Source organism: Rhinatrema bivittatum, chromosome 11, assembly GCF_901001135.1.
Source record: "Rhinatrema bivittatum chromosome 11, aRhiBiv1.1, whole genome shotgun sequence".
In the NCBI taxonomy this organism is placed as follows: Eukaryota; Metazoa; Chordata; class Amphibia; order Gymnophiona; family Rhinatrematidae; genus Rhinatrema; species Rhinatrema bivittatum.
In genome coordinates, this window is record NC_042625.1 from 51,830,556 (window position 1) to 51,891,503 (window position 60,948).

Consider the following 60,948-nt stretch of genomic DNA (forward strand, 5'->3'; position numbering starts at 1 on the left):
TTCCTCGGTCTACAAAGCTTATAAAAGGGCTTGGCACTCTCCCCGCCAGGCCCTCTTAGAATATAAAGCACGTGATCCAGTCTCTAAAGATATTTGTGTATTAACTCACACTGACAAATCTTATCTCATCATGCAAAGCATTAAAAGACATTGGCATGTGCTACAACTGCATTCTGTTTTTTCTGAACTTCCCCTCTTTGCATACCAGCGGAGCAAAAATCTCCGGGACTATGTAGTACGAGCAGCCGTGAACTCGCAAGCCCCCAAAATGACGCAAGGTTGTCACAATCATTGTGGTAATTGTGACATGTGTACTATCACTATTCAAGGACAGTCTTGGCAACACCCCGTGACAGGTTACATCTACAAGAAAAGATCATTAACAACATGTGACTCATCTTGGGTTGTTTATTTAATTCAGTGCCCCTGTCAGCTTTTGTATGTGGAACGTACCAGCAGAAAAATCAGTGTACGACTACGTGAACACAGAAGTCGTCTTAACACAGTTAACTTAGAAGCACCCATGGTGAGCCATTGCATAGAATTTGGCCACACGTTCGACCAGATGCGATGGACAATTCTTGAGCAAGTAGCACCCAATCCACGGGGTGGTGATTTAAACCAATTTCTGAACTATCGTGAACAATGGTGGATCTACACCTTAGCCACACAATCTCCGCAGGGACTCAATGATTTGGTAGAATGGTCCTCGCTCATTTAGTCTTTGATTGGTACTCTGCCAAAGATAATTGATTCATTAATTAGTTCCTTCCTAAACATACAGGCAGGTATAAAAACAGCCTCACAAAATGGCGGATCCAGCTGTCAAGATAAAGCTGCAGCCGAGTAGCAGAATTGTTTGCAGGGCAGACTTGGGAACCGTATGTATACTGTAGTAAGCAGCCTTAACCATTTTTTATTTGTACAAAGTTGGTTCGTAAACGTTTCTTTTTACTACAGAATTGGCATTTCTCGGCCCCTGAAGAAGCTGTCAGAAACACGAGCCGTGTCGGGCCATCGCCAATCAGATATCCCTGCTGCACCTACTGCTACGATAAGTGTCACTTTACTGCCCATGAAAAAGTTCTAAAAAATGAATATATGAAAAAAACTATGTAAAAATTGTAAAACTAAATACCAGAGTAACCAATGATTATACCATAGTGACAGTCTGTTATCAAATTGGTGACCGCACAACTATCTCAGTGGCTGACAGGGCTACCGAAGTTTAAGCCCGCCATTTTATATGAGGTTTACTCTGGTTAGTTCTATGAGACTATATGCTATCAGCGTTGCACAAACATGATGTTGTTTAGAATTTAATACCTAAAATCTCAACACATCAACCTTTGTCTGACCTACAGCCCTCTTGGGCTCCTTGCCAAAAATGCTCTCCCCCTGTGCAAAGCAATCCTTAATCTCAACCTGAATCCATCAAAAACCATAATCCTAGGCGACTTCAGCCTCCACCCACTGGCCTCACATATTTCAGTTCCCAACAATATTATGTTCAATACCCTTCTTTCATGCGGCTGGAAGCAAATCATCTCCTTCCCTATGTACAAGAAAGGCAATTGCCTGGATCTAGTATTTGTTAACCCCTCGGGCTTTCACATAAATGAGTTGAACATAAATATATCTGAGATTCCTTGGAGCGACCACTTCCTTATCAATTTTGCCCTCAAACCCAAATCTTGTGATCAAATCTCCCATGGAAATAGTACCACAACCATGAAATGAGGTCATATAGACCCTGTATCTCTTGCATCAAACCTCACACTGATTCTAGATAATATCTCATGTAACTCACCTGAAGAACTCTTAGAATATTGGAACTCCTCCCTTACATCAACACTCGACAAATTGGCCCCTCTGAAACCATACATAACTAAAAGAACAAAATCCGCACAATGATATAATAGTACACTCCAAACACAAAAACATGAGCTGAGAAAATATGAGAGAAAATGGAGGAAAGACCCATCCCATATAAATAAAACTCTATACAATGACAAATTGACATCATACCAAGAGGCCATCAACGCTGCAAAGAAATTCTACATCTACAAGAAACTGTAAACCACACGAAACAATCCCAGAGAACTATATACCTCTGTAAAGAATATAATCAACCTAAGCTTGCCTCCTTCACTCTTCCTCCCACCATCTTGGGGATGAACATTGCTGAGACATTCGCCACTCACTTTACCAACAAAACAGCAATGGTTATTAGCATGTTCAATAAATCTGCTCCTGATGAAGCCAACAATGATCCGGAAATTCAAAGCCAAACCTGGGAACACTTTGATGACATCACAACATTGGAGACCACTAAGATCATCGACAACCTAAAACCTTCGCCCAACCCCCTCAACCCCCAACCCCCTCAACCCCTCACTACTCAAATTGATCAAACTTGATATTGCTCCGTTTGTCACTAAATTCATAAACTCATCACTACAACATGGCTTCATCCCTGATATCCTAAAATAAGCCTCAGTCCAACCCATAATAAAAAACATGACATGGACCCAACTATCAATTCCAACTACTGCCTGATATCCACCCTATCTTTCATGGCCAAAGGACTAGAAACTGCAGTTCTCCACCAACTCTGCATCGTCATAGATTCAAATAATATCCTCAACCAATACCAGTTCACGTTCAGGAAGCACCATAGTACTGAATTGCTACTACTACCCAGCTTTGATACTATGAGACATGGATTCGGTCATGGCTCTCGTTCCTCCTCTGACTACTCGATATCTCTGCTGCATTCGACACAATCACGCCATCCTACTCTCAAGGCTGCACTCCTTTGGGATAACTGGTTCGGTGCTAGCCTGGTTCTCGTCATACCTTAGTAACAGGACACAACAAGTCTAAATTGACTCTTTTACCTCCTCATGATGCCTCTGAACTCTGGACTGCCCCAAGAGTCTGCTCTATATGCTTCACTTTTTAACCTCTACCTAACTCCATTATGCTGCGCCCTCAATGACCTTGGAGTGCACTGTAAAATCTATGCTGACGATATTCAATTCTTTTTTCCTCTCAAGGAAACATGGGCTTTGATTGAATATTTCCTCAACAACTGTCTTACAATGATCCAAAAATGGCTGCACAGTAATAAATTAGCTCTCAACACATCCAAAACGGAAATCATTGTGTTATCACGCTTTCCAGTTATCAACACTCCCAACCATAACACCTTTGACTCCCATTCCATCACCATCTCCCAAAGTGTATGGAACTTGGGAGGCACTATCGACCCCTCTCTCCATGCATAACCATATAAGAAATATCACCAACTCCTCCTTCTACAAACTGCACTTGCTTCATCACCTCAAGTCCCTTCTTGAATATTCGGATTTCAGGTCGTCCTCCAATCCCTACTATTCTCAGGGATAGATTACTGCAACTCCCTCCAGACAGGCCTACCCCTATACACCACCCACCCACTACACATTATACAAAACTCAGTAGCAAGACTCCTCACCAGCATTCCCATGCACGATCACATCTCTCCTGTACTCAAATCTCTCCACTGGCTCCCATCTCCTACCAAATACAATATAAGTTTGCTATGATCTTCCACTCCTTGTTATTGTTTGTAAGGATTTTGGGTGGACCCCTGAACTCTGTGGCAGATGACCACACCCACGGGGGAAGGTCCCGTGAGGGGCCACAGGTCAGGCTCAGCTTAGGACACATACACAGTTAGATCTTTTATTAGACAGTATTGGTGAGCCACCAGAGGTGGAGGTAGTAAGCTGGAATATAGCCTGGCTGGGCTTGTAGTCCCTCAGGCTCTGGAACAGCAATCCCACAATGGCTGTGCTGTAGTGGAGAGAAACTGATATCGTGAGTAGCAGCAGTAATGCAGAGTTCAGGATTAGAGCCTCGTTAGTAATGTACTCACGCAGTGGTCTCTCAGTATGGAGCACAGGAGCTGAAGTAAAGGCAGGCCCTCGAGGAGTGAGTATCTGGTTCCAGGGAACAGCTCTGAGAGATGTAGATGGTAACTCACAGATGGTATAGACAGCGGTGTCTTCCAGGTAGAAGTGAAGTCCAGGTAGCGAGTCCAGGAACATGGGCCCTCGAGGAGCGAGTACCGGTTCCAGACAGTGACCTGAAAGAGAAGAGAGAGAGAGGCCCTCGAGGAGCGAGTACCCCAAATAGAGTAGTCCAAGAGGAGGCAGAGTAGCTAGGTAGGGAGAGCGAATCCCATCCATAGGCAAACCTTTACCTTGCTAACTCTTAGGCTAGCAATCGCGTAGGCTATTTGTATCCTGGATGCATGACATCATCACAGGGGGACGCCCCTGAGGTTCGCGCCACTGAAGGTACTTGAAGCAGGGCCGCACGGCGCGTGCGCCCCAAGGCAGCTGAACAACATGGCGGGAGGCAGCGCCCAAGCCGGTCCGGGGACGCTGGAGAGGACGGCAGGCAGGCGCCGCGGCAGCCAAATGTCCATCAACCGCAGTAGTTGCCAAAGAGGTAAGGAGGGCGGAGTGGAGACGTCGGGCAGCGACGGTCGCAACACTCCTCGATCCATAACTTAAACTCCCCATGGCTCTCCTCAACAATAAAAATCCACGCTCCCTCCCGACAACTCAGATTGTCTAACCAGATGCTACTTGATGCTCTGCCTACAAAGCTCACACATCTCATGGAAACCAGAGAACGTGTATTCAATAAGATGCCTCCGAGAAAGAACTTTCTTCAAAAAAGCCCTAAAAACTTTCCTCTTCAAGAGAGCATTCCCCAACCTAGATGACAATGGACTACCCTCAATTTGCCCCCACTTCAGCAGATGCTACCTAGTCTTCTACTCCCCTCCCCTCTGACCCCCTAGCCCAGCCAAACTCACTCCCTTGATGCTTGTCTGCCTTCTCCCCCCCTAAGATTTTGTATTGCCCTTTCCCTCCCTTTCTGTTGTCTATATATGTTCTATATTGTACCCCGCTCTGAATGTAGGAAGAGTAGGTAATAAGTGCTTTTAAATAAATAAACAAATAAATAAACATCTCTGGTCATTATTAAGAAGGACAGGATCTGTTTTTTGGGATCCTGTGAGTACTTGTGACTTGTTTTGGCCAGTGTTGGAGAAAGAATGCTGAGCTTGATGGACCTTTGTTCTGACCCATCCTGGCAATTCATATGCGTTTATGAAACTTAGCTTTCCAGATTTCAGTGAAGGAGATACCTGGAAATGAGGCAGAGACTTTTTAATGTATTTTATACTTGCTTTGTATTTTCTGCTTTGTTTACTCTGCCTTCGTGTTATGTTGGATAAGCATGGGAGCAGACCCCCATCCTCTGACATGACAAGAAGGGAAAGCTTATTATAAACTGAAGCGCATAAAAACACAACTCGGATAGCTCAAGTATGTTGATTCTTTTCTGACACCTCATCTGACAAATGCACTGCTTTTTTTTTTTTTTTTTATGAACAGAGTGCACTCATGTCTGTTTCCAAGGTCTTCAGTCTGGATGCTGTCCCAGCGCAGCGCTGGAGGAGGCAGGAACAAAGAAGAAGCTTGGTAGTGCAATGCTGCAGGTACTGCCCCCTACCCCTTTATCGTGACTCTCTTCTCCTCGGGAATAATCACAAAAGAGAAGTCCCACCAAGCTGCCCAATAAAAGATATAAACTTCCAGCAACAAGGCCCTTCCCATCCTGGGAGGAGGCAGAATATTCTGAAGCTCCATGTAGAGTGCCCCAGCTTCTTTATTTACAAACCAAAAGAAAGCTTTGCTTGGCTGTGAATTTGGGATCATGTCCAGTCAAGCGCTGAATGTGCATCTGAAGGGAGTTGAGCAAGGCAAGCAGGCGGGACTTGGTATCCTATCAAGGAATGAACGGTGAGCAGGCAGTGTTCGTGCCAAGCACAGTGCTAAAGCAATGAGCTGAATTTAAAGGAGCATCATGAAATTAGTTTAAGCAGAAAACTAAAAATAGGCAGGTAGCAGTAAAACCTCTGGTGGTGGTGGCTCTGTGCTGACAGCTGTACAGAAGTTGTATGCACTTTGCAGCACTAGACTGGATTTTATGGTGAGACTCCCATAAGGCCAAGGTTGTGGCCAGTGTGCTTTAGGAGTGCCAGAGGGTCATGGACGGTTGTCTGTCATACTGGAGTGGTGAACCCCACTTGACATTATTCTTCCAGGAGCAATGACCAGAGGCTGGCACCAGTCACACTGCCAGCTGCTAAGAGTTAGGTTATAGATACATACAGTACGGTTCATTCTTCTACTAAGACTTTTAAATACCTTCGAGGTTTCCATGCACAAGACGGGAGCCTCTTTCAAAGGAAAGGAGTGGTCACAGATGAGGATGAAAAGGGGTAGACTTAGGAGTAATCTAAGGAAGGATTTCTTTACAGAGAGGGGAGGTGGATGCATGGAACGGCCTCCCAGTGGAAGTGGTGGAGACAAAAACAGTATCTGAATTCAAGAAAGCTTGATATAAATACAAGGGATCTCTGAGAGAGTGGTAGGGATTGTAGAGCTGAATTAGTTGCGTGGATGGGCAGACTAGATAGGTCATTTAGTCTTTTTCTGCCATCATGTTTCTATTCTTCCCCATACCTCCTTTTTCATCCCAACCCATGGATTTCACCACCTTCTCTCTCACAGCCCTCCCCAGTAGCTCCCCACCCTCTAGTACCTTTCTCACAGCCCTTCACAGTGATTCCACCCCAGTGATTATACTATCCTCTCTCTCAGACCCCTCCCCAATTATCCCACCACCCAATGTCTTACAGCCCTCCAGTGATTTCACCACCCTCTCTTGCACACCTCTCCCCAAATGTTACCACTGCCCTCTCTATCGAACCTCTCCGCAATGATCCCACCACTCTCTAACACCTCTCCCCAGTATCTCCCCACTCTCATGCCCTTTCTACTGCCATCTCTCACATATCTCTCTCCAGTTATCCCACTTTCCTAGCTCTCACATTCCTCCATAGTGATCCCATCACTCTTCCTCTCACACCCCTTCGCAGCTTTCCCACTGCCTTCTCTTACCTCGCCCAAGTGATCCCACCACTCTCTCACATTCTCTTCCACAGTGATCTCACCATCCTTTCTCTCTAATCCCGCCACGGTGATCCCACTGCCCTCTCACGCCTCTCCCCAGTGATTCCACTGCCCTCTCATGCCTCTTCCCAGTGATCTCACTGCCCTCTCTCACCTCTCCTCAGTGATTCTGCCATATCTCTTACACCTTTCTCCCTAAGGATCTTTCTAATCCTTTTACAGTTACCCTACTGGCTGCTTACTCTCTCACCCCTCCTCCCAGTGATCTCACCACAGATTTCCTGTGGCTCTAGATTCAGAGGAGCCGATGTCACTTGTTGGGTAGTAATAATTTCTATTACTGCCTTCCATCACCTAATATCTTTGTCAAATGTTATTTTCATTACTCAAGCCTGCAAAGTAATTCTTGCTTAAACTACAGTCCTTTGATGGTTCTTGGATCGCTCTGTTCACATACTGCCTAATCCTTGGGGAACATTATAGAACGCGGGAGAAAAGGAGAGAAATGTCTTACTTCTTGAGAAATGTTTTGCAACAATTGATTGGTTACAGCTTTGCCGTATTTGGGAAAGTTTGGCGAGGATGCATTAAGGGGGAGATACAGAGCGCACATGGCTCAGTGCTTGCTTTTCTTCCTCTCAGTAGCAGTGAGGCAGGGGCCTTTTACCTTTCCTTGTCTTTGGCTGCAACCTATGGGTTATGTCGGTTAAAAAGCCCTGAACAATGGGCCCATCTCCAGTGCCAGGGGCTTAGGCTGTGTGAGGATTTGGGAACCACATCTCAATGAAAAAGAGGCAAATCTTGACATGGTGTGCCCTAGAAAGGTTCTCAGTAAACATCTGGAAGCCTCAATCCGCAAAAGACAGAAGCTTGGCAGCCGACAGAAGCAAAAGTCCCAGCTATCACAAAGCTTGCAGCTATGCTATAGTGAAAGGCTTTTCCTATGGTCCCCAGAGTGATCCTAGTTTATCTGCAGTTTCCCTGCAATTCCTATTGCTTCAGAAGAATAAGTGTCTGTATTTTGGACACTTAGTAAGAGATGTGGAAAGAGGTTGTGCTAATTTAATCTCTTTCTATGCTTTTATTTCTTCATCATTGAATGCTATCCCTGAAAAACCATAAAATCAAATAAGATTTGGGTTTCAGTTTAAAATGTTTCCCTGAGCTGCATGGAAGTCTTCTGTCCACATTGGGCCCCTGAGACTGGTTTATGGCAGGATGCTCTGTAAGCGGAGTTAACACATCAATGACCAAGGAAGCAGAGGCGCCAGGATGAAAACATCCGTCTTACTACACATAGGGCCTGATTTACTATGCTTTTTCCCCAAAAGATACAGAACGGGAAAAAAGTTGTATTAAATCAGTTCCTTACTCCCGAAAATCTTTTACAGCCTCTCTGGCTATTACTGCACACACACAGACTCACATACAAGCTCTTTAGATTGGCCACAGCTGCCACGAGTACTTCCTGCCCACTAGCAACTCTGACTCTGTTTCCCGCCCAGCCCTTAAGAAGGCCTTCTAGTGAGCCCCCATCACGTTGTTAAAATCCCCCTCTCTATCCTGAGGTGTTTGTGCCCACAAAAGATAAGAACATAAGAAATTGCCATACTGGGTCAGACCGAGGGTCCATCAAGCCCAGTATCCTGTTTCCAACAGTGGCCAATCCAAGTCATAAATACCGGGCAGGATCCCAAAAGATAGATTCAAGCTGCTTATCACAGGGATAAGCAGTGAATTCCCCCAAGTCCACCTTAATAATTGTTTATGGACTTTTCTTCCAGGAACTTGTCCAAACCTTTTTTTAAACCCAGCTACACTAACAGCTTTCTCCACATCCTCTGGCAATGAATTCCAGAGCTTAATTGTATGTTGAATAAAAAATATTTTTTCTGATTTGTTTTAAGTGTGTTCCCTAATCTTTGTGATGTCAATATTCAAAAGCCATTTAGATGGATAACTGGTGATATTCATCACTGTATGTGGCTAAATTCTAGCTGCATAACTCATTATGCGACTAGAATTTAGCCTCATAGAGCCATCCAGGGGGGTGGAGTCAAGATGGCGTCTCGACTGGTTGCATAGTGAGACTGCTCCGGCGTTTCTTTTTTGCTAGTAAAGTTTTCCCTGAAGATTAATGCCTCCAAAACGAAAAGGGAAGCAGAGGACTTACCCCTCAACGTCTTCGCTACCCCCTGGGCAGAAGACCATCTCACAATGCACCGTCAAACCAACAGAGGAGGGCTTGAGTGGTCCGGCTGTCGGGCCGTTGGAAGGAGCCCTCGGCCTGACCTCGGAAGTGTTTTTCCTCAGCCCCTTGGATCAGAGGCTACCTCCATCTGAATGGGGAACTTCGACGCCGCACCTGACAGGAAGCCCCGATGTGGACCTTCGAGCTGTTCAGGCAGAGGGGGCCGAGCCGGGGAGAAACACCGCTCAGACGCCCGGAGAGAATGCCGCCAGAGGCCTTGAGCTGGAAATCGTAGAGGGTCAAGCTAGTGGATGTGGTGAGAACCTAGATTCCATTACCCCTATTAAACCTGGTGAAGTTATAAGTTTGATAAAACCGGAGGTAGTGACTTTAGAATCCCTGTGGTCTTTAACTTCTACCCTTGCAAAGTCAGTATCGGATTGCTCTGCAAATATACTATCCTCTCAGATGTGCCTGCTGAACAAGAACTTTGAAAAATCTAAACCGGAAACAGTGGGAAAATTTCAACAAATAGAAGAAGAAATAAAACAAGTTAAGCTGGTTCAATCAACTATGGAGTTATAAATAGAAAAATAGAATATCTGGAGAATGCGATGAGACACTTAAATCTGAGAATCTTAAACTTTCCCAGAGTAGTAGGAGAATTGCCTCATTTAACTATAAAAAGATACTTCACTGAAGTACTTGAAATTGCTTCTGATAAAACTCCGCCTCTGGATAAAGTATACTTTCTCCCGATACGAAAAGCTCAGAAAAAGCAGATAACTCCTAATATTCTTGAGAATCTGATCGAATTCTTGGAATCGTCAGCATATGGAATAGCGGAGAGAACAACGCTCCTAATATCTTTTTCAATGAAAAAGACTTAGGAGATATTATGCGGGCCTATTTTAAAAGGTCCAATGCTAACTTCATGGGAGCAACAGTAAGAATATACCCTGACGTTACAAAGACTACATAACAGAGGAGAAAGGCATTTCTTGATTTAAAACAAGAGGTACTACCACTGGGAGCATCCTTCTTTTTCGCTTCCCGTGTCTTGTAAAGTATAAAGATGACACTTATATTTTTTACCAGCCAGAACACCTGATGAGCTTTGCAGAAGGGAAGAAAGCTCTTTACAGCTGAGTAATAATATGTCTGATTCATAAATGATTGTATATGGTTTGTGAGACCCTTATTTCTATATGACTAGCCATTAAGCCCGTAACAACGGGCTACATTTAAAATTTTTTTTTGGTCCATTTCCTTTCCACTCCCTCCCCTCATCTCCCCCCTCTAGTCTCCCTCCCTTCACTCTCTCCTCCCTCCCTCCCCCTCTCCTCCCCCACCTCCTCTCTCTCTCCTCTCTCTCACCTCCCCCCACCTCACTCTCTCCCTCACCTCCCTCTCTCTCTCCTCCCCCACCTCCCTCTCTCCTCCACCTCCCTCTCTCTCTTCTCCCCCCTCATCTCTCATCCCCACCTCCCTCCTCCCTCCCTCACTCTCTCCCCCCCTCCCTCCTCCCCCCACTCTCCTCCCCCCTCTCTCTCACCTCCCTCCCCTCACAGCTCATCCACAACCGGCAGACAGGGGCGTGTCCCTCCCTCGTGCGCGTTGCCGGAGCTACTGCTCCTGCTCATTGCCGCTCCTGCTCGCCGCCGCTCCTGCTCGCCGCCGCTCCTGCTCGTTGCCCGCTCCTTCTCGCCGCCGCTCCTAAGGAGCCAGCGCCATTTTTTTTTCTGACCAGACCTGCGCTCTGGCCGATGTGCGCGCATGCGCGGTAGAGCTGCTCTCTACTGCGCATTTGCAGCACGTCGGTCCGGGCTCCCTTATAGGTATGATGTTTGGTGTAATCTCCTTAGGGGCAAATTTTAAAACTTATGCGTGGGCGTAGATTTGTTCGCACAACCTGGCGCAAACAAATCTATGCCTGATTTTATAACATGCCGCGCGCATGTTATAAAATCCAGGCTCAGGGCGCGCAAGGGGGTGCACACATGTGCACCTTGCACGCACCAAGCCCGAGGGGAGCCCCGATGGCTTTCCCCGTTCCCTCTGAGGCCGCTCCGAAATCGGAGCGGCCTCGGAGGGAACTTTTTTTCAGCCACCCCCCCCACCTCCCCTCCCTTCCCCACCCCCCAGCCCTAACTAAATCGTCCCCCCTACCTTTATTTCAAAAGTTATGCCTGCCCGAGGCAGGCGTAACTTGCGCACACCAGCTCGCCATACCCCCAGCACAGACGGCTGTGCCAGGAGATTCGGCCCAGCCCCCCGGATCACCACCACGTCCCCGGACCCACCCCCTTTCCACCCCTTTTTCGAAGCCCGGGGACATACGCGTGTCCCGGGGCTTGCGCGCGCCACCGAGCCTATGCAAGATAGGCTCGGCGCGCGCAGAGGGAGGCAGGGGGAGGTTTTTGGGGGTTGCACACATATCTTATGCGCACAACCCTTTGAAAATCTACCCCTTAATGTGCAGATAGTCTCCCCCCCCCCCCCCTTATGTATAGGGGTCTAATGGGTATTACATAATGGGAAAGAGTTTATTTCCTAAAGAAAAATTTCTTGGATTTTAATTTATTTCTGTCTATGTATGATAAATATCATATTTCTGTTTCAAAGTGGATACTTTGTAAAGTTTTGAAAAATTAATAAAGAGAAATAAAAAAAAAAGAGAACTTAGCCTCATAAGTCAGGGGCATTTCGGGGGTAGATGGGAGGCGTTTATTGGTGGAACAGAATTGGCTGCATACCTTATGCACTTAACTCCGATATTTGGAATTAGCTGCTTAACCTATGAGGCTAACTCTGGTTGGGCTATAGAGCTGTCCTAAAGTTAGCCGGTTAGACATAACCCTACCCCTGTGTTTATCCAGTTAACTAGCTGAGTCACAAAGAGGCTGAAAATGAACCCTAGTATTTTTTTAAAGAGTAAATAACTGATTTGCATTTATCCATTCCACCCCACTCATTATTAGACTTCTATCCTATCTCCCCTCAGCCGTCTCTTCTTCAAGCTGACGAGTCCTAGCCTCTTTAGCCTTTCCTCATAGGGGACGTGTTCCATCCCCTTTAATATTTTGGTCACCCTTCTCTGTACCTTTTCTAATTCTGCTGTGTCCATTTTGAGATGTGGTGACCAGAATTGCACACAAGATGAGGCTGCACCATGGAGCAATACAGAGGCATTATGATTTTCTCTGTTTTATTCTCCATTCCTTTCCTAATCATTCATTAGCATTCTGTTTGCTTTCTTAGCTATTCCTGCACACTGAGCCGAGGATTTCGAAGAATGGTCCACTATGATGCCCAAATACTTTCCTGGGATGTGACTCTTAATGCGGAACCTAATATAGTGTAACTACAATGTGGGTTACTTTTCCCTTATGTGCATCACTATGCACTTGTCCACATTAAATTTCATCTGCTATTTGGATGCCCAGTATGGTCCTCCTGCAATTTTTTGCAATCTGCTTGTGATTTAACAACTCAAAATAATTTTATATCATCTGGAAATTTGATTTCCTCACTCAGCGTACCTCTTTCCAGATCATTTATAAATATATAAAAAAGCACCAGTCCAAGTACAGATCACTGAGGCACTCCACTGTTTACTGTTTCCCACTGAGAAGACGGACCATTTAATCCCTCGCTCTATTTCCTATCTTAACAAGTTCACAATCCACAATAGGACTTTGCCTCCGATTCCATGACTTTTAATTTTCTCGGAAATCTGTCATAAGGGATTTTGTCAAACACTTTTCTGAAAATTCAAATACACTTAATCTACCAGCTTATCTTTATCTTCCAAACATGTAGCAGATTATTAGTGATGCAAGACTTCCCTTGGGTAAATCCATGCTGGCTGGTTTACATTAAACCATGTCTTTCTATATGTTCTGTGATTCTGTTCTTTAGAATAGTTTCTACAATTTTTCCCAGCACTGACATCATCCTCACCAGTCTATAGTTTTCTGGATCATCTCTGGAACCCTTTTTTAAAGATTGGTATTGCATTGGCTTCTCTCCAATCTTCAGATACAATAGTTGATTTTAATGATAAGTTACAAATTACTAGTAAAAGATCTGCAATTTTATTTTTGTGTTCTTTCAGAACTCTGGCATGTATACCATCTGATTCAGGTGATTTGTTAATCTTTAGTTTGCCAATATGTCCTATTACATCTTCCAGGTTCACCCTGATTTATTTCAGTACCTCTGCATCAATCCCATTTCCAGCATAGGTATCTCCACAGCATCCTCCTGCATAAACACCAAAGCAAATAATTAATTTAGTCTTTTCGCTATAGCCTCATCTTCTCCAAGTGCCCCTTTTAACCCCTCGACTATCTAATATTCAACCAACTCCCTCACAGGCTTCTTGCTTTGGATGTATTTGAAAAATTTTTTATTATGAGCTTTTGCCTCTACGGCTAGGTTCTTTTCAATTCTCTTTTTGCCTGTCTTATCATTATTTTGGCATCTTGTTTGACAGTGCTTATATTTTTTCCTTTCTCTTCAGTTAGATTATCTTTCCATTTTTTGAAAGAAGATCCTCCCCCATCTCCCTAAAATTCCTTTCACTGCCCCAAAATCTCCTTCCACTCTCAGAAGATGCTGTCCTTCATAAGATCCATACTGCAGGTGTGAGGTGAACAGAACATAAGAAATGCCATACTGGGTCAGACCAAGGGTCCATCAAGCCCAGTATCCTGTTTCCAACAGTGGCCAATCCAAGTCACAAGTACCTGGCGAGTACCCAAACATTAGATAGACCACAAGCTACTATTGCTTATTAATTACCATCATGGCGGTTTATGGATTTATCCTCTAGAAACTTATCCAACCCTTTTTTAAACCCAGTTACACTAACTGCTGTAACCACATCCTCTGGCAATGAATTCCAGAGTTTAACTATGTGTTGAGTGAAAAAGAATTTTCTTTGATTTGTTTTAAATGAGTTACTTGCTAACTTCAGGGAGTGCCCCCTGGTCCTTCTATTATCTGAGAGAGTAAATAACTGATTTACATGAACTTGTTCAAGTTCTTTCATGATTTTGTAGACTTCTATCATATCCCCCCTCAGTCGTCTCTTAGTATCAACGACATAGGAAAATGTGGGAGGGAGGTTCTGGAAGCCAAATTTAGGCTCTTAGGTAGAAAGATTAAATCCAGAACCTCCAGGGTAGCATTCTCTGACATGCTCCCTGTTCCACGCGCAGGTTACCAGAGGCAGGCAGAGCTCCGGAGTCTCAATGCGTGGATGAGACGATGGTGCAAGGAAGAGGGATTCAGTTTTGTTAGGAACTGGGGAACCTTTTGGGGAAGGGGGAGTCTCTTCCGAAGGGATGGGCTCCACCTTAACCAGGGTGGAACCAGACTGCTGGCGCTAACCTTTAAAAAGGAGATAGAGCAGCTTTTAAACTAGAACAAAGGGGAAAGCCGACAGTCGCTCAGCAGCGCATGGTTCAGAGAGAGGTATCTTTAAAGGATACTAATGATGCATTAGAATTAGGGCATCCCGACAGTGAGGTTCCAATAATTAGAAAAGTAGTCCAAGTGCCTGTAACTAAAAACTCACCTGAGCTAAAAAATTCTAACTTATCCCTATCAATTAAAAAGCAGAATGAAAATACAAACAAAAAACAAACTTTGAAATGTTTGTATGCTAATGCCAGAAGTCTAAGAAATAAGATGGGAGAATTAGAATGTATAGCAGTAAATGATGACATAGACTTAATTGGCATCTCAGAGACATGGTGGAAAGAGGATAACCAAAGGGACAGTGCTATACCGGGGTACAAATTATATCGCAATGACAGAGAGGAGCACTCGGGAGGAGGTGTGGCACTTTATGTCCGGGATGGCATAGAGTCCAACAGGATAAACATCCTGCATGAGACTAAATACAAAATTGAATCTTTATGGGTAGAAATCCCTTGTGTGTCAGGGAAGACTATAGTGATAGGGGTATACTACCGTCCACCTGGTCAAGATGGTGAGATGGACAGTGAAATGCTAAGAGAAATTAGGGAAGCTAACCAAATTGGTAGTGCAGTAATAATGGGAGACTTCAATTACCACTGTTGTCTCCAGAAATAAAAGCGGAGGATATTTGTTTCAGTCCCTGATGAAGCGGAGCGAAATGCGCGTCGGACTGGGCTTTAAATAAAAATTTCCGAGTAACTTCCACGAGCGTATTTACCCCGATATTGAATTTTACAAAAACAAAAAACCCAAAAAAAATCGGTGAAAAATAAAGGACAGGGGCCAATGATTAAAAATGACCTGAGGTGGCAAAACCTTCAAGCAAAATATGCTGGTATGCCTGCAGGTGTTATGATGGCTCTTTAGACAACAATAATAGCACCTTTAAGAAGAAAAAAATAAAAAAAAATCAAAAAATATTATTACACAACGTCTTGATAGTGAGATTTGCACTCGTTGTGCTTCATTATAACTGTTTATAGTGTGTAGACTTCAATTACCCCAATATAGACTGGGTAAATGTATCATCGGGTCACGCTAGAGAGATAACGTTCCTGGATGGAATAAATGATAGCTTTATGGAGCAATTGGTTCAGGAACCGACGAGAGAGGGAGCAATTTTAGATCTAATTCTCAGTGGAGCACAGGACTTGGTGAGAGAGGTAACGGTGGTGGGGCCGCTTGGCAATAGTGATCATAATATGATCAAATTTGATTTAATGTGCAAATCCAAGGCTCTCGTGCTAAACTTTCAAAAGGGAAACTTTGATAAAATGAGAACAATTGTTAGAAAAAAACTGAAAGGAGCAGCTACAAAAGTAAAAAATGTCCAAGAGGCATGGTCATTGTTAAAAAATACCATTCTAGAAGCACAGTCCAGATGTATTCCACACATTAAGAAAGGTGGAAAGAAGGCAAAACGATTACCGGCATGGTTAAAAGGGGAGGTGAAAGAAGCTATTTTAGCCAAAAGATCTTCATTAAAAAATTGGAAGAAGGATCCAACAGAAGAAAATAGGATAAAGCATAAACATTGGCAAGTTAAATGTAAGACATTGATAAGACAGGCTAAGAGAGAATTTGAAAAGAAGTTGGCTGTAGAGGCAAAAACTCACAGTAAAAACGTTTTAAAATATATCCGAAGCAGAAAGCCTGTGAGGGAGTCAGTTGGACCGTTAGATGATCGAGGGGTTAAAGGGGCACTTAGAGAAGATAAGGCCATCGCGGAAAGATTAAATGATTTCTTTGCTTCGGTGTTTACTGAAGAGGATGTTGGGGAGGTACCCGTAATGGAGAAGGTTTTCATGGGTAATGATTCAGATGATCTGAATCAAATCACGGTGAACCTAGAAGATGTGGTAGGCCTGATTGACAAACTGAAGAGTAGTAAATCACCTGGACCGGATGGTATACACCCCAGAGTTCTGAAGGAACTAAAAAATGAAATTTCAGACCTATTAGTAAAAATTTGTAACTTATCATTAAAACCATCCATTGTACCTGAAGACTGGAGGATAGCAAATGTAACCCCAATATTTAAGAAGGGCTCCAGGGGCGATCCGGGAAACTACAGACCGGTTAGCCTGACTTCAGTGCCAGGAAAAATAGTGGAAAGTGTTCTAAACATCAAAATCACAGAACATATAGAAAGACATGGTTTAATGGAACAAAGTCAGCATGGCTTTATCCAGGGCAAGTCTTGCCTCACAAATCTGCTTCACTTTTTTGAAGGAGTTAATAAACATGTGGATAAAGGTGAACCGGTAGATATAGTATACTTGGATTTTCAGAAGGCGTTTGACAAAGTTTCTCATGAGAGGCTTCTAGGAAAAGTAAAAAGTCATGGGATAGGTGGCGATGTCCTTTCGTGGATTGCAAACTGGCTAAAAGATAGGAAACAGAGAGTAGGATTAAATGGGCAATTTTCTCAGTGGAAGGGAGTGGACAATGGAGTGCCTCAGGGATCTGTATTGGGACCCTTACTTTTCAATATATTTATAAATGATCTGGAAAGAAATACGATGAGTGAGATAATCAAATTTGCAGATGACACAAAATTGTTCAGAGTAGTTAAATCACAAGCAGATTGTGATAAATTGCAGGAAGACATAGAAACATAGAAACATAGAAATGACGGCAGAAGAAGACCGAATGGCCCATCCAGTCTGCCCAGCAAGCCTCACACATTTTTTCTCTCATTCTTATCTGTTTCTCTTAGCTCCTTGTTCTATTCCCCTTCCACCCCCACCATTAATGTAGAGAGCAGTGATGGAGCTGCATGTGAGACTGGAAAATTGGGCATCCAAATGGCAGATGAAATTTAATGTGGATAAGTGCAAGGTGATGCATATAGGGAAAAATAACCCATGCTATAATTACACAATGTTGGGTTCCATATTAGGTGCTACAACCCAAGAAAGAGATCTAGGTGTCATAGTGGATAACACATTGAAATCGTCAGTTCAGTGTGCTGCGGCAGTCAAAAAAGCAAACAGAATGTTGGGAATTACTAGAAAGGGAATGGTGAATAAAACGGAAAATGTCATAATGCCTCTGTGTCGCTCCATGGTGAGACCGCACCTTGAATACTGTGTACAATTCTGGTCGCCGCATCTCAAAAAAGATATAATTGCGATGGAGAAGGTACAGAGAAGGGCTACCAAAATGATAAGGGGAATGGAACAACTCCCCTATGAGGAAAGACTAAAGAGGTTAGGACTTTTCAGCTTGGAGAAGAGACGACTGACGGGGGATATGATAGAGGTGTTTAAAATCATGAGAGGTCTAGAACGGGTAGATGTGAATCGGTTATTTACTCTTTCGGATAGTAGAAAGACTAGGGGGCACTCCATGAAGTTAGCATGGGGCACATTTAAAACTAATCGGAGAAAGTTCTTTTTTACTCAACGCACAATTAAACTCTGGAATTTGTTGCCAGAGGATGTGGTTAGTGCAGTTACTATAGCTGTGTTTAAAAAAGGATTGGATAAGTTCTTGGAGGAGAAGTCCATTACCTGCTATAAAGTTCACTTAGAGAATAGCCACTGCCATTAGCAATGGCTACATGGAATAGACTTAGTTTTTGGGTACTTGCCAGGTTCTTATGGCCTGGATTGGCCACTGTTGGAAACAGGATGCTGGGCTTGATGGACCCTTGGTCTGACCCAGTATGGCATTTTCTTATGTTCTTATGTTCTTATCCTTAGAAGATACCTCTCTCTGAACCATGTGCTGCTGAGTGACTGTTGGCTTTCCCCTTTGTTCTAGTTTAAAAGCTGCTCTATCTCCTTTTTAAAGGTTAGCACCAGCAGTCTGGTTCCACCCTGGTTAAGGTGGAGCCCATCCCTTTGGAAAAGACTCCCCCTTCCCCAAAATGTTCCCCAGTTCCTTAAAAAACTGAATCTCTCTTCCCTGCACCATTGTCTCATCCATGCATTGAGACTCCGAAGTTCTGCCTGCCTCTGGGACCTGCGCATGGTACAGGGAGCATTTCGGAGAATGCTACCTTGGAGGTTCTGCATTTCAGCTTTCTACCTAAGGACCTAAATTTGGCTTCCAGAACTTCCCTCCCACATTTTCCTATGTCGTTGGTGCCTACATGTACCACGACAGCCTGCTCCTCCCCAGCACTGTCTAAAATCCTATCTAGGCGACGCATGAGTCTGCTATCTTTGCACCAGGTAGGCATGTTACCAGGCGATCCTCATGCCCACCAGCCACTCAGTTGTCTACATTCCTAATAATGGAATCACCAACTAGGGATGTGAATCTGGCTTCGGACAATTGAAAATATTGTACGATATTTTCAAAATCATCAGAAATCAGGGGCTCCCCCAAAACAATAGGAAAACCCCACGAAATTGTTCGTGGGGGTTCTCTTATCGTTTTGGGGGATGGCGGGAAAAACAGCACACAAAAATAACCCCTAAACCCACCCCGACCCTTTAAAACTAATCCCTTAGCTTCCCCCACCCTCCCGACCCTCCCAAAAACCTTTTACAGGTACCTGGTGGTCCAGTGGGGGTCCCGGGAGCGATTTCCCGCTCCCGGGCCGTCGGCTGCCACTAATCAAAATGGTGCCGATGGCCCTTTGCCCTTACTATGTGACAGGGTATCCATGCCATTGGCTGGCCCCTGTCTCATGGAGGAAGCACTGGATGGCCGGCACCATCTTTAAAAATGGCGCGGGCCATCCAGTGCTCTTACCATGTGACAGGGGCCGGCCAATGGCACGGATATCCTGTCACATGGTAAGGGCAAAGGCCATCGGCGCCATTTTTATTAGTGGCAGCCGACAGCCCGAGAGCGGGAGATCGCTCCTGGGACCCCCACTGGACCACCAGGTACCTGTAAAAAGTTTTTGGGGGGGTCGGGAGGGTGGGGAAACTAAGGGATTAGTTTTAAAGGGTCGGGGTGGATTTTTTGTTTATCGGCTTGGGTACAGCCGATAAACAAAACCGCGATCGGGCCGGACAAAAAAAATCCCATGATGTGAATCGGAACCGGAATCAGAACCGATTCCGGTTCCGATTCACATCTCTATCACCAACTATGATGGCCAACCTAACCCTTTCCTCCTTGGCAGAAGCCCTGGGAGACATCCTCGGTGCAAGAGGAAGATGCACCACCTGGAGAGCAGGTCCATGCTACAGAATCATTTCCTGCTGTACCAGGTCATTGCTCTCCGATCATGAGAAGTTCCTCCTCCAAAGCAGCACCAGGGATGCTAGACTGGAGTTGGGACTTGGCTACTATGTTCCTTAAATGTCTCATCTATATACCTCTCTGTCTGCCTCAGCTCCTCCAGGTCTGCCATTGTAGCCCCCTGAGATCGGACTCATTCTCTGAGAGACAGGAGCTCTTTGAATTGAATGCACACATACAACTTCTCACCGGCGGGTAAAAAATCATACATATGATACTTGATGCAAAAGACTGGGAGGCCTCCCTTTTGCTGCTGGACTGCTGCCTTCATCGTAAATCTGTTCAGTTCCTACTTAAGTTTTAGGTTGCTATGGGTGTAGGATTGTGTACAATTAGGGTTCTTTAAATGTATCAGTGTATTCACCATATATCTGGTAGTGACCTATAAGGGAATGATCAAACTCTTCATAAGATGTGGGGAATTTCTGAGTTTAAGTTAAAAGGCTGATTTTTTTTTATTGTTTTTAAGTGTGAAAGTGATACCTGCCTATAAATTAAAGGATGAACTAGGGTGGGTGGGAGGGTTGGGAAATAAAAACACACAAACTTCTGTTTGTTGCCTGACTTTCTGACTACCTATTTAAAACAAAACACACAAACTTCTGTTTATTGCCTGACTTTCTGACTACCTATTTAAAATAAAACACACAAACTTCTGTTTATTGCCAGAAGATGATGTCCTGTTCACATTATTTGGAGGCAAGGCCTGGGTTTCATCAGATCTTTCAAGGTCTACCCTATTTGCTCCAAGCTCAGGGACATCATCGATGCCTAGAAAGTACCAGGCAAAAACTTAAAATCAGTTATAGTCACAGATGCCATGAGTAATGAAATTAAGTTCACTGTGAAATACTTTATGAGGAAGGTAGTAACCAGAGTCTCTTGCCATTCAGGGAAGAAGGAGAAGGAGAAATGGAAAAAAGTCACAGGAGCCTGATGTAGAGCAGAGCCATCCATTTCCCTGCATAAACTGGACTGACCTTCTCGCTGATTTGACTTTTAATGTTGCCATAGGCACGTTATGTAGGATTTATCAAAGTTTTCTCATAGTGTCAAACATTTTAGAAAGAAAATGTGTGGGATTATGGGTGTGAGGAGTGTGTGTGCCTGGACTGATATGCGATTTTGGGGGTGGCTTTATGGGTGTGGCTTGAGTGTTTGCAGTGTTTGCTCATATGCATATGGGGTTGGAATTGGAGATGTGTATGTATGTGTGTGTGTGCGTGAGTATTTGCATATGGGGTGGGTGTATGGATGTGGAGTGGGTTTGTGCATGCATTGGTATATGTGTGTGTAGGGCTGGGAGTATGCAGGTGGGTGTACTGGTATAGGGTAATGTGCACGTGCGTAAGTATATGTGTATGCCTGCGGGGGTTGGGGTGTGCATGTGGGGTGGATGAATAGGTGTGGGGTGGGTTGTGCAAATATTGGTGTAGGTTAGGAGTATGTGAGGGTGGGTTTATGGTTTTGGGAGTTTTTTGGGAGTTAATTCAATGTTGTGTTATACTTGTCAGTTGATATATAATATTTATTAGGGATGTGAATCGTTTTTTGACGATTTAAAATATCGTCCGATATATTTTAAATCGTCAAAAATCGTTAGAGGCGATATTTAATAGGAATTCCCCCGATTTATCGTCAAAAATCGTAAATCGGGGGAAGGGGGAGGGGAAGGGGGAGGGCGGGAAAACCGGCACACTAAAACAACCCTAAAACCCGCCCCGACCCTTTAAATAAATCCCCCACCCTCCTGAACCCCCCCAAAATGCCTTAAATTACCTGGGGTCCAGTGGGGGGGGGGGGGGGTGTCCCGGTGTGATCTTTTACTCTCGGGCCTCCGGTGTGTTGTAGAAATGGCGCCGGCGCTACCTTTGCCCTGTCAGGCAAAGGTAGCGCTGGCGCCATTTTGTTTTTTGTCCCCCGACGTCAGGAGCGTAGGAGATCGCTCCCGGACCTCCGCTGGACCCCCAGGGACTTTTGGCAAGTCTTGTGGGGGTCAGGAGGTCCCCCCAAGCTGGCCAAAGGTCCCTGGGGGTCCAGCGGAGGTCCGGGAGCGATCTCCTACGCTCCTGACGTCGGGGGACAAAAACCAAAATGGCGCCGGTATCGTGTAAATCTTATGATTTACACGATATTTAAAAAAACAAAACCGCGACGATCCGATTCCCTCCCCCCCCCCCAGCTGAAATCGATCGTTAAGACGATCGATCACACGATTCACATCTCTAATATTTATTGAATGTTTACGCACAACAATCACTTGCTGGGGTTTATAAGAATATTTCCACCATGTCTAGAGGAACAAACCAACCGGGCACAGAGATCATCTGGATCAAAATGACAAAGCTATCGGGCTTCTTCACAGTGCCTCCTCTTCTGCCATGCCACTATCAGTTGGTGTGCCTCAGGATTCTGTCCTGGGCCCTCTTCTCTTCTCCCTGTATACCAATTCCCTTGATATTCTGATTTCCTCTAATGGCTTTCATTACCATCTTTATGCTGATGATTCCAAGATTCACACCAGAAATGTTATCAGGAATCCAGTCCCAGATCTCAGCCTGCTGCCTGGGTCTCCTGTGGCCACCTTCAAACTCAACATGGCCAAGCCAGAGCTCCTCATCTTTCCCCCTAAGGCCACCTCCCTTCTTCCTCTTTTCTGTGGATAACAGTGTAATCCTCCCAGTCCCCTCCAGCTTGTAACCTTGGAGTCCTCTTCCATTCCTCTCTCTCCTTCTCTCAAGTATCCAAAACTCTGCTAAAAGGTGCCATTTCTTTCTCTATAACATGGCCAAAATCGATGGCTGCCTTTCGGAACACACACTACCAGAATCCTTGTCCAGGCTTTCATCTCCTCCCGCTTAGGCTATTGCAACCTGCTCCTCACAGATCTCCCAGTGAGCCTTCTCTCGCCACTGCAATCTGTCCTAAATTCACTTGCAGGACTTACCTTTTCACCAAAGTCCCTACACCCATATTACCCCTCTTTTGAAGTCACTACATTGGTTCCATGTCCGTTCCCATATACAGTTCAAGCTTCTCTTCCTCACCAACAAGAGCCTTCACTGGTATCAAGAGGGTGAGCGCTCCAAAGAGCTGGGCATGATTTGGGCAGAGACTCTAAAGCTGGGGAAGGAGCCCGAGGGGTATCAGCATGCTCTCTCTTCATTGCGGTCACTAAAGAGTTAAACTTTTTTTTTTTTTTTTAAATGTGTATTCTGCCAAAAAAAAAAAAAAGGAGGAGAAACGAGAAACGAGAAACTCCTGCACCGAGGGTGCCTGTGTGTGAGCAGCGCTGGGACACCGTGGACAAGTAGCAGGGTCAGCATTCAGAAAAGGGTCCTCCGGAGCAGGGGAGACCCCGAGAGAGTGATCGGAGACTTCCTGGTGATCGGAGAGCCGAAACTTCCGAGAGAGACCGGCCACCCCCGGGAGCATGGCCGTGACCCGGGGCTGGGCGTGCTGCCTGATGCTGCTAGCGCTGGCGGTGTTGGGGGCGGTGGTGACCCTAGTGGCCCTGCTGATCCCCGGGCAGAGCTCGGGCTGTGCCGGCGGGTTCTCGCACGCTGCAGTGGCTGCCGACGCCGGAGCCTGCTCGAACATCGCCAGGTAAGTGCCCGCCGGCTCACTCTGGGGATCCTGCTGACTACGAAAACGGAAGACCTCTTATTACAGTAAGAAGGGCGCGCTCACCCTCGCAACTCTTGTTATTTGTAAAGTGAAAGTAGCAGCACTGAGTCTTCAAAACATCGACCTATGGGGGGAGGAGGTGACAGGGTGTCCAGGTTTTATCGTCCTTCATTCCTTTTTAATATAGGATATTTTTGATAAATTTACAATTTTTGAAATAAAAGGTCATAAGCACTGTTTTATCAAAATCCCCTTCTCTAAGTTCACATTTCAATTATTTTTTATCCCTACAGTTTTCCAGGTTTAACTGTCCTACTGCTTGCATGGGGCTTTGATACAGATCTCCGTTTCGGCTGTCAGTGCTGTATTCACACTTTACATGTATCTGATTGACACCTGCATACTGCTGTGATGAAGATCTTCTCTTCAGCTGTCCGTGCAGGATTCATTCTTTAGGGTATCAGAGTGATGCCTGCATGGAGCTGTGTTGAAAATCTGCTTGTCGATGTGTGCTGTATTCATGCTTTGTATGTATCAGTGTGACCTCTTCACGGGGCTGTGCAGTAGATCTTCAGCTGTCTGTGTTGTAGTCATGCTATGTATGTATCAGTGTAACCCATGCACAAGGTCTCTGCAGGAGATCTGCTGTTCAGCTGTCTGTGCTGTATTCATGCTTTGTAAGTGCAGGGCTCTGCAGGAGATCCACTCTTCAGTGTTTGTACTGTTTTCTTGCTTTTTATGTATCAGTAGTACAACCGCGCAGGGCTCTGCAGGAGATATGGTCTTCAGCTATCTGTGCTGTATTCATGCTTTGAAGTATTAATGTAACCCCTGCACAGGGTTCTGCAGGAGATCTGCTTTTTAGCTGCCCATGCTGTATTCATGCTTTGTATGTAATCAGTGTGACACCTGTACAGAAATCTGCAGATTTGTTCATCAGATGACCATGTTGTATTCATGCTCTGTAGTGACACCTGCACAGGGCTCTGCAGAAGATCTGCTCTTCAGCTGTCTGTGCTGTTTATCCATGCTTTGTATGTAATCAGTGTGACATCTGCACAGGAATCTGCAAGAGATTGCTCTTCAGCTTATGTGTACCAGGATGATGCCTGGTACTTACTAACTATTGCCCAGTCAGGAGTGACGCTGAACTACTCCAGATTTTGGATTTTCTTTCTCCAAGCTTCCTGGGATATATCCTATTTTTACCAATTACAGGAGGGAGATTAAAATCCAGAACTGGATTGCAATCTCACTCCCTTTCTGGAGTCCAGGCTTTAACACCCCTTTCTGCCTTGTTTCTCTCAGCAATCACTTGAAAGTTTCTGAGATTCTGCCTCCCTTTACAAGAAATCCCTGGAGATGGCTGAGTTGCTTCTCTTAGCTGTAGTGAAACACCAGATCCTGATCATAAGCATCAGACAGCCACTCCTGAGTTTCCCGACTTGTTTGTCTGAGAGCTTCCTTGAATATTTTGTAAGAGGAAGCTAAAGCCAGGACTGACTCCTCTCAGGCTCTCGCCTAGCATTCAGGCCAATACAGTAAGATGCCGATACGGTTTTCAACACGTGTCTATTACCTCTTATACAGTAAGGGGTTTAGTGTGTTGAAAACGCGTGGCCAAACCCCCCCCCCCCCCCCCCCCCCCAAAGCTAATAGCGCTTATCACATGCAAATGTATGTTGATGAGGCTATTAGTTAGTTCCCGGGATACTGAAAGTAAAATGTACTGCTTTTCTGTATACCCTCCAACTTAATATCCTAGTGATATTAATTCAGAGGAACCAAAACTTAAAAAAAAAAATCTGCCCGACGATCAGCGGTTAGAAAAATGGATGCTCAATTTTACCGGCGTCTGTTTTCCTAACCTGTGGGGCATAACAAGATCTGTGGCTGTCAGCAGGTTAATGGACTTCTCCTCCAAGAACTTATCCAATCCTTTTTTAAACCCAGCTACACTAACTGCACTAACCACATCCTCTGACAACAAATTCCAGAGTTTAATTGTGTCATGGTGCCAGAGACAGCATAACTCAAACATAAAACCAAAAAATTGGAAAGTGTGCTGGGCAACAGGCTGTTGCTGCACAGGTCTCTATGTCTGTGTAAGAGAGATCCAGTCGCTGCATGTCTCCCTTGACAGAGAAGGAGTCCATACCTGTGCTATATCTTGGACTGGCCTTCTGTAGTTCTTCCCACAGATACCATGAAACCCCTTGAAGCATTTGGTATCTCAAGTAGATCCTGCTCCCATTCCCTCCCCGTGGCGAGAGAGAAAACAGACCTGCTTAGTGCTTTTGAGAGCCACTCATTTATTTATTTATATATGTATTTATTTAGAAGCATTTTACTCTGCCTATTACCAGCTCCTGTTCTAAGTGGATTTCAAAAAACAACATCAAACAATATCTGAATACACACATTGACATAAAAATGACATAAAACATCAGTAAAACAATAAAAACATAAACAAATCTGAAAATACCTGGCCCAAGACTAAGAAAGTACTAGGCATGTTATATGACTCTTGTTTTTAACAACTTTCTGAATGCCTCCGACTCGTTTCCCTGGCATAAAGGCCGGGGCAGACTATTCCAAAGCTAGGAGCAACACTGGGAAAAGCACGATCACTCTTCTCCTTTAAGTGGACCTTTTTCTTCTCAGGGACTTCCAAGAAAGAAAGAATTTGCAAGCGCAAAGACCTTGAAGCTTGATACCACACCAAAGAATCTTTCAACTAGGAGGGACAACTTTCCCGCAAAAGCTTGAAAGTTAGAACCAAAACTCTAATTTTTATTCTTTGAACAATGGGAAGCCAGTGTAAGGATTTTGACACCGGCGTAAAATGGTCATGTGAAGCGTAACCAGAAACCAGTCATGCGCTGGCATTCAGAAGGAGCTGTAAGGCTGCCAGATGGCAATTGGGGAGACCCACATATAAATCATTACAATAATCAATATTTGATAAAACAAAGGCTTGAACCAGTGCTCTAAAATCACTTCAAATGCCTTATTGGTCTTAATTGAATAAAACCCTTTTTCACAACAGATGGAAGCTGAGTATGGACTTTCAATGAAGGTTCAAACAGAATTTCCAAACTGCGAACAACATTGGAAAGTGAAATGGAAGGGCCAGGGATAATCAAAGGGGGAGGCAGTGTCCCGAAGGGGGGGGGGGGCCTAAGGGATCAGCACAGCCTCTCTTTTGCTCAGATTCAGCAGTGAGGACATTGTCACCCATCCAGTGTTTGATCTTCTCTAAAATCTGAGGCACCTAGCAAAGTGTCTGAGGGACACCTGCTGCATACTTTTAAAATCAATCCCAAGATCCTGCAGCATAAACACAAGGGCCACATATAAATGTTAAGCAGAGGAGACGGAAAGGCAGGACCCCTGGGAGACTCCAGAGTGAATCAAGAACCATCCTGAACCATTGGCTCCAATCCCAATTTGCTGGTAATGGTTTCTAGAAAAGAGCGGAACCCAATTAAAAAACTGCCCTGCCAAGACCAAATATCAGCTCAACCATGTAACAAGAGCGAATGTGACACTGAGTCGAAGGCTGCTGAAACATCAAGAAAAACAGATGCTGATATCAAAAGGGTCTCTGGGCTGTTCCCTGCGTGGAAGCCACATAGAATGTAAAATATTACGATCTTTTAAAAATGCATCCAGCTGGGTTACCAACACTTTTTCAATGAGCTTTCCTAAGGAAGGAAGAATAGAAATTGGTCCATAACTAGCTAGGTTTTCTAACCCAGTTCCCGCATTCTTTAAAACTGGACACACAACAGCCTTCTTAAAACAATCAGGGAAACCTCCTTCAAAAAGTGACGTTATCTGCTCTGCTGAAAATCTCCGTAAAGGAGTCTTTCCAACCTGCCAAAACCCAAACCGGGCATGGGTCACGCGGGCACTTGGAAGATCTGATTTTAGAGATCACAGCTTTGATCTCAGTCTTAGCCACATGCTCCAAAAATCTCCCAGGATACTTTGGGCACACTCAGCGAATCAGATGACAAAGATTCCAGATCCATTACAATATTTGGCAAAGGTTTCACAATCAAGCTCCCCAGGTAAGTTGAGAGACTAATTGAAACGACTCGTGGAGGGGGACTGCCAACGAGATGTGAAATACAGTTTCCCAACACTCTCAAACTCAGTGATAGGTCATACGGGCTTGTGACAAATCCATCTCTAGGTTGTCTCATAGATCATGCCCCATTCCCCATGTCAGGTGGTGGCCAGGACTGCCAGCCCTGCTGCTGTAACTTCTCAGACACGGTGGGGACTGCGCACAAGGGAAAGCAGGGACCTCATGCAGGGATGGAGCAGAGAGGGGAGATAACTTTTATCATCTGTGGACAGTATGCTACAGGATCGTCTTCAGCTCAGCCCCTTCCCAAAGAAACAGAAGGAGAGTGAGAGCTAAGGCTGAGGGAAGGATCTGCTTAGCACAGATAAGCTTTCTCTGAAAGAGCCCTCTCAGCCTGCACCGGAGATACACCAGTTGGATCCTCCCGGCTGCCTCTCCCTGACAGTTTCTATTGAATGTTTAAATGAGGAATGCTAGCCTGTGACATTTATAGGTGGGACCTGAGGTTCTGGGCTGCACATTCTCTAAGAGGGGGAGGGCCACAGCTCTGACCAATGGAGCCCCAGCCTTAGGGGACTTTTTAGCTGAATGTACCTGTTTTTTCAAATAGTGTCAAAGTTAATTGTAAGTAAAGAATATGCAACTGGATATTACAAAAAGAACAAGCATACGATGCAGATAAAAAATGTGCCATAACATAGATTTCAGAGTCTGATCAATACATTATCTAAATCTAGGGAACCCTCTCCCTGTATCTGATGCTAGCACAGGCTAGGAGATTTTCTGTCCCTGTATCTGACGCTAGGAGAGAACTGGAGAGCCTGCATTCCTCTCTGAAACACAGAGATTGAGTCTCACTTTCCTTGTATCTGCACCCCTCTCTCTGACACTCACACAGACCAGGAGACTCACTCTCCCTGTATCTGACACCAGCACAGACTGAGAGAACCCGCACTCCTCTCTCTGTCACTCATACAGACCAAGAGACTCACTCTCCCTGTATCTGCCTCTAGGAGAGACCAGGAGAGCCCTCTCTGACACTCACAGAGATTGGGAGACACACGCTCCCTGTATCTGACACAAGGAGAGACCAAGAGAGCCCGCACCCCTCTCTCTGACACTCACACAGATTGAGGGACTCTTGCTCTCTTTTGGCAGCAGGTCCTTTCTGGAGTGTCCGGCATAAATCTGGAGCAATGACATTCACCCTCCAAAAGGTTGCTTGAGAATGCCTCTGTTTACATGTAGTGAGAGTTATAATGCTGTTTGTCAGGAAGCTTTGTTGTAACCTTATAATTGCATTTCTTACTGTGGAACCTCTCCCCTCATGTCTCAGCTTGTTTGGACTGCAGTAGCCTTCCTGGAGCTTGTAGCTTGAGATTTATTTGGGACACAGCAGCTCTTATGAAGGCTGAGAACTAATGCAGAAGCTGCAAGGAGATTAAACAGGAGTTTCTTGTTCCTCAGGATACATTTGCGGCCTAAGCCATGCATTCATTTCATACATTCTGTCACTTGTGTGGTGTGCAGGGCCCCTGTTTTTTTTTAATTATTATTTATTGCTGCAGCAATTTAAGACTAAATCCAAAGAGCAGAAGATCATGAAAAAGGCAAGCAAAAGAGAATAAAGTCCCCACTGTCCCTTACAACAGGCCACAGTCAGAGGGGCCTCACGAGAACAACTCCAGCGAACAGGAAAATAAGGGACAAATCTGGGTGAGATCTCAGTCTATCAAATCAGTGGAAATGACCCTCCCACAGTACACTCCCACCTCAGGACTAAGTCAAGGTTTTAGACTCTTAAGAAAACTGCAATTGTGATGCTCAGAAAACACATATTTTACACCCTGTGTCAGGAAAGACTAGACTCGTGGCGCATTATTGTACTTGGTAAATGGGTTTTTTTGGGTTCAAAATATTTTTTTTAAATTTTGCATTTTCAGATATACAACAATATCCAAATAATATAAGATATAGAGATTATAACATCATATTCATATAAAGCAATGTTATCAAAGAATTCTCATACAATTATATCTCTAATTATTATGGTAATAGGGAGCAAAAAAAAATAAAAGAAGAAAAGAAGAGCTCACTCTGAGTGAGTGAGTGAGTGGGTCCGCATTTTCTATACTAATGCTCCTTTCATCTCGAGCTCCAAATCGAACTAAACTGAAGCCCAGTGTCAAGTCTTTTAATCCCAGAACCAAAGCAGCCGATGCCCACTACATCAGGACCCTTTGGTGCAGTCCCTAAAGTCTTCTGGGATTGAAGTTCTAATTGTTCAATATGACAAGTGGACTAGCAATCCCAGAATGCTCTGGGAGAGGGGAGGCCGCAGGCGTGACCAATGAGCATCCTTGGTCATGGAGCCATGGGGAGAGGTGCTCATTCTTTTGTGCAGGGGCCAAAGCTGGCAACTAGCTGATGCAGGCCATGAACGATGGCTTCTCCAAGTATTTGTACTGAAGCTTTGGAAAAGAAGGGCTGGCAGCTCTGGGGCTCTCCCCTCACAGGTGGTAGTTTCCCTCCCTCCCATCTCATTCATCCCACGCAGTTTAGTCATCACCTTGGCTAATCTAAACTCTGTGATGACCACTTGGTGCCCTTCTCTCTTACAAAGAAAATATTTAAATATTGTATTTTTCCCGGGCTTTGCTGGAGATTTTCGTAACTTTCAATAAGACTTTAACAAATCCAGTGGCTTTGAGGAGCTGGACATGTCAGAGAATTTAGCAAGAAGCTCCATGTGCCTCTAATAATGAGATCAAGTTATTTATTTTATTTACAAATTTTTATATACCGTCATTCGGTGGGTTCCATCCTAACCGTTTACAACATTTGCATAAAAACCTTTAATCCAGTTTCAGTTCCTAAATTCATATATAAAAGTATTACAATAAAAGAAAAAGGAATAAAATATATATAAAATATTAATTGCAAATAAAAGCGTTCCAAGTATAATAATAATTAAATGAAATATGAACAGGAGTTAATATCGGAAGTAAAAGATAAAAAGGTCATATAACATTTCTGTATAAAACTAATAAAACAGTTCAGTTTCTGTATGGAAATTATTAATAAAACAATTCAATGATGAAAGTGAGTCAGCTAATGGTATCTGCTGTAACTAGTTAATTGGGCAGGTAATCAGTAATCTTTTTACGATAGAAAAGATTAACTGAATGGTTTATTCAATTGAGGGTAAGTGTCAATGAATTTCAGAGTATGCCTTCCTGAACAACCAAGTTTAAATCTCCTTCTTAAAGCTTTTTATGTTTTGTTGTAAGCGAGTTTCAGTAGGTAGTGAGTTCCATAGTTTCGGACTTGCTAATGAAATCGTTCTCTCTCTTACTTGTGTTAATTGGGCAGTTTTTTTTATTGAGGGAATAGATAATAGTCCTTGATTAGTAGATTGTAAATGTAAATTTCATTGTGGGGTGTGTAGAGTCAGATTGCCCTAGAACCTGAGAAGAGAGGAGATTTTGTGGGCATGTTGACAATGTCAGGATGTGGCATTCAGCAGCACAGGGCAGACGGGGTCCTGCAGTCACAGGCAGAGGAGAAATGGCAGCAGTGCTTGTAGATAGCATGAAAAAGCATCCCTAACCTGGCTCTAGAGATGACCCAGGGCAATGCACAGTGGATAAAGAGCACTTTCTACCTGAGGCTTGCTGTACAAACATTTCCTGAGCTCCCTCCTCTGCACTCAGTCAGGATTTCCTCTGATTGTTTTCTGGCTCTAGCTGCCTCATTACTAAATTGGGTGCAAAAGGTCCTTCTCTGTGCTTTCTGCAAAAACAGTCTCACCTCATTCCTGTTTCTGTGGCAGTCTCAGTGTTTCCTGCACACACAGTCTCACCTCATTCCTGTCTCTGTGGAGGTCTTGATGTTTCCTGTACACACAGTCTCACCTCATTCCTGTCTCTGTGGCAGTCTCAGTGCTTTCTGCACATACAGTCTCACCTCATTCCTGTCTCTGTGGCAGTCTCAGTATTTCCTACACACACAGTCTCACCTCATTCCTGTCTCTGTGGCAGTCTCAGTGCTTTCTGCACATACAGTCTCACCTCATTCCTGTCTCTGTGGCAGTCTCAGTGTTTCTGCACACACAGTCTCATCTCATTCCTCTCTCTGTGGCAGTGTTTCCTAAACACACAGTCTTACCCCATTCCTCTTTCCGTGGAGGACTCGGTGTTTCCTGTACACACAGTCTCACCTCATTCCTCTTTCTATGGAGGACCTGGTGTTTCCTGTATGCACAGTCTCACCTCATTCCTGGCTCTGTGGCACTCTTGATATTTCCTGCACACACACAATCACAGGTCTCTCCTGTGCAGTTTCATCCTCACACCCAGGGGAGAATTTCTTAAACATTATGCCAGCTCTTTGTGGGGACAACATTTGGGCTGCACCATTTGCTTGTTGGTGACAGGGACAAGGGAGGTGAGCCTATGATTTAGCAAGTTGTTATCTTATTTTATCTTTCTGTTATGCTATTCAGTACATAAACATGTTGTTAGCAATCGTTTTGGTTATTTTTTTATAACCTTTCTATATGCACAGATGCTATATGTATTGCCTGTGTCACTTGCTAGTGTCATTTCCTCCATACTGATATGATATTTTGGCTAGCATATATTTTGTATTATAATACTGTTGTATAAAGTTACTTTACTACTGATCTTCTGTGTCCGTGTCTCCTTCTCTAAAAGGCTCACAGTCATAATATAATTGTCCCCATGCATTCTTGGGAATTTTGCTGCCAGGACTGGGCACATCCCCCTTTGTGTGGCCTTCCTTCTCTTCTGACTGAATGTGTTTTATGCTTCCTCCTCAGGGACATCCTGCGGCGAGGAGGGTCAGCAGTGGACGCTGCTATCGCTGCCTTGCTGTGCACCTCAGCCATGAACCCCCAGAGCATGGGCATCGGGGGTGGCGTCATCTTCACGATTTACGATGCATCCACAGGTAACCTCCGGCCAGGCCAGACTCCAGGTCCATCTTTAAGGTCAAATCTTCTTCACCGAAGGAAGTTGTGATAGGGAAAAAGTCTCATTGCTGGTTTGTAAATAAATTCACAGATTAAGAAGGGGATTTTCACATAAGTCTCTTGGCAACTGCTTTCATACCCCCGGTTTGTTCCTGTAGAGGGAAATTATCCGGATCCCTTGCTTGAATGTTTGCCAAGACTTTGCAGGTGGAAATGTTCCCGATACTTACCATGGTAACGCGGAGGGAGGGAAGCGGAAGGGAAAGGGAAAGGGACGGTGGTGTCATGAGGTGTGGAAGGATGGCAAGTGAAGGGGATGAGGCCAGGGTTTTGGGGAAAGTAAGAGAAGGCAAGAATGCAGGGTGGAGATGGGAGGCAGATACAGGAAAGTGGGTGACTCGGGACTGAGTACAAAAAGGACAGAATGAGAGGGTCAACGCGGGAAGAGAGGATGAATGACAGGGAATGTGGACTGAGGTGAAACAGGGGATTAAGGGGGAGTGAGATGAAAGGCTCTGGGAGGGACAGTGAGCGTAGGAGATGGAGAGGTGGAAAGGAAGCCATCCAGCTGGGTATCTCTGACTGGGGACGAAGCCCAAGGATCATTGGGGTGGGGAGCAAAGGGAAGGACTCAGTGGGAGCTGACTGTATGACGCCAACAGTAATTGTTCCAATAAGGACCCCAGGGCTCAGGCAGCAGGGCATAGCAGACCTGTGGAGAGGCTGTAATGCCTGAAGAAGAGAGGGGAGTGCAGTGCAGTGGGGTGGGAGGTGGGGAAGATGGTTAAGGGGGATGGTGGTGTGGGGGGTCGTGTCTGGAGAGGAGCTGGGGGAATGGGCCACAGTAGAGAAAGCAGGTTGTGGGATCATTTACCGAATGTCCTACTGTGATTGTCACCTCAGCCACGGGTGCTGTCCCTTCTTTATACAGAGAGGGATGTAGCCACATTTGTGCCCTGGCTGAAAATTATCCCCACGTGGGCTTTCACAACATGGGGCCTCGTAGGATTAAATGAGGCATTCGGGAGGAAAGGGGTGTTTAGGTCACAAGAGTAAACAACAAGGGTATTTGGATTTACCCCCATTCCACTGCTTTCTGCACCTGAATTTTCGAAGGGTGACTAACCTGTGCTTTCCCTTCCAAAATTACCTACAAGGTCCATGGGTACAAAGTGCTGCTGAAAATTGTTCCCACGAAACTTAGAACTGTCAACACCCAAAGGGTAGAAAATAATAAAGAAAAGAGAATGAAATTGCTGAATGAGCCTCTGCAATGCTTGCGCATTCTTTCTCTTTTCTCCTCCTAGGGATCCCTGAAGTGATTATGGCTCGAGAGAGGGCACCAGAGAACACGCTGCCGGATTGTTGAATAATTGCAGGAGATCCATGCTCCAAACAGGTAAAGATAATAATGACTGCAGTCATGCAGTCAGCTCCAGGGTGGAGGTCTCATCCTGCTTCCCAGCACATAGGCACTCCATGACAACATCTGACATTGGTGACCTTGAGCCAGGTCAGAGAGAGTCTCTCAGTAGCAGGAACCAGGATGGGAGTTCCTGATGCCAGCTTTTCCTCTTCCAGCCATTGGGCTCCACCGTGCTTTGGGAGGGGAGTTCATGAGTGCTGGAACTGTCCAGCATGTCACGAGCCGGCTCAGGGAGGGGTCTGGCAGAAAAACGCTTTTGTGAAAGGTCCATGTAACTTCGGTAGTTGCATTAGCCGATGAGGGTATATTGCAGGGGGATACTGGAAAGCCTGTGCCACATTCAGACTGCCAGGTGTATTTCAACAGGTGCCCAGTGGATTGGGGTCCCTGGAGAGCTACGGGGCTATGAGGAAGCCCACAAGAGACATGGCAAGTTGCCCTGGAGGGTATTGTTTTGAGCCCACTATCAAACTGGTAACAGAAGGTTTCCCAGTTCCTGAAATTCTGGAAACTTTTTAAAGTAACCCTTTGGTGAAGAACACAAGTTATTAAATTCTTCTTTATGGTAAGAAATCAGCACTGTGATATAAACCATCTCCTACTCCTCAGAAATGATTTCTATTAAATCTAACATAGTAGTCCTTCTCCACCAGGCTAACTGGCATAATCCTTGTGCCACAGCAAGTCAGCAGGAAGCTGTGAGGTAGGGAGAGGGAGGCTGGAAGCCGGGGACTAATGAGTATTGCTTGAGGCCCCTTGGTCCATTGTGTGGGCCAGTGATGGTGGCTCCTGCTGCCTCCTCTTCTTGGCTTGTGCCAGGCACAGGAGCTGCAGCACAGGACGGGGTGGCTCTGCTGGAATCAAATCAGCCCCTACAAGAAAAACTGACGGCTCCATTAAACAAAACACATCCCAAGTATATGAACGCCTGGGGACCTTTACTGGAATAACTGGAAGGGAGGTCCTTTTCTTATTGCTAATGGTAACTTGGCTTTCCCCTTCCTCGGTTGTTGCTGTGATAGAGGAGAGTGGATGGGAGGATCTCCTGTGTAAGATTCTTGAACCTTTGCTACTCAAGAATACTTTGTGTTTGCTTAGCAGTGAGTATAATGTGTGCTAGGAGGGTGGGAACAGCGGTTTTATATGGATTTTTTAAAGGGGTAGCGATTATGCCTGCTCTATAATTGTATGGTTTTCCAACTAAGATTAAATCCTTTTCCAGTGAGGGACAAAGAAGAGGGAGCTCTGGGGATGGGAGGAATCAAGAGAGCCAGTGTGGGACAGAGGGTACAAGAAGGTGTGTGAGTCAGAAGGGAAACTGGTAATAAGAGGGATCCCACTTCGGGATAGAGAGGGGACCTCTCTGGGGGTAGGAGAAAAGAGGACATCTTCTTCCAGGATGGGACATAGATGGGTGCTCTGGGGGTAAGAAGGATGAAAATAGCCCTATACCTCTTTACAATGTGGGGTAGAGAGGGGGTTCTGGGGTGGGAGGGAGGGAGGGAGGGATGGAGACAGCATGCCCCAGTGTGGGACAGAGGGGAACTTTGGGGATAAGAGGGATGAGAATAGCCCCTCCCAGGATGGGACAGAAAAGTGGAGCTCTGGAGGTGGAAGAGATGCAGACAGCTCCCTCTCAGTGTGGGACAGAGAGGGGAGTTCTGGAGGTGAGAAGGATGGAGATAGCTCCCTCTCAGTGTGGGACAGAGAAGGGAGCTCCGGAGGTCAAAGGGATGCAGACAGCCTTCTCTCAGTGTGGGACAGAGAGGGGAGCTCTGGGAGTGAGAAGAATGGAGATAGATCCCTCTCAGTGTGGGACAGAGAAGGGAGCTCTGGAGGTCAAAGGGATGCAGACAGCCTCCTCTCAGTTTGGGGCAGAGAGGGGAGTTCTGGGAGTGAGAAGGATGGAGATAGCCCCCTCTTAGTGTGGGACAGAGAGAGGAGTTCTGGGAGGGAGAAGGATGGAGATAGCTCTCTCAGAGTGGGACAGAGAAGGGAGCTCTGGAGGTCACAGGGATGCAGACCAGCACTCCTCTCAGTGTGGGACAGAGAAGGGAGTTCTGGAGGTGAGCAGGATGGAGCTAGCTCTCTCTCAGTGTGGGACAGAGAAGCGAGCTCTGGAGGTCAAGGGATGCAGACAGCTCCTCTCTCAGTGTGGGACCGAGAAGGGAGTTCTGGAGGTGAGAAGGATGGAGATAGCTCCCTCTCAGTGTGGGACAGAGAGGGGAGAGCTAGAGGTGGAAGGGATGCAGACAGCCCCCTCTCGGTGTGGGACAGAGAAGGGAGTTCTGGAGTGAGAAGGATGGAGATAGATCCCTCTCAGTGTGGGACAGAGAAGAGAGCTCTGGAGGTCAAAGGGATGCAGACAGCCTCCTCTCAGTGTGGGACAGAGAAGGGAGTTCTGGAGGTGAGAAGGATGGAGATAGCTCCCTCTCAGTGTGGGACAGAGAGGGGAGCTCTAGAGGTGGAAGGGATGCAGACAGCCCCCTTCAGTGTGGGACAGAGAAGGGAGTTCTGGAGGTGAGAAGGATGGATACAGCTCCCTCTTAGTGTGGGTCAAAGAGGGGAGTTCTGAAGATGGAAGGGATGGAGACAGCCCCTCTCAGTGTGGGAGTTCTGGGGGTGAGGAGGATGCAGATAGCCCCTTTTAGTGAGGGGCAGAGACGTGAGCTCTGGAGGTGGAAGGAGATGCAGGACAGCCCCCTCTCAGTGTGGGACAGAGAGGGGAGTTCTGGGGTGAGAAGGATGGAGATAGCCCCCTCACTCACCAAGTGGGACAGAGGTCATGCTAGATTTTGCTTACAGTATTATGGTGATGAAATGAAGGTTCCCTGAAATGAGTAACATTTTTTATTTTGCCTTTACAGTCAACTTTTCTGTAAAGATGGGCAAGTCTTGAAGCAAGGTGATCTCCTGCAGATACCCAAACTGGGGAGGAAACCCTGAGGATCGTGGCAGAGGAGGGAGCTGGCAGTTTCTATGAAGGCCCTTTAGCCCAGCTGATGGTGGAGGATTTAAAGACTCAACGTAGGTGTGATTCCTATGTCTGTCCATCTCTTTGTGTATAGCCAGTGACTCTGCCCTCCCTGTGGGAGGCGCTACTTCCTTGCTTGTATATACAGGTTACGTTGGACTAGATCCTCTGACCCAAACTCACACAGATGCCCTTGAGATTTTACTTGTGGTTTGCTGCTACCTGGGCTCAACTAAGCAATAGAAGCCTTGGTCAAGAAGCCACAGTAGTAATGTTCCAGGCAATATGTGTGTTAGGAGGTTTATCATTTAGAAATGACATTCACCGGCCGGTCCAGAAAAGAGAAAGGAAGGTGGCGAACAGTGGTTGCTCTCTCTGTAAGTGGATAACTCCCCTTGCATGCTTTTCTGCATCTCTTTTTCCAGTACATTTCAGTGTAAGAGTAAGATCCTTTGTAATCTCCCTAGCCCTGAAACAGTGCTGGACTGATGGGTGCAGCAATATTAGGAACTCTCATCTGATAGGCATTACAGTATTTGGCTCCCCTGCCACAGGCCATTGTCTAACAGCAGGCCCCCTACCTCTCCGTCATCTGCAGATGCTTCGCTGACACTGGATGACTTCAGAAATTACCAAGTGGAAAGAGTGGAAGCCTTGAATGTGTCCATAGATGATTACACACTTTACTCCCCCTCCCCCACCTGCATCAGGCCGCCATTCTCAGCTTCATCCTCAACATAATGAAAGGTAAGGAGGGGGAGAGTACGAGCAAAGCATTGCTTGTTTTTTTTTTCATAATAGTCTTTCCTCTTTCTTCTTTTGTGGTTACAGATTAGGTTAGGAATTACTCTTACTGGGCGAAGACTGTCATCGGTAACGCTGTGTATGTAAGGGTCCCCATATCCCATACAGGTTCTGTTACTGGGGGTCTCATACTCCTGCTGAATATTTCATTTCAGGTTCTGTTATTCCCACTTAGTGAGGGTCTCCATACTCCTGCTGAATATTCATTTCAGGTTCTGTTATTCCACTTAGTGAGGGTCCTCCAAACTCCTCCCTGATCTCCATTCCAGGTTCTGTTTATTCCCACCTCTTACTGGGGTTCTCCAAATTCCTCCCTGATGTCCATTCCAGATTCTGTTACTCCCACCTCTTACTTGAGGGTCTCCAATTCCTCCCTGATGTTCCATTCCAGATTCTGTTTACTCCCACCTCTTACTGAGGGTCTCCAAATTCCTCCCTGATGTCCATTCCAGATTCTGTTACTCCCACCTCTACTAAGTGTCTCAAACTCCTCCCTGATCTCCATTCCAGGTTCTGTTATTCCACCTCTTTATTGAGGGTCTCCCAAACTCCTCTTGATGTCCCATTCCAGGTTCTGTTAATCCACCCTCTGACCGAGGGTCTCCATATTCCTTCCTGATGTCCCTTTTAGGTTCTGTTGCTCCCACCTCTGACCGAGGGTCTCCATATTCCTTCCTGATGTCCATTTCAGGTTCTGTTGCTCCCACCTCTGAACGACTCCATATTCCTTCCTGATGTCCATTCCAGGTTCTGTTGCTCCCACCTCTGAACGTCTCCATATTCCTTCCTGATGTCCATTTCAGGTTTCTGTTGCTCCCACCTCTGAACGTCTCCATATCCTTCCTGATGTCCATTCCAGGATTCTGTTACTCCCACCTCTTACTGAGGGTCTCAAACCTCCTCTTCTGATGGTCCATTCCATGTTCTGTTACTCCCACCTCTGACGAGGGTCTCCTATACTCCTTCTGTATGACCATTTCAGGTTATGTTGCTCCCACTTCTGACTGCGGGTCTCCATACTCCTTCCTGATGTCCATTCCAGGTTCTGTTGCTCTCACCTCTGACCAAGGATCTCCATACTCCTTCCTGATGTCCATTCCAGATTCTGTTACTCCCGCCTCTTACTGAGGGTCTCCTTCCTGATGTCCATTCCAGGTTTCTGTTGCTCCCACCTTTGACCAAGGATCTCCATACTCCTTCCTGATGTCCACTCCAGATTCTGTTACTCCCACCTCTTACTCAGGGTCTCAAAACTCCTCTCTGATGTCCATTTCAGGTTCTGTTAGTGACACTTCTTACTGAGGTTCTCCAAACTCCTTCCTGATGTTCATTCTAGGTTCTGTTGCTCCCACCTTGCAATTAGTTTACCCCTAGCTATCGCTTTGAAACAATCCGAAATTGTACCAGCTGACACTTCCCCATTCTCATTTCTTCAAGATAATCCTTTCATCTCGCATCTCAGTTGCTCATTAAAATTGAGATCATCTAATAGACCTTTCATTAAGTCTCCAAAATTTTTCTCCGGATTGTCCCCCCCAACCCCGTTAAGGACAGCTAAAGAGCATCATGATCCAACCATGTATGATTTAATCTCAATTCCCCCACCTTATTCACCCAAAGCTTTATCAACCAAAAAGAAGTCAGTTCTGGAATAGCCTTATGAGCCTTCGAAAAAAAGGTAATAATTTCACTCAGGGGATGATGAAAAAGATACCAAAACATCTACAACAGCGGTTTCTCAACCTTTTACCCATTGTGAACACCCTGACAGGACCACGCTCACATGTGCGACACACTGCTCATTACAATTCCATGGCGGAAATTAAAATAAAGGCCCAGTATTATTTTTACTGTTAAGAATGACACAATGGAAGATAAGTACCCTGCCTGAACAGAAATTGCATAAATAGTAACATCTCATACCAAAACACCAATTTACAGCATTTAACAGTAACTACCTTACCTAAGAAAAGGCAACACTGAAAATATTCACCAGGCCTTAAGGCACCAATACACATCCTATTAGGAAAACAAACCAAGCCAGGCTGCTACAGAGCCCTACACAGAAACTACACACCAGCAGAATACCTCACCTAACAAAGAATAAAGAGACCATAAAGCATAACTAGAAACATGCAGACAAAAAGTGAACCGGAAACCGCAACAAGCCAGAAAGACTGTATGTAGTTGTAACAAAGGAAAAGAGAACTTCACCAGTTCTCAAACAAATCAAGAAATATAAAATCAATAACAATAAACCATACTAACAAAAGAACAGATTTCAAAATTGCTGATGAATGGACTATCCAATAATTAAAAACTCATATAAAAATTTTCTAGATACCAATAAAATATTTCAAAATAGCAGACACAAAGCCCCAATAATGAAAAATAAGGATAAAAAAATGCTTTGCTCTGCATACCTGGACTGTTTGATATCCAGGTTTGCCCTGAGATTGTTTTGAAGTTGCAGGAGGAGGGATGGTTTGCTAGCAACTTTCTCTCTATCACAATTACAAGCTCTCTCTCTCTCATTTGGCTCTCAACCATACACATATACATATATGCTCTGTCTCTCATTTACATAGGCTCTCAATCATGCAGATATACACATGCTTTTTCTCTCTCACTTATATAGGCTCTTAATCACATATTTACACACATGCTGTCTTTTCACACTTACACACACGCAGGCTTTCAATCACACACTTACATACATGCTCTCTCTTTCTCTCACTTACACTCAGGCTCTCAATCACATACTCACATGCTCTCTCACCTACACCGGCTCTCAATCACCAGAGACACACATACTCTGTCTCTTACTTATACACACAGGCTCTTAATCATTCATACACATGATCCATCTCACTTACACATAAAGGACCTCAATCATACACTTACATTCATGCTCTCTCTCTCTCACACTCAAAGGATCTCAATCACACACATACTCTTACACAAACACTAACGTGTAAATAACATTACACATCTTAAATTTAACTGTGATGTACCTTCTCTACATCTACCACCACATTTTTTGAAAAAAGAATGCTCACCCCACTATACTTGTTAGTTGCCCTTGCTGATACAAAAAATTGTTGTGGAAAATGATTAGGTGGCGCAAGGTTTTCATATTTTCTCCTCAAATGAGTTCTCCTAGCATAAAAAAAGTCAACCTTCATGTTAATTGCATCTTGCAACAGTCTTTTCCTTTTAGTGAATTTATTTAGCCCCTTGACATTCAGGACATAATCTTTAATGCCCCCATTGCTTAGGATTCATGTTGGACTCTTCTTACCACCAATCAACCTCGTGAGGAATTGCAACCTATACCCTCCCCACAAAATACGTCTTTCTCTTCACTAGCCTCACTCCCTTACCCCCACTGGTGTTCACATCAGGGCCTCTTTCTCACATTTCCCCCCTGTCCCACTGTCCGCCATCAATCACCCTTCCCCCCTCCCAATCACTCCAATTACCTCCTCGAGGAATGACGGCACTCTTCTCACATGGCTGACTCAAGCCCACCATCGACCCTCTTCTAGTGAATTGCCTTAGTTACCCTCCATCTAATAGTGTCTTCCAAGAACAACCTGATACATAATTGCAAACATAACGAACCCTATTAATATAATCGGACCTAGTAGTAAAGGGGGAAGATCTGTGATGTGATCTATTTTCTTTACTAATCCCAGCAGCTTTGAAATATCATTTGACTCAAGGCATCACCCCATTTATGGTAAATTGTAATCCAAAAGGGAATAACCATTTATGGCGATAATTTCACTTCCTCAGTACTTGGAGCACTTCTCTAAAATCTCTTCTTTCTTGATCGTGATCGTAGGACAGATCTTAGAAAGTTCCACTTTATGTCCTCGCCACCTGAACATCTTTTAATTTTATCGCCTGGTTCATCACCTTCTCTTTTACAGCATACTCATGAAAGCACACCAGGATATCTCTGGGCACATTTCCCCTTGGGCGGGCAAGAGATCTGTGCGCTGTTTCCAACATTAGTTTAGATGTCTCCTCCAATCGCTTGGCTTTTTTTTTTCAAAATTAGGGCACAAATATCAGAGACCACCTGTGCACAATCAGCATAGGCAGCTTCTTCAGGGACACCTCTGAACGGCAGATGACCTCTTCTAGATCGATTTTCCAGGTCTTCCACCCAGTCTTTAAGCACAGCATCGTCTTCCTGTAGTTGATTCAGTTCTTGCTGGTTACTCTCACACACACTCTCCTGATCATCCAATCTGTGTTCAGCGGCATCCACCCGATCCACTAGTTCAGCATGCTCATGTCTCAGTTCAACAATGATGGATTTAATCTCCTTTTTCAATGAACCCATTTCTTCTCTCATTTCGCTGAACCAGATTTGGAAATCTTCCCTGGATAGTGGAGTTTCTGGCTGTTTGTATTGCAGTGCCGGAAGTCACCGCTCCCGAATGGTGACATGATGCACCGCTGCCATTTTCTCCTTTTTTTTCTCCTCCACCAAGCCCTTGGGTTTTTTTTTCTCTGCAATCGTATCTAAGAGAAATGCTCTAAATCTTCTGATTTTTTGCGCACTGACATCCTTAGTAGTTCTGGATTCAGATAGCAAACTCTGACCTTCTGGACAGTCCCAATTGCAATGCTGATGGAGAGATTTAAATTATCGGAGTCAGAGATTGGACCTCAGGCAGGCCATTCGTCCGCATGAAGTCACTTCCTCCAGGTTCTGCTTCTTACACCTCCCACTGCCTTTACATTCTCTCACTGCCCTCATGTTCTCCATACTCCTGCGCCAATGTCCCATTCCAGATTCTGTTCCTTATACCTCCATTGCCCTCATGTTCTCTATACTCCTGTGCCAACATCCCATTTCAGGGTCTGCACCTTACACCTCTATTGTCCTCATGTTCTCCATACTCCTGACCCAATATCCCATTCCAGGTTCTGCTTCTTACACCTCCCACTGCCTTTACATTCTCTACACTGCCCTGAGGTTCTTCATAGTCCTCCCCAATGTCCCATTCCAGGTTCTGCTTCTCACATCTCCCACTTCCACACATTCTCTCACTGCCCTGAGGTTCTCCATAGTCCTGTTCCAATGTCCCATTCCAGGTTCTGCTTCTCACATCTCCTGCTGCCCTGAGGTTCTCCATACTCCTGCCCTAATGTCCCATTCCAAGTTTTGCTTCTTACACCTCCCAGTGCCCTCATGTACTCCATACTCCTGCCCCAATATACCCATTCCAGATTCTGCTACTTACACCTCCCATTGCACTCACGTTCTCTTTGCAGCCTGAGATTCTCCATAAGGCCCTGCACCAACATCCCCATTCCAGGTTCTGCTTCTCACACCTCCCACTGCCTTGAGGTACTCCATAGTCCTACCCCAATGTCCCATTCCAGGTTCTTGCATCTTACTCTTCCATTGCCCTCAAGTACTCCATACTTCTGCGCCAACATTCCATTCCAGATTCTGCTTCTTACATCTCTATTGTCCTCATATTCCTCCATACTCCTGACCAAATATCCCATTCCAGATTCTGCTTCTTACACTTCCATTGCCCTCATGTTCTCCATACTCCTGACCCACTATCCCATTCCAGGTTCTGCTTGTTACATCTTCACTGCCCTGAGATTTCCATACTCCTGCCCGAATGTCCCATTCCAGGTTCTGCTCTTACACCTCCTATAGCGCTGAGGTTCTCCATACTCCTGCCCCAATTGTCCCATTCCAGGTTCTGCTTCTTAAACCTCCTACAGCCCTGAAGATTCTTCATACTCCTACCCCCAGTGTCCCATTCCAGGTTCTGCTTCTTACACCTCTCACTGCCCTGAGGTTCTTCATACTACTGTCCCAATATCCCATTCCAAGTTCTGCTTCTCACATCTCCCACAGTCCCGAGTTCTTTCACTGCCCTGAGGTTCTCCATAGTCCTCCCCCAATGTCCCATTCCAGGTTCTACTTCTCACACTGCCCTGAGGTTCTCCATACTCCTGCTCCAATGTCCCATTCCAGGTTCTGCTTCTTCCACCTCCCACTGCCCTGAGAGTCTCCATACTCCTGCCTTCACACCTGTCCTGGAATTGTTTCACATATTTCTATTTGTATTCCTTCTCTGATGGCGTTTTATATTCCAGCAGGTAAAAAATAACTTCGGTATTTGCTGATTGTAAGCACTTGTTGGGAAAGGCTGTATAATCGTGTGACTTTTTAGGTATTTATCGAGTTTTATATATCGTCATTCGGTTTTGCCATCACAACGGTTTACAAGTTTCGATCGGAGAAAGATCATTTAAATGGGTAGTACAAAGATCATAATCATAGTCAGGTAAAAGTACAGATAGGAACACGTACAGGTACAGTCAGGTAAAAGTACAGAGCCAGGTAACATTAAGATAGCAGTTAACAATTAAGGGGAACAGTTATGTTAACAATTGGCAAAACTAAGGGGCGGATTTTCAGACTCCGCGAATAGGCCTACTTTTGTTTGCGCTCCAGGCGCAAACAAAAGTACGCTGGATTTTAGTAGATACGCGCGGAGCCGCGCGTATCTGCTAAAAACCTGGATCGGCGCGCGCAAGGCTATCGATTTTGTATAGCCGGCGCGCGCCGAGCCGCGCAGCCTAACCCCGTTCCCTCCAAGGCCGCTCCGAAATCGGAGCGGCCTTGGAGGGAATCCTCTAACGCCCTCCCCTCACCTTCCCCTCCCTTCCTCTCCCTAACCCACCCGCCCGGCCCTGTCTACACCCCCCCCTTACCTTTCTCCGGGGATTTACGCCTCCCGGAGGGAGAAGTAAATCCCCGCGCGCGAGCGGGCCTCCTGTGCGCCGGGCCGCGACCTGGGGATGGGTAAGGAGGGCGCGGCCACGCCCCCGGACCGCCCCGGGCCGTAGCCACGCCCCCGTACCCGCCCCCAAAACGCTGCTGACACGCCCCGAAACGCCGCGACGACCGGGCACGCCCCTGACACGCCCCCGATATGCCCCCCTCGGAGAACCCCGGGACTTACGCGAGTCCCGGGGCTCTGCGCGCGCCGGTAGGCCTATGTAAAATAGGCCTCACCGGCGCGCAGGGCCCTGCTCGCCTAAATCCGCCCGGTTTTGGGCGGATTTAGGCGAGCAGGGCTCTGAAAATCCGCCCCTAAGTGTTCAAGGGATATGAGCATGTTTATGTCCAGTTAGGAGATATGTTGTGAGGGGGCTGTTAGGTTGACCTTGGGTGTCTTTGTAGGCTTTGGTGAACAGCCATATCACTTCTGGTTTTGGCCTATAAGAGAGTTGGAATCCAGGTTTTTGCTGGGTTGTGCTGTTTCTGTAGTTGATGATAGAAGTTGAGGCAGCAGGGCAGTGCCATGTAAGAAGTCTCAGCTGGGAGCCACCGGGATCCCTTCATTAATCTGCAGAGTTTTTCACCTTCTTGTTACTGAAGGATATGGCTTCAGCTCAGACTCCTTGAAGAATGATGGTGACAGGATAGAGACCTTCCATCGCTTTGCAGAGGCTTTGAAGTTTGCCAATGGACAAAAGAGTAAAATTATGGACCACGTGAAGAGTGGCAAGAGATTGGTGAGTGGTGTGGGACAGTGCAATCCTCTTTCACCCAATGTTCCCCTCAGCAACTTTCCCGGAAACTTTGACTCTTATTTCAGTAAATTTTATTTGGTTACATGGAAGCAGACGTAGCTGGGAGCGTCTCTGTTGATTGTATATGATACGGTCTATGCAAGCATGTCTTCTCTTTCAAAGGTTTGGGTGATCAAGCCTTAGGAGAAGGAGAAAAGATGGTGTCCATGAGAACTTCTCTACCATTCCTCCTCTCTGTAAAACCTCCTTTCTCTGGCCTCCCTTGTTTTGTGAGCTGATCTGGGGTACAAAGTATTTATTTATTTATTTACTTAATTTTCTATACCGATGTTGGTATATACCTTCACACCGGTTTACAATGTTTCATAATTAAAAATCATAAAATATAATAAAATTTTTAAACCAATTACACAGGTAACTATATATCAGATTTTTACTTAAAATAATATAAAAGAAACATAACAAGAAATAAAATACTAAGGGGCGGATTTTCAGAGCCCTGCTCGCCAGTGAGCCTATTTTACATAGGCCTACCGGCGCGCGCAGAGCCCCGGGACTCGCGTGAGTCCCGGGGTTCTCCGAGGGGGGCGTGTCGGGGGCATGCCCGGTCGTCGCGGCGTTTAGGGGGCGTGTCGGCAGCGTTTTGGGGGCGGGTACGGGGCGTGGCTACGGCCCGGGGCGGTCCGGGGGCGTGGCCGCGCCCTCCGTACCCGCCCCCAGGTCGCGTCCCGGCGCGCAAGAGGCCGCTGGTGCGCGGGGGATTTACGCCTCCCAGAGGGAGGCGTAAATCCCCGACAAAGGTAAGGGGGGGGCTTAGACAGGGCCGGGTGGGTGGGTTAGGTAGGGGAAGGGAGGGGAAGGTGAGGGGAGGGCAAAAGGAAGTTCCCTCCGAGGCCGCTCCGATTTCGGAGCGGCCTCGGAGGGAACGGGGTAGGCTACGCGGCTCGGCGCGCGCCGGCTATACAAAATCAATAGCCTTGCGCGCGCCGATCCAGGTTTTTAGCAGATACGCGCGGCTCCGCGCGTATCTACTAAAATCCAGCTTACTTTTGCTTGCGCCTGATGCGCCAGCAAAAGTAGGCCAATTCGCGCTATTTGAAAATCTACCCCTAAATGTAACAAGTAAAAAATCTCATTAAAATATGCCTATTAACATAAAATAATTAACAGAAAGTATCCACATAGGAAAAAACAAAGAAAATTACTGGCTGACTTCTATTTGAAATGCCTTGCCTTCAGTCCATAACTGTGATTCTCTTTCTTTTGAAGGTGATCGATGATCTCTTGTCTGACAGTTTTGCTGGCTCAGTTAGGAAGCGAATTGATAGGTCTGGTAACCACTCTCTGAGTTACTATAACCTCACTCAGCTGGGAGGGGAGAACTTTGGCACCACCCACATCTCGGTCATTGCCCAGGATGGCAGTGCTGTGTCTGTCACCAGCACGATCAACCAAATGTAAGGAGTAATGTCAGAAAATATTTCTCTATGAAACAAGAGAAGAGGTGGCTAAAGCTTGAGATAGGCACAGAGCATCATTAGTGGTGAAGACATGAGGGGGAAAGGCTGAGGCATTTGGGAGAATGGATGGATCTTAGGGTGCTTCCTATTCTATGTTAAAGGAACCAGTACTTGCATTGGCATTAGCATCTGGAACAGCTGGCTGAGAGAGTGCCGTAGTGCCCTTTACCTCTCAAGTCCCTTTTGGTTTCTGGCTCAGTCACTGCAGACACATTTGCATGGGGCTCTTTCAGCCCTCTCTTCCTTGCAGCAGTGATGCTCAGGAACGATAGGCATGCATGAACTGAGAAACACTAGCCCAGTCTGCCATGGCAATGGTTGTATTTGTTAGGAAAGGATGCTGAGTGCATTTCTATGCAAGTGACAGCTTATTATCTGTCTCCTGCTTCCTTCCATTCAGATTTGGGTCAATGGTGTATTCACCCCGCACAGGAGTGATTTTCAACAACGAGCTTGCTGATTTCTGTAAGGTGCCTGACAGTCGCATCCATAGTGGTAAGATCTATCAACCATGCATCCTGACCTATATAAATGCTGCTTACACTTCAATCACAAGGAGATACATATTATATACTGCAGAGAGATTTTTTGTACAGTGGGGAGCATTGGGAGGCAGGTTTGCACAGCCTGTTTTGGAATTATTCCCTGACACTGAAATTAATATCCATGACATTGCAAAATGTTCCCTGGGATTTCAGTATAGCAAGGACAGGACCTGAGTGCAGCATCTTATAGCAAAAATAACCCTAGTATCCATTACAACATGTGCGGCTTTGTTTCTGTACCGACCAAAAGCCTGGGATGGGCATAGAGAATAAAATAGGAAGATTAGATGGATCTTACTGTCCTTATCTGCCCTTGAATTCTATATTTGTATGCTCCTGTGTAATATACACACATCAGCAAGGTCTCAACTGTATTCCCTTAACATACAGTCAGAAGGCAGAAGGTTCAGCAGGTTTTGTGGCCTTACGTACAGGTAGATGCACACCGAAACACATCTTAATATTTTCCAGTTTTTAATATTCCCTGTCCGGTGCTTCTGTTCTAGGAGAAATGCCCCCATCGGCCATGACTCCTGCCATCTTAATCTCCAAAGACAAAAAATCCCAGCTGGTGATTGGAGGTGCAGGTGGCGATATGATCATTAGCGCCACTGCACTGGTGAGTGAACAAAGACAAGATGAGGCACTGCCGGCTGCCAAGGCTGAAAATCAGACACTGAGGGTGGAAACTCAGGCCATATATCTCTTCCACTCTGATTGCTTTAGAGCTATCGATTTTGCTTTCCTTCTGATAGGCCAAGGGCCGGTTCTTACATTAGGTGAACTAAGCAATTGCCTAGAGCGCCAAGATTTTGGGGCAGCAAAATCCTGCCAGCATAAGGTCCAGAGTGGTGATGTACCAGAGCCAATACCACCAGAGAAGGGAGCACTGTGCTGGAGCCACTGCCGCCAGTAGGAGGGAGCACTGTTCTGCATCTGGCACCAAGAGTTAAGTTTGGGCGGGGGGGGGGGGGGATGTGTGTGAATGACCAAAAATTCACCTAGGGCACCAAATATACTTGCACCAGCCCTGGATAGGCCTTCCACTCACCCCCCCATCACTTACCATACATACAGTTGTTCCATTCACAATGCCCACACTGCTCACAAAGAGCAGCCCTCCCCCCCCCCACACTCATATACACATATAATCTCACTCGCATATATACACATGCACACAGTCACACATTGTCACCCACAAATACACACAAACACACTTATACATTCTCACACGCATAGTCTCACCTTCCCCCCCCCACACACATGCACATTCTCATTCACATATACACACAAACTCACACATTCTCACCCACATACACACACACGCATGGACATTCTCACCCACATACACATACAAACACACTCACACATTCTCACCCGCATGTGCACACATATGCATGCATATTCTCATCCATATATAGATACACACACTGTCACATACACCATACAGTACATAAAATGAAGAGTAACTGCCTCCGCTGCAGGCAATTGTAAGCAGAAACCTCTGCAGGCTGTTTATATTAGACTGCAACATGAAAATTATACAGAGATGCACCTGAACTTTTGAGATGATGTGTGGCTTCTACAGAAGGGATCCACCTGTTCTTAAAAAGTCAGCTATGACATCTTGTCATTTTCATGTTACCACAACTTACAAAAAATCCAGTTGAATCCAAATAAATATAGCTCCTGGAGCTCTGGACCTCAGTGGTAGGATCAAACATTTAAAAGTATCTGTACCAGGATAAAAGACACTGGAGAAAATGGAAAAGCTGCAGGGTACTTGTTCTCCTCTGACTACTATTGTTTTCAGCTCTTTAGTAGCACTTGCTCTGCTTATGACATCATCAAACAGCGCTGGCAGCAGAGCGCATGAAGGCTTGGCATTGGAAGCCATTTTTACAGAGCAGCAACTGAGTGTGAGAAACTACAAGATAGTCACAGGGAGAACAGCAACACCAAGGCAACCTGAAGTCTCATGCATACAACATAACACCCAGCACGGAGACATTATAAAATGGGCTGAAAATACAGCTGGCTGCTAGCCAGGAGCACACTTCATGAACACAGCAGCCTTAAGCTTTAGTAATGCTTCATGCATAAAAGGGGCCTACAAAAAGCCCAAATGTTGCACAGGCATGAAAAGAATAAGGTTTTGCTCAGGTTATGTCACTAAGTGGAGTTACAAGGATTAGGAAAGCAGGACATCCCGGGAGGAGGGATGCAGGCAGGCTGCATGTGCATTTCCCCCAATACTTGTGACAGCACCTGGATTTTATTTGAGGGCTTGGGGTTTCAGATGATGCACATCTAATGAGTTGTTTGGCAAGATGATCTATTGTCTTGGACCTTAAATATAAATACAGCATTCAAATAGCAGGATTTAATTATTCCCATTCCTTTATCCCCATCAAATATTGCCAAGTTCTTCAGCTTGTCTCCTTTTCCAATTTCATCCTTTTCTCACAGCTCTCTGCACTGTGCCTTTACATGCAGCTCACCCCAGCACCTCTCACAGGAGCAGGGCTGCTTCCTCTCTGTTAGCTTTTAAACTAAATGAAAATTTCCTTTCTTTCATGAAGCCTTCATGGTTATCGCTTCACTTTTCTATGTTGTATGATGTCCTGCTTATGGGTGCCAAATAAAGAAATGCAAAATTCCTGCAGGTTTACAAATCTGCTATGCTTATTAAACTGAGATTGAATTATTTGGAGAGGTGGGCCATGCAAACGGGAGGATTACAGAGACATCAGCATTTCTTTTCATAACCGTGACATGAAAATTGTGTGTCCCAGGAAGCACCATAGAGTACTGAATAGAAAACAATAAGCTTGACACACAAGTATGCAAATACTCTAGAAAATTAACTCATTAATGATATAGCACACTATTAAGCATGTACAATTTTACACTAGTACACTAACCTAAAACACCAGTACACTAGCATATTACACTAATGCACTAGTATAGTAACATATCAGTACACTATTACACTAGTACATTAACATACTATTATATTAGCATACTAGTACACTAGTACACTATATTAGTACATTAATATGGTAGCATACTAATACTATTAGTATACTAATATAATAGTTCACTATTGTACTAACACACTAGTACACAGACATACTAACACCATTAGATTAGCACATTAACATACTCGTACACTATTACATCAGTACACTAGTGCACTGGCATACCAAGACTATTAGACTACTAAACTAATGTACACTAAAAGTCTAGCCAGTTGTGAAGGAAATAACCAGTTTGACCTATTAGTCCACCAGTTTGCCCAGTCTGTCTCTGTTTTGTCAGCCTGCACCCTCCCCCAGTTTACTGAGACCCCTCACCCAGCCAGTTTTTGGCTATAGCTAATTTTTTTATAGACTTATCCCTGAAAAAGAACAGAAGTAAATATGTGCAGGTAACAGCCCGATGCACGTTGCGTTCGCCAGATTTAAAATCAGGATTTACATGCAGAAATGTTGGCCTTACCCTGGAATGCCCCTGCCCCTTTTTGTTGCATGATCTATTGTGTGCGCACATGCATAAACACATGTAATTTGTGGGTTTTAAAATGAATTGCTCGTGCTCGGCCCATATACTCTCATAGATGAGTCTTTTAATGCAAGCAACTCTATTAAAATTGACCCCTAATATTTTAGGACACTAGTGTACCAGAACACTAACATTATTAAACTAGCTCATAAGTGCACTAACACATCATTACTGCAATGCACTGTAATTCTGGTTACAAATTAAAACTGCAGTGCTATGACTGCATCAGGCTTCCCAGAAGGTATTTGGGTAACCTGCATAGAGCAGTGCTACAACAGGATGGGGTAACTTTCATGGAGGGGCCATGGTTAAAACCTAAACCTGAATGAGCATGGAGAGGCCAGAGTTTTTCAATTTTGGTGGCTGTGGAGCTAGATGAAGAATTGCTTGAAGAAGAGAAGGCCTGAAATGGTGGTGGAGGACAGGACGTTGTGTGGGATTTGGGAATGTTTGGGATGGATATGGAGGGCTGTGGTGGAAAGGATTGAGAGGTCAGGTAAAAGATAAGACGAGATGGGGGGTGAGGAGTTGCATATGAAAATTTATATATTCATCTACCCAGTACCGGTGCAAGCATGTTTGGAACCCTAGGCAAATCTTTGGTCATTCACCCCCACACCCCAAAATTAACTATTGGTGGCAGTGGCTCCAGAACAGTGCTCCCTTTTTTGATGGTATTGGCTCTGGTAAAGCACCCCTCTAGATCTCACACTGGCAGGATTTTGCCGCCCACAAAATCTTGATGCTCTAGGCAACTGCCTAGTTTGCCTAATGGAAGCACCTGCCCTGCATCTACCCAAAATGGAAGAATCTGAACTGGGCAGACTGGATGGGCCAGCTTAGGTCTTTATCTCTTACCAGTGTTCTAACATATTTCACCTGTTGGAGGTTTCTCTTCCAGTGCGAAGCTCCTATAGTGGAGTTTGCAACTTTCACTTGGACTAATTTTACTCACATTTTTAGGAATTTTGAGCTAAAATAGTTAAAAATAATCACAGTACATACTGCTAAGTGCTGTTTGATGTAAGATATAATTACAGGTGAAGCTATGTAACGATGTTTGACATCAGAAGTTACCAAGGAACACCTAGCATGAGCGCAAGAGATGCTTAATAAATTCACGGTTAGCAAGTCTTGTATATGTAATATGTGCACAGAATGGTATATACAGAACATGTGCACACATTGCCCTGTTCATAATAGACACTTCTTCTGTTGCAGGCAATCATGAACAAACTCTGGTTCGGTTATGACTTGGAGAAAGCCATTTCAGCTCAGATTCTGTATGTGAACAATCAGAATGAAATCCAGCTAGAGCCTCCGGAGGATGAGGTAAGGAGATCCTGACTCAACAATTTTCTGCTGCTTTTGGCAGGGTGAGGCACTGTCCATCTGGTCTGTGCTCATTTTTAAACTTCTGTGCAAAGAGAAGGCTTGTGAGATTGCCATGTCTGTGCCCATTTGTGCCCTATTACCTTTTCTATTTAGTGTCCAATCTACACCAAATTTTCAGGATATATCAAGAGGTCCAAGAGGAGCCTGACAGGATCCACTTCTATGTGCATGGTTTTGAAACGTAATTCTGCGTGGAACTTCTAGTTTCTGTTTGATGGGCTGAGGAATGTAAAATATTCATACACGAGGTGGGGAGGGGAATTTCCAAAGAAGGGTAAAAAGCATTGTACAACTGTAAATGAACTGGGTAAACGTTTCCGAGGTGTTCCACAATGTGCAGACCTTTATCCATAGTTGCAAGGAAATATTTCCAGAGGTGGGTTGGTCTGGGGATGACCCTAATGCCCGTAGATCAAATTTTCAACTGAATGTGTGCGATTTTCCATGAAAAAAGAACCCGTGCACAAAGCAGGTGCAAATGTGAGCAGGTACTCTGTGCCCAGGCTACTTCCAAAAGGAACGGACCTGCACACGTTCGCTAGGAAGCTTGGAGTAAAGTTCCCAGGCACAAAGCACCCGCTGACTGTCACAGTGTCCTTCCGCTTACGAGGGCTGCCAAATAGTGCAATCCTCAACAAGTCCAGTGAGTTAAGGGGCTGTTTTTAAAGTCCTCCAGTTGCTTACAGGTCTTTGGGTAATCTGTTCCCCCATGGAGGTAATGGTTAGCCAACACTACATGGATGGAGATATCCATGCACTGTGCAGCTGCACCGTAAAACTGGGATTTCAAAATTAAATTCTTGCAACCCCACCTTCTCCTTCCCTTAGCCCTGCTCCTTTGCAACACAGGAGGGCACTTTCTGAAGGTCTGTTTTAACCAGATACCTGCTTTGCTACTCAGGCAAAATTGTTTTAAAATGGTCCTATTAATATTAAAAAAAAAAAAAAAAAGCTACTTTGGAAGATAAATGTGTGACTGTTTCATGGATTTATTTCCAAAGGTGACTGTGATTGAAAGGGACATTCCCTGTACGTACCCAGATCAGTCCAGACTCCTGGGTTTTGCCTCCCTTCGAGCAGATGGAGACAGAGAAAGTTTTACTGACACTGCCATACAGCCTGGTGTGCCACCTGCAATTCCTCAGAATTTCTCTGTCTCTGGCAGATGGTGGATGTGCATACCCGCAGTCTCGTCTACATTAAAAAAAAAAATGAGATAGAAAGCTTGCTGATTCCTTCCAGGAGGTTGGCAGGCAATGGTGGGGCTTCCATCCTGGTCTTGAGGTGGACGAGCAGGGAGCTGGGGACCTTTCTTGCTCAGTCCCAGGCAGCCCAAGGAGCAGAAAGCAGAAAGCCGGTGGTTCCAGGAGGATTGAAGGAGTCTGCTGCCCATCTCCAGAACAGGAAAGGGCCTCTTGTGTTCTTTTCTTTGCTTCTTAAAGTTTAAAAAAAAAAGTCAAAAGAAGGAGGCAGAGTTCTAAGGGCTTGCCAGAGAAAGGCCCTGCCTTCTGTCAGGTGCAGGCAATTTACACTGAACGCTCTGCCCCAATGCTCCTCTCCTTTGTCGGTGATTTTTCCCTGTAGGCGGCCATTTGAGACCATGCCGCTTGGCGTTAAGTGTGTCGGCTGTGGTGATTTGCGCTCTCCTCCCGGAGGGAGAGGGCAGTTGTGGCATGTCCACGGGGGGATCTGACTGGCTGCGCGAGTCGGCGGAGCTTGTTCATGAGGCGCAGGAGGACCCAGATCTTTTTCCTGTCAGCGCAGGAACAACGGCCATCTTGGTCACTTTTGCTGCTTGTGCTAAAGCTGCGGTGGGAGAGGGGTATTTCCCTCCTTCATTATCCCTGGCTGATGGAAGTCCCGTGCAGGCCCGGAGGGCTCAGGAGAGTCAGGCAGAAGTGGCTGATGACCTCCTGGGGGAGGAATTGGATAGTTCTGCATCTTTTTCTGCAGATTTTGTGCTTTTAATGCCTGGAAATCCGCGGGGTGGCATGGGGCCAAGCGTGAGTTTTCTGCTGGGCCTTGGCCCAAGAAGAGATCCAGAACCACAGGAAGACTGGAAGCTATCAGGGTTCAGTTAGCCCCTGGGGAGTCTGAGCCTCATGCTGCGGGGGATGAATTTTCAAGGGATTCTGATGACGGCGTTCCAGTTGGTTTAGGAGCTCCTCGGCTGGACCCTTTCCCGGGGGGGGCGGGGCAGGATTCCAGAGGAGACAAGGAGGACGGTGTGTCAGTAGACAGTGATGATCTGAAGGTGATACGACTCTTCTGTAGGGAAGAGTTGGGGCCCCTGATTCCCCATGTTTTGGAGGAATTGGGGATCAAGCTTCCGGAGAAGGAGTCCGATCAGGAGGATGTGGACCTGATTATGGCTGGCTTAATGGGCCCAGCAAAGGCTTTTCCTTTTCACAAGTTGGTTAAGCAGTTGATGGTCGGGGAGTGGGACACTCCAGAGACTGGCCTGAAGGTGGGCCGGGCTATGGATAAGTTGTATGCTTTGCTGAGGACTCTTTGGAGCTCTTAAGGGTCCTGAAAGTAGATGCCGACATTTCAGCTGTAACTAAGAAGACAACAATTCTAGTAGCTGGAGTGGCAGCTTTGAAGGATTTGCAGGACAAAAAGCTTGAGGTTCATCTGAAGAAAATCTTTGAGGTGTTGGCACTTGGCATTTGGACTACAGTTTGCAGCAATTTCATGCTTCGAGCAGGGCTGCATTGGGTCCATGTCCTCTCAGTAGGCAAAGCAGGCTGAATGGCTGGAAGCTAAGGTAACCTATGGCACGGATGCACTGTATGACTTCCTCAGGACATGTTCTCAGACTATGATGTCGGCGGTCTCAGCAAGGAGACTGCTGTGGTTATGAAACTGGTCAGCAGATGTTTCGTCCAAGGCTCAGTTAGGAGCACTACCTTTTAAGGGGAGGCTGCTTTTCTGAGAAGATTTGAAGGAAATGATCAAGCATCTCAGGGACAATAAGGTTCACAAGTTGCCTGAGGATAAGCCTAGAGAGGTGAGGAATTCTTCGTCTGGGCATGTGCGTTTACGAGGGAAGAGGCAATTTCATCCAGTAAGTTCGTCCTCTGGTGGTCAGAGACCAGCCTCGGGGAGGCAGCAGTCCTGAAACCAGTCCTTTTGAGGGCGAAAACCTGGTTGAGATGGCTCAAGACAGGGCAGTTCTGGGGCCAAGTCAGCACAATGAAGCGAGGCCGGTCCACTTCTCCGTCCCGCTTATTGGGGTTGACGGACTCTGTTTTATGGGATGTGGGCCAGAATCACCACAGACCAGTGGGTCTTAAGCGTGATAGATCAAGGTTTCGCTTTAGAATTTGCTCGCCCACTTCGGGACCAGTTTATGGTCTTCGCTTGCGCTTAATTGGAAAAGAGGCAGATAGTACAACAGACTCTCGACTGCCTGCGGATGCTTGGAGCCATTGTTCCCATGCCCATGAAAGAACAGGGGATGGTCATTACTTCATTTACTTCGTGGTTGCAAAGAAAGAGGAGACCTTTCATTCAATTCTGGATTTGAAGAATGTCAACAAGGCCCTCAAAGTTCCTTGTTTTCACATGGAAACTCTCTGCTCCGTCATCACAGCGGTGCGCAAGGAGGAGTTCTTAGTGTCCTTGGATCTAACTGAAGCATTCTTGCATATAAGCATCTGGCCCGACCATCAGAGACTTCTGAGGTTCAAGATTCTGGGCATGCATTTTCAATTTTGCGTTCTGCTGTTCAGTTTGGCGACGGCTCCAAGGACTTTCACCAAGGTGATGGTGGTGGTTGCAGCAGTCCTCCAGAAGGAGGGGGTGCTGGTGCAACCGTCTCTGGATGACTGGCTCATTTGGGCAAGGTCAGAAGACCACTGCAAGCAAGCAGTGTGTTATAGTTAGTGAGGTTTGGGTGGACCCTTGGACACTGTGGCAGCTTGACCACCCCCACGGGGGGGGAAGTCCCGTGAGGGGCCACAGGTCAGGCTCAGCTCTGGACACACAAACACAGATAGTTCTTTATTTAGACAGTTTGAGAAGCCACCAGAGGTGGCAGTAGTGAGCAGATGATGAGGCCCAGCTGGGCTAGTATTCCCCAGGGTGCTGGAACAGCGGTTTCTCTGGTAGCAGTGCTGTAGTGGAGAGAACTGAGAAAGTGAGTACAATAGAACATTCACAGAGTCCCAAATATGGAGAAGCCCTGAGATAGGGAGAGCTGGCTCTCGAGGAGCGAGTACCAGATCCCTGGAGGTAGAGAGACTTGTTGGCAAAGTACTCACACAGCGGTTCCACGAAGGAGATGGCACTGGCGCTGGAACGGGGCAGGCCCTTGAGGAACGAGTACCTGGTTCTAGGGAAACAGCTCTGAGGAGTAGATGATAGTAGTATTCACTGATGGTGTCTGTAGAGAATTCTTCCAAGTAGAAGAGGAGATAGATGCAGGCAGCGGGTCAGGGAACATGGGCCCTCGAGGAGCGAGTACCGGTTACCTGATAGTGACCTGAAAGAAGCAAAGAGGCCCCCGAGGAGCTGGTACCCCGTTAGCAGAAAGAATCCAATGGAAGTTGGAAGGCAGAGTAGTTGGGTACGGAGAGCGAATCCCAGCCGTAAGGTTACCCTTGCTAACTCAACGGCTAGCAATAAACAGTAGGCTTAAATATCCGGGCAGCGTGACGTCATCACAGGGGGACGCCCCTGAGGAACGCGCCAATGAGGAAATAAGAATGAGGGCCGCGCGGCCTAAAGTACCTAGAGAGCATGGCGGGAGGCAGCGCCCAAGCCAGTCCGGGGACGCTGGAGAGGACGGCAGACGGACGCCGCGGCAGCCAGGTGTCCATGAAGAGCAGGAGGAGTCGCAGAAAAGGAAAGGTAGGTGGAGTGAAGCTGTCGGGCAACGACGGTCGCAACACAGTGGATCGGGTACTACAGCTCTTACGATCACTCGGCTGGATAGTAAATTGGGCCAAGAGTCAGCTCATCCCCTCTCAGGAGTTGGATTTTCTGGGAGCACGCTCAGTACCAAATTGGGGAAGGTTTTTCTGTCAGAGGAGTGTATTGTCAAGTTGCAATTGCAGGTTTGGTGTTTGTTGGAGAGTCAGATGCCCAGGGTCTGGGATTACCTACAGGATCTTGGCTCCATGGTGTCCACATTGGAACTTGTGCCTTGGGCATTTGCCTATATGAGGCCTCTACAGGTGGCGCTCCTTTCCTGGTCGGATCCATTCTTCAGAGCAATTTCAACTTCCGCTACCACTGACGGATTGTGTCAGGTCCAGTCTCTCATGGTGGCTTGGTCAGGACCACTTGTGTCGAGGGGTGGATTTGGAGGTCCCGGAATGGACAGTGGTCACCACCGAATCCAGTCTCGTTGGGTGGGGAGCTGTCTGTCAAGATCGGGCGGTACAAGGTCAGTTGTCACCAGGAGCTGATTCACTGGGGAGAACAGTACCTATTGTTGCTTATGGCGTCTCACATAGCAGGGTCTGACAGTGTGCAGGCAGATTTCCTCCCTCCTGGGGAGTGGGAGCTGCTGGAGGAGGCGATCTGTTATGGTACTTAACCTGAAGAATGGCACAGGTTTTGTTTAGTCCTTCAAGCTTTATAATGGGGACACCTTTAACTGTTTTCTAGGTTTCCTCTGCCCTCTGCTCATTCAGGGGGGGGCTTTTGATTGTTGTTATTCTAATATCTTGGCTTTGGTACAGATCAATACTGAGGGACTGCAGGAGGCACACTAAGCTATATGGCAATGTCAGTAAAACTTTCTCTGTCTCCATCTGCTGGCAGGGAGGCAAAACCCAGGAGTCTGGACTGATCTGTGATACTACAGGAACGAAAATTAGCAGGTAAGACCCAATTTTCCTTTTCTGGGGTAAGAAAGAGAAGATGACCAGACATGGTACAGGAAAAGATGAAGATACATCCAAGACTGGGGAAGCAGGGAAGATATCACTTGTGAGGCAAACGGAAAAGTACTCGGTGAAAGAAAAATATGGGAAGGGTTTTATGTCAGATTGCCCTGGGAGCAGAGCTTACCATTGCCTGCTTTGTGCCTCACATTCAGGAAAGCGCCAGCTCACTCAGCATTTAAACTGAGCCTGCTATTGATGCTTTTTGTACGCCCTGAATGATCTGCAGATATTAAGCACCATTTCCTCTCCACCTCCATGTGGGTTGAGCGTTCATTGCTGTATCCCAGACATCTGAGGATCACATTCATCATCCCAGCTATTTGTGTTTGATACAGGCTCAGTGAGGAAACGCCCTTCTGCTTGTGTGTAACAGAACAGTCTATGCACAATTACAGCCTGGAATCTGTAGATGCTCTTGTGACCTGATAGACAGGAAGATCTTTTATATCCTGAACACGAATGTCTCTTCTTCTCTTCCCCAGCTTCTTAAGAATGGTCTAAGGAACAGAGGGCACCAGATCAAAACATCTCCCTACTTTTTAAATGTAGTGCAGGCGGTTCTGAAACAGGGTCCCTGTATCTATGCTGAATCAGACAAAAGGAAGCGAGGGATAGCCGCTGGGTATTAACAGACAGTGCCATGGGCAGCTGAAGCCAGTCCAAACCCAGCAGCGACTCTCAGGATGCCATCGACAACGTCTGCTGCCCAACCCTGCGGTTCCCTGAAACAGAGGACATCTGCCATCACCAGGAGATAGAAAGAGAATGATGCTTTATATTTTTATACACTTAAAGAATATATTTTTTACTTTTGTGAGGAAGAAGCAGCTAAAAAGAACTGCAAGGCCCAGGTATGAAGATGATGTGAACTTTGTGGAATGGATGCTGACAGGAGCAGGAATTGTGCCCTGCCCTCTCTATCGTGCCCTGGGCCAGAACACAGAGTCTCACATTTGGATTTTCAGGTTGTGCTTGGATATGTGGGTAGAGGGAGGCTGCAATGGTAACTTCTCCATTGCATCTCCCTTTGGCTGCACAAATCCTGTGAAATATGAAACTGTGACAAAATCCTTTCCCTGTGATATTCACATTTCTCAAACCCTCCTGCCCTGTGCACTGGCCATGCTGACTGCAGAACCACCACGTTAGCCCTTCTAGGTGCTCTGCACACGCTAACCTCTGACCTGCACTTCTGATGGCCATGTGGCCTTGTGCTGAAGCACTAAGTGACTTGTAGGGAGAAGAATTGCAGGGAAGGTCCAGTCCTTTAATGAATGTGAAGCTGGGGCATAGCAGTCCTGTCACCTTCTGTGTTTATAATAACACAGTGAGCAAGGATGTGACAGAAAGAGGAGTCCAGGTCCAGGTGTCAAGAAAACAGTAAAGCAGGCGTGGGAAACCTCTGGTCCTCAAACCGCTTGGGTTTTCAGGAGATCCCTAATGAATGGGTATGTGATTGCATGCAGACTGCCTCCATGCTTTATCTCCTGCTGATGTATTAGGGATACTCTGAAACCCGCCGGACCTCGAAGGAGCAGAGCAGCATTGCACAGTACTGTATACCCCATGTCGTTTTAGTTTCTGCTTTACTCAAATTCTAATACAAATGTATTTTTCTGAATGTGATCTTATGAAGAGAATGTCTTTCCATATGTGAACAACACAGATTCACAACACAACACAGAGGATATATTTTTAAAATTGTTCTCTATCTCTTAATATTGGTAACACACACAGAGAAACCATGTATTTATAACATGCTTTAGATTTATTCAAAACTTGTTACTATAAACACCTATCTAAACAATTAAAATCTTACTAGCCCACACACACCCACACACCCACATTAAAATACAATATTGCACAATTTTCCTTTTACACACAAAGTATGTATCTTAGCTGAATATGAGAGTGATGAGGACCATACTGATGAAAGAATAAGAATGTAATGACATTCGTGAAAAATATACATGAACAGGAGATTGCAATTTATAATAATCATATAATATTCATATGTGATGGATTTAAAATTTGAAAGATACTTTGTATGTAAAAAGAAAATTGTGCAATATTATATTTTAATGTGGGTGTATGGGTGTGTGTATGCTAGTAAGGTTTTAATTGTTTAGATATGTGTTTATAGTAACAATTTTTGAATAAATCTAAAGCATGTTATAAATACATGGTTTCTCTGTGTGTTTCCGTATGTGAGGGCAGACTTCTTTTTCTGACCATCTGACAACTTTAATTCTATGTGCCTCTCAATCACCTGCCCAAGGATTGACTCTGAAAAGTGTGGAGAAGCCGCTGGGCCTTGAACCGTAAGTGATCATCACTGAACTATCTTTCCTGTATCCCAAACCTTTCTGAAAGGATGGAAGATGGGAAGACAAAAGTGGCCACTCTCAAGGAATGTGGCCCTGAACAATCCAAGCAAACTGGCAGGAGGAAGATGAGAGACTGCTGAGGCTTGGGGGGGGGCAGTGGTAACCTGACCCCCCAAGATCTGGTCCTTCCTGCAAGCTCTGCCCCCTGCACGTTTGCTTTTTATGCCTATCCTTCTCCACAGAGTGAGCAAGGATGTGACAGAAAGA

General features: G+C 45.7%; 1 protein-coding gene across 1 annotated transcript; it reads left to right on the forward strand.

Annotated features, from left to right (window-relative positions):
• Positions 1–23,176: 23,176 nt before the first annotated feature.
• Positions 23,177–60,275, forward strand: GGT5 (gamma-glutamyltransferase 5). The gene is given in 14 exon segments (XM_029619066.1): positions 23,177–23,535; positions 32,493–32,623; positions 33,953–34,009; positions 34,438–34,523; positions 34,525–34,582; positions 36,979–37,098; positions 37,644–37,750; positions 37,753–37,792; positions 45,279–45,415; positions 46,703–46,890; positions 47,354–47,448; positions 48,005–48,117; positions 52,284–52,394; positions 58,837–60,275. Coding segments are annotated over 14 exon segments (1,563 nt in total). The 5' UTR covers positions 23,177–23,362; the 3' UTR covers positions 58,984–60,275.
• Positions 60,276–60,948: the final 673 nt, after the last annotated feature.